General features: G+C 39.4%; 1 protein-coding gene across 1 annotated transcript; it reads right to left on the reverse strand.

Moving 5' to 3' along the window:
• Positions 1–3575: 3575 nt before the first annotated feature.
• LOC139733580 (polyamine-transporting ATPase 13A3-like) lies at positions 3576–53144 on the reverse strand. Its single transcript, XM_071644390.1, has 30 exons — positions 53047–53144; positions 49545–49646; positions 46920–47087; positions 45766–45848; positions 44644–44665; positions 39173–39397; positions 37813–37970; positions 36383–36452; positions 34544–34678; positions 33662–33728; positions 32908–33036; positions 31730–31906; positions 30260–30370; positions 27550–27599; positions 26383–26571; positions 25656–25862; positions 25311–25418; positions 24723–24876; positions 22069–22189; positions 21302–21426; positions 19496–19671; positions 17096–17194; positions 11971–12050; positions 11322–11474; positions 9545–9641; positions 8844–8916; positions 7343–7493; positions 6116–6267; positions 4257–4441; positions 3576–3809 (listed from the first exon to the last, which is right to left on the reverse strand). Exons 2-30 carry the CDS (start codon positions 49602–49604, stop codon positions 3630–3632), a joined length of 3705 nt encoding a protein of 1234 aa, XP_071500491.1. The 5' UTR covers positions 49605–49646; positions 53047–53144; the 3' UTR covers positions 3576–3629.
• Between the last annotated feature and the right edge of the window lie 1264 nt (positions 53145–54408).

Genomic DNA, 54408 nt, shown 5'->3' on the forward strand with positions numbered 1-54408 from the left:
TGAGGAACGTAAACTTATGTATGTGAAAGATGAATCGGGAATCGTTTGGTCCACATTCCATTCTCATTTTCAGTTTTAAACTGCAAAATTGTCAACCTGATGATGAGATTTCAAAATATAAAATGCATGATTACTGAAGCTTATTGTCTCAGCTACAAGATACTTAAGTTTCAGAGGAAATGAAGCAAAATCAGCTGAGATAAAGGTGCTTAAACGTTGTCAAGTCAATGCATGATTTAAAAAAAAAAATCACCTCCCATAGACATAACACGTAAACTTGTCCGATTTTGCATCTTTACCTTTAATCACAATTTAAGGTATGACGACGTCATCAAATTTCAAAACCATGATTTGGACTTAAAAGGCAAATGTTCAAAGTACAACATATCTGAATTTGGGATAATATTGAGCTTAAACAACAGAGATACGAGCAAATGAATGTCAGAAACAGTACCTCAAAAAAATTAATTCCACTTTTTTGATTTCAGATGATGATATGATGACGTCATAATGTATTTAGGGAAATATTGATACTTGAAATGTTATTTACAATTCATATGCTTTTGTAATATGCAATAAAAACATAGGGTCACCTGACGTTTTAAAGAGCTATAGCGAATTAAACAAAGACATGTTTTTCGCTATATTTCCACATAGACGCGCACTCGAAATTTCAACTTTGACGCCAGCGCATTCCTTTGTTATAGGTCGAAATTGATCGGAAATCAATGGATATTGTTACTTAATGTATCAGGAATCCAAATCTGTCAAAAAATGTGCATTTTCATGTTGCTGCGCGGAAATGCGCGGACGGACGCGAACGCGCAGAACACTTAAAATTGTCTGAAACTTCGAGATTTCCCATTGGGAAGTTGTTTTAAGCATTTAAAAACTTTGACGCGCGCTAATGCGCGCGTAATGATGTCCTAGGTAATTAGCATTAAAAAGCAAGATAGAGCGTGACCTGAACTTTATGTCCACTGAAAATGATACAGAAATGACCTTTAGTTATGAAGTTATGATCGATCATGTAACATGGTCCGAAAATCACAAAATGGCGCCTTGATGACGTCATAGATATGTTACTGTCATGAAAACCTTATTGTGGCTAGATATTGTCATGAGACATGTTGACTGAAAATGTCATGTTATTCCGTCATGTCAATGTGGAGATATTCACGACACAAAATGTGCCAGAAAGAAAGAAGAATAAAAAGAAAGAAAGGAAGATTTTGACAAACACAATAGGTGATACGCTAAAAGCGTATCACCTAATAATGATAATAAAGGACATTTATATTGCTCAGCTATTATAATAATATACTCTACTGCACATTACAAAGTAATAATCACGACATATATCATTCAAACATAGAATGCATTGTTCAAAAGATGAGTTTTTCACCTTACCTTACACTCATTAACATGCAGTGAGAGTAAGATTAATGCATTTATTCAATTTCTTACAATCTCACTTCGAGAAAGTTCATGCTAAGGGGGGGGGGGGGGGGGGGGGACAAAAAGTGAACAGATATGATAAGCATAAAACCTACTTAGAGCCTGAACTTTCTGTGTAACTACCCGTGAAGGAATAGATCCTTTCATTGGCATCTTTGTGCAATTCTGAAAGCCTTTGAAACAGGAATGAGTGTATAAGTCTACCCAAATGAAGTTTTATTGCAAAATGGATTAAGCAACATTTTCAAACAACCAAGAGTATAAGTCCATCATCACATAGAGCAAAATAACACCTTTCAAGAGATACTCCACTTGCTTCATAACAAGGAATATTCTTGAAGTTATAATGAAAAATATATCATATTTTGTTATCACTGTCATTGTTTTTGGCAGCTTTATACTCAAATATCTCAAATTAAAAAGAATGGAGTTACCACCTTTTGTAATAAAACTCTTCACATAAAGTCTCTCTAAAGTAGGTGGTGTTTTATAAAGCTGTTTGTAAAGTTACGAACAACTTACGAGCGACTGGTAATCAGTTCTGATGTGCTATACTTATCAGAATTTCCATAATTCAGCACAAGAACTGATCACCAGTCACTCCTAAGTTGTTTGTAACTTTACGAAAAGCTTTATGAAACAGGGCCCAGGTCAGGGGGGCATTTCATGAAGGAACTTGTCGGATAAAATGTACGGCAAGTCAATTATATCCGACAAGTTCAGAGAAATCAGCCAATCAGACTAAAGAATTTCTCAAAACTTGTCGGATATAATTGACTTGTCAGATATTTTATCCGACAAGTTCCTTCATGAAATGCCCTCCTGATTGCACCATTCACGACAAAACATGCAGAAGCTCCTTAAAGGACAAGTTCACCTTCATAGACATGTGGACTGACTGAATGCAACAATATCAGTAAAACACATTGGTGAAAGTTTGGGGAAAATCGGACAATCCGTTCAAAAGTTATGAATTCTTAAAAAATCTACACAGTCATTGCTGGATGAACCGATTGTCCGATTTTCCTCAAACTCTCACTGATGTGTTCTACTAATATTGCTGTAGTCATTCAATCCACATGTCTATGAAGGTGAACTTGTCCTCTAACAACCCAATGGTGATCTATGACCAGCGCTTTCCTGGCAGCATCTTGCTTTTATCTCTTTTGACATGATTGCAGCTCTGCATGTTGGTACATCAAACCTAAACATTGGGCGCAAGTTGTCAATGAAATACAAGTGCAAGAGAAAAATTCTACCTCAAACTCAAAATCAACAAATACCAATTTCTGCATTTGTTTGTTATGGCTGTTAAGTACAGAAATAAGCCACATATTTGGATGAGATTCATGACAGCACACGCAGTATTCAGAAAAGCCACATCACTAGCCCTTCCCACAAAAAGCAACACAAAACTTCTTTTTCTCTTTTATTCTAATAAGTATATATTGTGCATTGCAACTACTTTTTATTCAACTTCTTATAATCATAGCATTACTCAGTTTTGGTACTTTATGCAAAAAACATTCTATCATAGAGGTGATGATTCTTACTCCATCATAAGATTGCTTAAAGTTTGTGTACGTGTTGCACATTCAATACACATGTTGACACATTTACTATCATGAAATCAGTGAATATATTCATATTATCATTATTACAATGTTATTACTATGATATTCATCATCACCAATACCCACATTCCCCTTGTATTGTATCAAACTGAGCTGGCTCCATTACAAAGCGACCAGTTTGCTGGGACTTTTCAATGATGAACATAAGACTCTTAAAGGGTGCCTTTAGTTATGTCATGAAAATCCAACAAGTATAATTGTGACAAGAGACAGTTTCACTGCTCAAACCTACAGTTTGGTCGCATTTAACATACCCTCCCGCCCCCTCCTTGAAAAAGAAGTATACATGAAAATAATGCTACAAATCAATGTTTTTCAAACATAATCTCCAACAAAGACAATGAGATGTGTAATTCACATAAACAGGCCAATAATAATGATTAACACACTGGTGATTTCTTATATTTCTACACACAAATAATCTATCCACAGGTGACATGTATGGCAAGGCCATATAGTAACCTCTGTGTTGAGAAAGACAGTAAGACATAAAGATAAAACAATGCCCAATGTGAGCTGAATGTGCATCAACCTATTTCATGTATTGACACTGCCACTGAAAATTTTGCCGCTCGCTTCGGTGGTGTGCCCGACCGGTGGCCACGTGGGGTCACTTACAATGGCCCTTTCTACCAGCTTGTACCGGTTTTTAGGTTGCCGCTTGCAGCGTAAGGGTCGAATGCACTTCTTAAAGGTGGTTGTGTCAAAGACAAAAGTCTGTGGAAGAGAGGAAAAGATGAGGCAAAAATATTAAAGACTCATTATCCCAGAAATCTACCAGCTAGAACTTGCCAGAAATCGTAAAATATGTTTCTATGCCACTCTACAGGCATCTTGGGATATTCTGTTGTTATCTCCATGCTTTATTCAACTGTACACGCCAATGCTAGCAATTAGAATTAATCAAAAGATTAAGGCTCAAAGTAATCCATTAATTACCAAGTTGAAGAATGAAGATCAGGAAGAAAAATAAAAATAAAAGAAGAATGCATCATCAACAACAGGAGGACTAAAAGTATGGAAATATTCAAGAACATATCACCTAATCCATTTGTTTTTTAGAATTCTAGTCTGGCACACTCATATCAAGGGGTAAGCTCATTGATGTGCATTCTGTAGGGGTGTTCTAAACTGACAGTAAAGTGACTAAAGAGGATGGTGTACCTCAAATACGAAAGCGAAGAGGAAGTTGAAGAGCACGAGAGCAGCCAAGAAGAGGGTGAAGCTGAGGCTGACGGGGGCAATCTGTCGGAGCTGGATGTTGTTCTCCAGGAAACCCCAAGGGACCGGTAGGAACATCATCACTGACGTCATCAGCACCAGGATGATGAGAGCTACCACAAATAACACTGGGTGGGATGAGATAAAACACAGAACACCATGTCATTTTAATGGTAAACACAAGCACCTAAGAGCACAAAAAGCAGGATGATTAAAGACACCACATACATGTATAACACTGGGCAGGATGAGATAAAACACAGAACACCATGTCATTTTAATGGTAAACACAAGCACCTAAGAGCACAAAAAGCAGGATGATTAAAGACACCACATATAACACTGGGAAGGATGAGATAAAACACAGAACACCTTGTCATTTTAATGGTAAACACAAGCACCTAAGAGCACAAAAAGCAGGATGATTAAAGACACCACATATAACACTGGGCAGGATGAGATAAAACACAGAACACCTTGTCATTTTAATGGTAAACACAAGCACCTAAGAGCACAAAAAGCAGGATGATTAAAGACACCACATATAACACTGGGCAGGATGAGATAAAACACAGAACACCATGTCATTTTAATGGTAAACACAAGCACCTAAGAGCATGAAAAGCAGGATGATTAAAGACACCACATATGACACTGGGCAGGATGAGATAAAACACAGAACACTGTGTTCTCTATGGTAAACACAGACGCCTAAAGAGAACCAGTAATACATTCTTTACACCAGGATGATTAAAGACACCACAAACAACACCGGGCAGGATGAGATTAAACACAGAACACCAAGTCATTTATGGTTTTAAACATAGACAGCCAAAGAGTACAGAGAAGATGTACATTCGTCACATCAAACCCAACAACATTTTCCAACTCCTTTTCATCTCCTTTTCTTCTCTTTCTTTTTCTTCTTGGATTTGGATCCCAATCCAGTATCGTGATTTCGCAATTTTGTTTTACTTCTGCATCAGAAATATGCATAGAATACAAACTTGTACACGATTGCACACAAACAAAATTGCTCTCTGTCACTTTTAACTTTTAACCCGAACTAGGCCAGGGGGAGGGGGGGGCCCTGAGGCCCCCCCCCTCGACGTTCCGCGCGATGTATCGCTATCGCGAAAAGCTATCGCCGCGATGCTTCAAGATTTTTTCCTTTCAAGTCTCCCGCATCTTTTGACACCAAATTTGTGATGCCCGGGTGCGTGGTTCCGAAGTTACGCATACATATGTGTATGCATGTCAGACCAAAAATTGCTCAAAAACGTGAATTTGTGTACAATTTCAATGCAAACTGTGCTTACAGGCAAATTTCATGAAAGCATGATTATTTTGGGGTTTTATTAATTAAAATCAGTTAATAACATATTTTCTTGTTCGGAACAATGTTGCGGACAAATTTCATCGAAAAAACAAGGAAATAAATAAGAAATTTAAAAAACCATGAAATACTTAAGAAAGTTTTCCGATGGCTCTATTATCTTCTCCGATCTTTGCTAAGGACACTAAAAAGAACATTTACACAAAAAATGTGCCTGTTTTGAAGTTCATTTAGTGATTTATACCAAATTGTCCGATTTCATGCATCATTATGCATAAATTAGCATAATTTAGCATAAATGATAATTATTTGAAAAATTAACTTCATGGTACTTTAGATTACATCATAGGCAATGTGTGTGCCAATTTTCGTCACGATCGCGTGATTGACAGCAGAGATCTGGAGGGGGGGGGGGGGGGGGGCCTGGGAGGCATGACATCCTTTCCTTACCAGATTCCAGACTCACCATTGGACCAAATTGGAAGACGATAGGGGGCGCCCTTCGAGAAGGCCGCAGCCAGTATGATGTACTGGAAGGAGGAGACAAGGAACACAACAGAGTTCTCGTAGCAGAAGATGTTCTTGTCAGGGTCAGAGTGATGCTCCAAGGGGGTGAACCTGAGAAAGGAGACAAAGATTCATGTTTTTTACTTTGTTCAATTTCCATCTGAGAAGATGGCTGGATAGCCCATATTCAGCTACATTTATGCTAAGCTGGTCTTCCATGGGGTCCAGTTGTGAGGCAGGACCACTTCATCGGGTTAAACACCCTGCTCTTTGCAATGAATGAATGAATGAGATCTTTTACGTGCATAAGATGTGACTCTCTCACACAAGGGACCTCCATTTTATGTCCTATCTGAGGGACAAAGTGTTTTGCCTCTTGCTAGAGGGGACGGTATGATTACACACAACATTGCTCAGTCCAGACTTAGTTTTGAACCTGGGTCGCTTGGGTCAGAGGCAGATGTGCTGCCGACTGAGCCAACTCACCGCCCTGAGGCGACACAGCAGAAAGAAAGTAATTGATGTGGTACTATCAATATTTCAACACGTCTTTTGAACTCTGAGCTCCACTACGTCTTACACACAATAATCTCCACGATTTGGTGACCCTTGTTTCAGACATTGTCATTAAAGGGATGGTATATTTTGGTTGAGATGGGGATTCAGATTTTAATATTTGGCAAGATAATTAGAAACCACTTACATGAAATATTAAAAATTCTACGAGGAATGTAAGAATTATTTGATGAAAATCGGTTTTGAAATGGATGACATATCCAAAAACGATGAAAAACAATGTGGTCCTTAACCCACCTTTTATTTAGGACTTGTTTGTTTCTGGATATCTCAGTTATTTCAAAACCTATTTTCATCAAATAAACTTTCAATTGCTTTTAGAATTGCATGCTCTTTCAGATTTCACAACAGGTTTCTCATTATCTCACAAAAAGTTGGAAACCTAAAGCCCCATTTCAACCAAATCTATACCATCCCTGTCACATTTGACCGTTGAGCTTAATCTCATTTCCTAAATTGACTCAGCCTGTAACAGAACCTCCCTGTATCTTGAAGACTATACTATGCAGCAAAATGCAAAATGAAAGTAAAAATGAAGAACTCACAAAGAAAAGATAAGCCACAACTCTAACTAAAATCAAAATCTAGAAAAAGATAGCATATATCTTACCATGGCTGAGAAAAGAGGAGAAAGTATGCGGTGGTCTGAACAGCACACACCATCGCCATCTCACAAATGATAGAGAGGAGGATGGTTGGATTCGTAATGCTCCCTGGAGGGCGCTGTTTAACAAGCTTCGGCGAGGCCTTGTTCCGTCCCACTGAAAGGTACATCAAACAAAGTAGAGTGTTTTAGTTGTAGCAGCTAACCAAATGCAACAAAAACTGCAGCTTCAAGAATTTACTAGTAGTTCAAATTATACATGTACAAAAGTTGTCCTAATTCAGTGAGTTAGTAAGAATTGGTGAGTGTGTGTTTGCTATAAGTTTTCTCTGCAGTGTTCTTGACTTTAATCTTCAGAATTGCACAGATTTATTCAGCAATTTATAATGAAATATCTACAGTCATCTATCTCTCTCTTTAACATATGGGGGATTTTGTACAGCCAATGAGAACAGGATTGTTCCGCTTCAAATTGGACCCGTTCTATTCTTCATCTGTTTTTCATTTCTATGAGATAAGGGAACATTCAGAGCTATACATGTTGAACTAGTAGGATTTGTTTTTTTAATTCGAAGACCTACACAGGGCAAGTTGTCAAAGGGGGAATACTCCCATCACGAATGAACCAACATGTATGCATACACAACATATACAATTTGTACATTCATACAGACTGTAAAAGCTGTGATTTTTTAGTACAGATATTTTTGTGAATGAGGTGATAGACATTTTCTTGAGATGTTGTTTTTGTGATTTGACAACGAGGCTAACGTACGTAAGTACAGTGTGAGTAATACTAAATGATACGAACTATGCCATGTATGCGTAGTATTTCCCACAAGAGCCAACACAATATACATTCACAGAAACTACTAGCAGTGCAAACTCATTTATACTCACAGCATGCACACCCAGCAACCTTGATTACTGCACTCTCCCATGCTTAAGGTTTGTCGCTAAAGAGGGATGCGCGTAACGTTAGACCTACTAGCATGCACGTTTCTGGCCAGCCGTGGCCATGGTTTTGCCCCAGCCCGGAAAGTGTCAAATGCCCACAAAATGAGCTCATTGATATTTTCCTGCCCCAAATTTAATGCGATCAAGATCAGGAGTTGATATTTTCATGTGTTGTTACATTTTCCGCCAAACAGTGAATCACAAAATTTGCAAAAAATTAAACCCAGGCAAAAATACAGCTTTCACAGTATAAACTCACACATATACATAGACACATACAAACGAAATCAGGGGTACTATATACACCACATATTTGGAGAGTCTAATTTTTCGCGAATCAGAACTTCTAACAACTTTGTGAGTGGTTAAATTTGCGACTGTGGAGCACAGTACTAAATGGGGAAGTGTACGCAGGCACATCACATTCATGTCGGGATCAGAGTTAACTTTCGTGTGTGTTTAAATTTGCGAATAGTATCCGACTCGTAAAATTCACGAAAAAATAAAATCCTCGTGACATATTCGGTGGATACAAAAAACTCAAACTCACTCAGGATGGCCACTGTAGTTGTAATAACAAGGTCCACGTATAAGAACTGCCAGTCACCGAGGTTGGAGTCAATCTGAGTTTAAAACAATATCAAGTGCATTACACGTTATCTTTCAAACTCTCCCTATTGTAAAAGATATATATATTTTACAAAAATTTTGAACCAGCTCAAGACAGTGAGGAATTTCAGAAAGATGGAAAGCATGACAGATTATAGTAAAAAAAAAAAAAATGCATATTACAGACTGAAAGTACTACCTACAATACCCATAGTAACAACACAATGGTAATCTTATGTGTTTACTAGAAGCTGCTTTCATTTTACATGATAATGTACGCATGTACCAACGTAAATTTCATAAAACTTGATATCGATAATTCACATACTTGGAGGGATGCCAAAGTTTCTCAAACATTATCATTATCATGATAGCACTGCCCTTAACAAAAGAAAAAAGACACCTCCCTATATAACCCAGTGCCACTTCTTTTCTTCTATAATTTTGCATACAAGACAAATGCTTGGCCTGAGAAAGCGAGTCCTTGAACATTACCTACTTCACACTTTTGACCCAACAAAAAACGCTCTGAACCTTTTGACATCAGCACGGATGCAATATGAGACAAGATGACTGTATGTGCTCATCTTAAACAGACAAACCAACAAACAAACAAAACAACAGACAGACAGACAAACTCACCCAGTAGAGGATCATGACGGATACAAACTGAATGACGCTGTAAAGAGCCATGTACTTAAACACTCCGAAGGATGTCATGAGGGCCGCTCGACCCTCCCTAGTAAGAAGATAATAAACATAACAAAATATGGTACAATCAAAGTGACATCGCTTTTGTTTATGATGTACTCACATACCCCACGAGGTGTTCAATAAACTAAACTAAACTAAACTAATATACACAAAATGTCAAACTAATTTAAAAGCCGATATGAACAACTTCAACATCTAGATCAAACAAAACTGTTGCATTCTTGAACACCCTATATCCAGATTTATGTTGACATATACAAATACAAGTTCTGACTTTCACAAGAGAATTCTGGACAGCATAAAAATACACTTATTCCTGTGTTTGCATCAAATAACACATCACAAGATTTCTGCTTCTTTGTCTGCTCTGTATATGAAGAAGAATACTGTATACGCCACATATTTTGCGAGTCTAAATTTTCGCGAATCGGGAATTCCCGACGATTTCGCGAGTGGTTAAATTCGCGACCATGGTGCCCTGTACTGAAAGGAGAAGTGTACACACGTATGTCACATTTGCATCGGGATCAGAGTCAATATTTTCGCGTGTCTTTAATTTCGCGAATAGCACCTGACTCGCGAAATTCGGGAAAATAAAAACCTCGCGAAATATTCGGCGTATACAGTATCCTGTCAAAGGTGAGCTAAAAATAGACAAGTACTTAACATCAATCATGTGATGGATTCTAAAACACAAAACACAAAACAAACAAACAAAACAATCTCTTCTACCAAGGAATGACGGGAGTTCCTAGGAGATGTCACATCCTTATAACAGTCAAATTTGTTCGCACAGACATTACAGTATTTTGAGCAACATGTTTCAGTCAACAATTTTGCAATTACAAGCCCCTTTGCCCTACAGAGTCATTGCTGTAAAGTTACTACAAGTCTGTAATCACATGACGCAAAGGCTATGATCTGTTTTTTCTTTTCCAAAGAGAAAATTTGCTGAAGAACCTTGCACGGGTCAAGGAAAGAATTATGAAGCAATGACCTCATCCAAGGTTAACCCTTTGTGTGCTTGGAGTGCTGACTGGCACAGAAAACCCCATAGCATTGTACACACTGTCCAAAGTCCCTGGTACAGAAAGGGGTAAGATGTAATCCTTACTTATGCTGCCATTTGTGAAGCTTTGCGAAACTTTACAATTCTATTACTTTCCAACTTTATATAGTGACTCCCCATTGTTCCAGTTGTAAGATATTACTTAAAGGTGCATGGTCCCAGTGTTTTAGTCAAATGCGTACGCGGGCGCACGGCGCAAGTTTCCTATAGAGACCTACGCTATCGACTCCTCTTTAGCGCTTACGCTTTGGCCCACTTCCCCGAGTCCGAAGAAGTCCGATCCACTGTAGTCAGTGGTCCGATCACAGTTCAGCTCATGATTCGACTGAGGGGGTTGACAGCTTTAGCAAACTTCTTTTGGGATGTCATAATAAGAAGCACATATGCATGCACCCTGGCATTACTACAGACTGCGCGACTCGCAGAGAAGACAACGAAGGCAACGTTACTTAGCAACACCTACGCACTTTACTCTTGATGACAGCTCAACTTCGGTAATCTTCGTATCAATGCTAACAGTGATCGGCAGTATCATCAACAGCGCCCCCTACACTACCGGGAATATGCCCCTTTAAAGTCACACGGAGCATGGAGTAACATTTTAAATGTTAGACAACGATGCCAGTGCAAGCTCACCTGATGACGGTGGGCACGCACGATATGTCGGGTACCATGGAAGTGAAAGGTGATGCCACCGAAGCTTCTGCCTCAGAAAGAGAGATGCCGGCATGGGCCGTCTTCAGAGCTCCGCAGTCATTGGCTCCATCCCCACACATACCCACACAGTACCTGCAAAAGTGACCAATCAAAACAGACGTTTCATACGCTCACATTAACACTAATACACATATGTCAGCATCATAATGAAGCTGGAGGATAATCAGAAAACGAACCCCTTCATATGTGTAGCAAGTTGTTTTCGATTATGAAGACTATTCTTCAAGAAGCAACAGGTTCTCAATGGGCATCACAATGCGCATGTAAATATTTGCAACTGAAGCCCATATGAACAGGGCTCTAATCATAATGGACACAGCATTATAATTCAGGCCCACATTAGACTTTCATGCATATCAGCTGATTGGATTTCAGATAGTCCATGCTTGTATTTAAAGCATTCAAAGATCTGCATATCAATTTTCTTCTAACTATTTGTTGTTTTCTTCAAAACACTCACAACAAAGACAAAGCAATACTGGGACATTTGCTTATCCACAAGTAGGACAACATGAAATAAGAAGGAAACCAAACACAGAGTATGCCTTTCTCTGTTTGGTGTTCTCACCCTAAATTCTGCAGCGCCTCGACGAGTTGTGTTTTCTGATCAGGTGACATCCGTGCATACACCGTCCCTCTCTGGACAATCTTAAAGAAACCATACGTACAAGGAGCAAAGGTAATTTAATCACTGGTTCCAAGACAGGATAACTCACAATACATCGTGATACACAGCATGTCAGGACTGCTTGGCAATGCCATGATACAATGGCTGGCTCTGGTGTCCTAGACTGCATTTGTTATCTAACCATTATCCAATTGCAATTCGAGTGTTGTCACTGCGCAGCTGCTTTACACCGGGAAGTAAAGGTCAACTGTGTGCCACCAAACATGCCTCATTAGTCACACACAAAATAATTGGTACAGAGCACAACTGGAAACAGCTGGGATTTCACCTTGAGACATAGACGCGTTTCAAAACGGCACTGCGTTTATCTACTCGCAGAAAGGCGATCATCGTCTCAAACGCGTTTCAAAACACCGTTTCTAAATACGTTTGAAAACACGGTTGCATTCATCTAACCTCCGAAAATGCCTCAAATGCATTTAGAATCATGATTCTGCCTCAGAAATTTATAGATAAACGCAGCCATAGACACACTACATGTTTCTGTGACAGGAGGTAGTTTATGGTATTCTGTTTACTCCTAAAAATGCTTGGGTACTTTGAAATGGGGAGGGGGGGGGGCCAGGGGGAGAAGAGGGAGGGCTATCTTCAGATCTTTTAAAATGTTGGTTCTGGCACATGTATGGATGGGTTGATACGTGAGGAATATGATAAGGAAAGTTTTCTTTCTTTTTCTATAATGATACATATAGGTGGTTTGTTTGATATCAATTTGTCATTATGTAATCTGCAAGTTTTTGTAAAATAGCTAAAAATCTTACATCGTGACCAAAGACTGCCAGCATAGTGAGTTCTACTTCACAATTAAGATAAGATTTTTTCCATGGCAAGACGAGTACCGACTTTCCCTAATACTCCACTATTGAAAAAAAAAGAAGAAAAAAAGAAAAACAAGAGACCCGCGGGTCTAGCGCTCACCTGAGTATCGCAAGTTCACCTTTCACGCAGTCACTAATCTAAACTAGAACTATCACTCATTGTGATTAATATACCCCCACCCACAACTGAGGAAATTAGCTCAACCATGATTTTTTTTTTTTACTTTTTAATGAAAAAAAAAAACTAATGCAATGCACTGTCCAACAGTAAATAAATGTATTGCTCACTGTTAGTCAAATGTCCAACATCTCAAGTCAAGTGCTCAAAAACTGAGTGAGCAAGATAAATAAACTGAAGATTTCTATGGTTTTTATTAAAAATTGTATAACCATGGCGCAACACAATGTTGGATATTAAGAAAAAAATGAAGTTTTGCACAACTATATATCATAGCCATCACATGTGCCAAATTTCAAGCCAAATGCTAACAGGATGAGGGGCTTAGTTGAATTCACAATATTAGTGTATCGTTTTCATTCAAAATATACTGTTACCGTGGCAACACATTTTCAACACTGACAAAAGAGTTTTTGCACATCTAGGTAATGTACAGGTAACATGTGCCAAATATGAAGCCAAAATGCTCTAAACATAGAGAGTTAGGATCTAATCGAAATGTTTGTATGATTTTCATTCAAAATGCACTGTTACCATGGCAACACATTGTTCAACAATGATGGAATACAAAGTTTGCATATCTCTGTACTACAATGGTTGCATGTGCCAAATTTCAAGCCAAATGCTCAAAGACTGAGGGAGTTACCTGAATCCAAAATATTTTATATTGATTTTCATTCAAACTATGCTGTTACCATGCAACACAATGATCAACAATGACGAAAGGTTAAGTTTGCACATCTACATAACATAGTGGTCAGGTGTGCCAAATTTCTGGCTAAATGCTCAAAGACTGAGGGAGTTGGCGGAATCCACATGCTTTTTGGTGAAAAATGTTGTTACCATGGCAACGCATTGTTCAACAATAATGACAGATTAAGTTTGAACATCTATATGCTATAGTGGTCACCTGTGCCAAATTTTAAGCCAAATGCTTAAAGACTGAGGGAGTTAACTGAATCCAAAATATTTTTGCATGATTTTCATTCAAAATATACTGTTACCATGGCAACACATTGATCAACAATGACCAAAGACAATGTATGCTCATCTACGTACTCTAGTGGTCACATATGCCAAATTTCAAGCTTAATGCTCAAAGACTGAGGTAGTTACCTGAATTCACAATATTTTTGTATGCATTTTAGTGAAAAGCTGCTGTTACCATGGCAACCCATTGCTCACCACTGACAAAAGATTAAGTTTGCACATCTATATACTATAGTGGTTGCATGTGCCAAATTTCAAGCTAAATGCTCAAAGAGTGAGGGATTTAACTGAATCCACAATATTTTTTTTATGATTTTCATTCAAAATATGCCGTTACCATGGCAACGCATTGATCACCACTGACGAAAGATTACCTTTGCACATCTACGTACCGCAGTGGTAATGTGTGCCAAATTCTAGCTAAACGCTTAAAGACTAAAGAAAGTTAGCTGAATCCACAATATTTTTGTATGTTTTTTTGTTTAAAAAAAAGCTGTTACTATGGCAACGCATTGTTCATCACTGACGAAAGATTAAGTTTGCACATCTTTATACTATAGTGGTCATGTGTGCCAAATTTCAAGTCAAATGCTCTAAGACTGAGGGAGTTAACTGAATCCACAATATTTTCGTATGACTTTCATTCAAACTATGCTGTTACCATGGCAACACATAGATAAAAAATGACGAAAGAGTAAGTATGCACATCTACATACAATAGTGGTCACATGTGCCAATTTTTAAGCCAAATGCTTGAAAACTGAAGGAGTTAGGCTAATCCACACATTTTTGTATGATTGGTTAAAAAAATTCTGTTGCCATGGCAACAGATTCATCACCACACACATATGTGTTTTGCACAAATATACATTACATTGATCGTATATCCCAAATTCAAACTGAATTGCTACAAACCTAAGAGATTAGAGCAATCCACAACATTTTGTAAGATTTATATGAAAATCTTCCGTTGCCATGGCAACGCATTATGAAATACTCACGAAAAAGGTCTCTTGCACATCTGCCTGTGATAGCGGTCACACATGCCAAATTTGAAGTTGATTGCTCAAAAATTGAGAAAGTTGTTCGATCCACAAGTTTTTATGAAAATATGCCGTTGCCATGGCAACGCATCGTGCGATACTAATGAAAAAGGTGTCTTGCACATCTACCTTTGATAGCAGTCACACATGCCAAATTTGGGGTCAATTGCTCAAAAAATGAGAGAGGAGTTCGATCCACAACATTTTGCTAGATTTTTTAAAAATTTGCCGTTGCCATGGCAACTCATTATGCAATACTAACGAAAAAGGTGTCTTGCACATCTCCCTTTGATAGCAGTCACACATGCTAAATTTGGGGATAATTGCTCAAAAAATGAGAGAGTAGTTCGATCCACAAGTTTTTACGAAAATATGCCGTTTCCATGGCAACGCATTATGCGATACTAACGAAAAAGGTGTCTTGCACATCTACCTTTGATAGCGGTCACACATGCCAAATTTGGGGTCAATTGCTCAAAAAATGAGAGAGGAGTTCGACCCACAAGATTTTGCAACGGACCGACCGCCCGACCGCCCGACCGCCCGCCCGACCGACCGACCGACCGACCGACCGACCGACCGACCGACCGACCGGCCACCCGACCTCAGGATGATTCCTATATACCCCCCCTACACACTATGTGTGGGTGGGGGTATAATTATTCACAGCTCTACCAAAATTTGACCAGGCACTCTCAAGTAGAAGATGAAAATGTACAATAAGGTCCCATTTTTTTAAAGATTCCTTAATTTGGGGGGATTGGGGCCCCCTGGGGCCCTCTGGGTGGGGTATGGTGCTCATTTTGATAAATTGTGCTCCTGATCCCCTAGGGATGCTACTTGCCAAGTTTGACGAAAATCCATCATGAGGTTTTCAGGAAGAAGATGAAAATGTACAATTTAGGCCCCCATTTGGACCTTCCCAACCACCCCCCCCCCCCTCCCCGAGGGGCACCCCTGGATCTCCTATGAACAAACTTGAAACTACAGTCATTAATGTACTCACTCATAGTATTATCTTAGCTCTATAACTTCTGATACTAGAGAAGATTTTAAAAGATTCCTTCATTTTGGGGGTGTGGGCCCCCCGGGGGCCCCCTGGGTGGGGCATGGTGCCCATTTTAACAAATTGAGATCCTAACCCCTTAGGGATGCTACCTGCCAAGTTTGGTGAAAATGGGTCATGGGGTTCTCAAGAAGATAAAAATGTACAATTTAGGCCCCATTAGGATCCCTCCTCACCCCCCTCCCCTGGGTCCCAAGGGGGGCACCCCTGATTCTGCCATGAACAAACTTGAAACTACAGTCATTAATGTACAAACTCATAGTATTAACTTAGCTCTATCACTTATGGTTCGAGAGAAGAAGATTTTTACAGATTCCTTAATTTTGGGGGGTTTGGGCCCCCTGGGGCCCCCTGGGTGGGGCATGGTGCCCATTTTAACAAATTGGGTTCCTAACCCCCTAGGGATGCTAGCTGCCAAGTTTGGTGAAAATGGGTCATGGGATTCTTAAGAAGAAGATGAAAATGTACAATTTAGGCCCCATTAGAACCCCTCCCCACCCCCCTCCCCTGGGTCCCAAGGGGGGCACCCCTGATTCTGCCATGAACAAACTTGAAACTACAGTCATCAATGTACTAACTCATAGTATTAACTTAGCTCTATCACTTCTGGTTCTAGAGAAGAAGATTTTTACAGATTCCTTAATTTTGGGGGGTTTGGGCCCCCCTGGGGGCCCCCTGGGTGGGGCATGGTGCCCATTTTAACAAATTGAGTTCCTAACCCCCTAGGGATGCTACCTGCCAAGTTTGATGAAAATCGGTCTTGGGGTTTTCAAGAAGAAGATGAAAATGTAAAAAGTTTACGCACGACGCACGACGGACGACGGACGACGGACGACGGACGCCGGACGAAGGGCGATCGCAATAGCTCACTTGAGCCTTTGGCTCAGGTGAGCTAAAAAGCAGGACTTACCTTGTCCATGAGGTGAGGGAAGTGAGTCCTGAGAACAGCAAAGGATTTCCCAGAAACGGCAAAGTGGAAGTTCTCCGCCTCGATGGAGACATTAATTTCCTAGAATAAAAAAAAAAAAAAAAGATGAGGTGCTTGAGACAAGGCCATTAATATCTCACATCTTCGCTGGGGTGACAAAACTTTGTATCTCAAATTTTGGCGAAAATCACTTTTTTGAATAAATTATCAGATAATCAGTTCAGTAATGTACTGTCCAAATTCTACCTGTCTAATCCAAAAAATGAAGCCACCACGGCATGTCAAAGAAAAGGCGATCCCATTTGTTACCATGCTCTGGCTGTCGGGTTTTTTTTAGCTCTCTAGAGCATTTGGCATTTTTGAGATACAAGGTTCTGTCACTCAAACAGAGATATTGTCGCTGGGGTGAAAAGACCTTGTATGTAAAATTTTGGTGAAAATGACTTTTTTTTAAATTAATGGTCAAATAATCAGTCAAGTGGTGTCTTGTCCAAATCCTAGCTGTCTTACCCCCAAAATGAAGCTACCACAGTATGTCAAAGGAAAAGCAATTCCATTTGAGATAGTGCTTCGGCTGCCTTTTTTTTTTTGCTTTCCTGAACATTTGACATTTTGTAGATACGAGGTCTTGTCGCCCCAGCGATGATACAGTGTATACGTGCCAATGTATCACACTTCTGATAAAATATGGCCCCTAGATAGCAAGTCCTATGAATTTTAGAAAACGGTAAAGACTTACTGCATATGCTACACATCTTCAGTGGTTTCATTTTCACAAATTTAGTGAGTCAACTAACAACATTAAAAACACGGCAGAATATTGCCTCCTCCTGTTGGATAAAAACAATGTAGATCATCTGCAACTTGAGATATTGCTAGCTTTACTTCATGAAATGTGATGATGCATATTTTTCATCCTATTGCTGCAGTTCTTGAAAGTGAAAATTATCATTATTAATTATTAAAGGGGATCAGTGGAGAATGCTGGGGGATGATTGTTCCAATCCTAGTGGGAGTCATTTAAGAGTGCATTATATACCTGTTGTGTGAAAATTATTTGCTTCAGAACGATCTCATATTCACGTGATGTGCAGTTTAATCGCCCTGTCACTGTACAGGCATGCTAACTTGGAAACATTAAACTGCACATTACTTGAATATGAGACCATTCTGAAGAAAATAATTTTCACACAACAATAGATACATAATGTACTCTTAAATGAATCCCAAAAGGATTGGAACAATCATCCCCCATGCAGCATTCCCACTGATTCCCACTGATCAGTTACTAGCCATCCCCTTTAAGTCAGGATTCACACAATATCATGCTTATGACATACATTGTATAAATGGTGATCAAACCTTTTTTTTTAAAGGTTGCTGGTTACAACTTGATACTCCCAGACTGCCTGGACATCCCCATTGTGCTGGAGTGACCAGATTAGAAGTACGAATACAGGATGCTGAGGAACTGGCCAGGGATAGAGACATATGGAGGAGGGTCACCAAAAGGAGCACATGGGGACACCACGTCCTGTGCAATTAAAGGGGCATAGTCCCGGTAGTGTAGTGGGCGCTGCTGATGATACTGCCGATCACCGTTAGCATTGATACGAAGATTACCGAAGTTGAGCTGTCATCAAGAGTAAAGCGCATAGGCGTTGCTAAATAACGTTGCCTTCGTTGTCTTCTCTGCGCATCGCGCAATCTGTAGTAATGCAAGGGTGCGTGCATATGTGCTTGTTATTATGACATCACAAAAGAAGTTTGCTAAAGCTGTCATCCCCCTCAGCCGAATCATGAGCCGAACTGTGATCGGACCACTGACTACAGTGGCTCGGACTTCTTCGGACTCGGGGAAGTGGGCCAATGTGTAAGCGCTAAAGAGGAATCGATAGCGTAGGTCTCTATAGGAAACTTGCGCCGTGCGCCCGCGTACGCATTTGACTAAAACACCAGGACTATGCACCTTTAAGGCCCGACGCACACTATACGATCCGACCGGTCGTACGACCAGAAGTGTGACGTCACCAGTCTTGCCAGTTTCCAGTCGTACGACTGGGTCTTAGCACCAGTCGTAGAAATTTGGCATATTTAATTTCTACGACCAGTTGTGGGCTTTCAGCCAATCACGATACAGTATTATGCAAAGAGAAGTGCACGTAACGTGCACTGCATGCGCTTCTATACTCAATGGTAACCTACTGAAGCCAGGATGGTCGTAAGACTAGTTTTAAGGTCAGGTCGTATATTGTGCGTTGCCAGGTCACACGACCTGGTCGTATGGTTTTAAGGTCGTATAGTTGTGAGTCATACAGTGGGCGGCGGGCTTTAGTCAAGTAAATCAAGGTTACAACATAAAACTTTGAGGAGCTAATTCACCTCCGAGCCAGACGTCACACACTCGGTGCTTGCATCGGGGAGCGTGTCATAGGACCACTCGATGCGAGCTGGCAGCTCGCTCTGGGGCGGGAGGGCATTTATGACGATGACCTTTGACATGGGAGCCACCATCTTGCAGTCCCTCGCCACACTGACGGCTGTAAGCATGTTGTCACCTGCAAAGAGTTAAAATCATCATTTCCAGTTATGAGAAATGAGAAATAATTGGTAAAATTTGCATGACAGAGAATACATGCTTGGTGAGGCAGAGAAAGGTCAATCTTTCACAATGAACCAACACACACACACACACACACTGTCAAAGTCTTGGGGCAGTAATCTTAAGTTTGCACTCATATCTGTACAGGTTGGACTACTCTTGGAGTGATTGTACCACGCAGCTTTACAATTTTCTTCACAGTCAACATTAATGGGACTGTACAGTATTGGTTGAGGTGGGAATTCATGTTTTGAACATTCCTAAGTGAGATAATGAGAAACCTCTTATGAAATATGAAAGAGTATGTAATTTCAAGAAGGATTCAACGTTTATTTGATGAAAATTGGTTTTCAAATGGCTGAGATATCCAAAAAAGTGAAAATAATAAAAGGCGACAGACCACGCCTTTTATTAGGATCTCTTAGTTTCACCTTGTTTTTAGATATCTCAGCCATTTCAAAACCGATTTTCATCAAAAAAAAACTTTTGATACCCCTTAGAATTGCATGCTCTTTGACATCTCAAATAGAGTGGTTTCTGAATATCTCGCAAAACGTTAAAAGTTAAATCCTCACCTTGACCAGAAGTGTACACACCCTTTAACACCATTTTTTGAAAGTCAGTGATTTTTACTGTGGAAAACTTTAGCCTACTGGCTTCAGCAGATCACTTGCTGAAACATTGAGGACAGGGCAGTGGAAGTCTAATATCAAAAACAATTCTCTCTTCTTTTTTTTTTTCACACTGTCACATCCAAGATCAATCAGTCCCACAGCAACAAACTCACAAATGCAACACACATGATGCAACAGTGCAAAAAGCTGGTTTGTAATCAGCTCATGAGCATATCTCCCAAATAACCTTTCTTTTTTCTCAGTTGTTTAGGCACTTCACTTGTTTTCAAAGCGACATAGTGCATAAAGCTTTCCTGTCGAAGCAATCTGCGGAATTCATGCTCTAACAAAGAATGAACTTGCATGGACCATGAAACCAGAACAATCTCACAATTAAAACTTTGGGAAGCATCCATTTCAATGTTTCGCAATGAATGCATTGACAAATTTCATCTACATACTCATATTGCCAAATCCTAGGCTTTAATGAACACTTTGTTGCTGCAAGATGGGTGTACTGGCAAGTACCATTTACAAGCATTACAATATGCATGAATAATCATTACATCAAAGATATTTATCTCAGTGACTTTAAATAGCAATGTGGTTATTATCACCAGTAACCTTTTTCTGCTCATGTGCAAAGTACAACTACAAACTAGTTTATAGGAGAAACTTTTTTTGTTAAAAATTTTCTTCTATCTCTCCCAGTTTATGATATACACAGCCTTGAAGCTACGGATCTATAAACTTCCCTCCAATTGTAGTTGAACTGAATTGAATCATGATTAGTTTTACATGGCTCTACAATGGAAGCGATGGATGTCTGAACACAAGCAACCACAAAACTGACAATACTAATTGCAATACATGGGACTACACAAGTCATCTACAGAGTCATTGTAATAGTTTTGTTTCTTCTACGTGTGTGCCTAAGGTCCAAACATACAGCACACCAATCCCGCTACTCACCAGTTACCATGACGGTACGGATGTTGGCATTGTTGAGTTGTTTGATGATTTTGGTGGTGACTGGTTTTAGTGCGTTCTGCATGATCAGCAGGCCAAGGAATTGGAGCTGCTTCTCTAGTTCCGTCCTACCGCAAAAAAAGAAAAGAAAAGAAAGACTTTAAAGGGATGGTGTAATTTGGTTGAGACCTGGCTATTGTTTGTTTTTTGGATTTTTTTTTTTGGAAGGGGGTGACAAAATGAGAAACCTCTTATGAAATATGAAAACGAATGCACGAGGAATTCAACATTAATTTGATGAAAATTGTTTTTGAAATGGCCCAGATATCCAAGACAAAGTGATACTAATAAAAGCCACCTTTTTATTAGGATCGCCTTGTTTTACTTTGTTTTTGGATATCTCAGCCATTTCAGAATCAATTTTCATCAAATAAATTTTGAATTCCTCCAAAAGTGGTACAGCTGTATGCTCTATAACTTTTCAAAGGTAGTTTGTTAGCATCTTGCAAAAAAGTTACAAATTAAATCCTCATCTTCACCAATACTAGACCACCTATTCAAAAAATTTCTTATAGAATTGTCTTGTATCCTGACACTACATTAAATGCATCTACGACTAAGTACAATTTTTTTCGAGAACATTTTAAAATTGAAGTTATTTCATAACTCAACTGATGCATCTTGAATTGATCTGGACCCAAAAAATTTGGCACTGATCTTTGGAACAAGAAGTGGGCTTTCGTAGAGAACCACGGATCTACTAGACGTACCTCTGAATCTTCTGTGCGTGATGCCAGGAGAGCTTGGGGTCAAGGGGTTTCCAGGCCACAGCGAGAACCCTGAACCCCTGCTGGGTGTACTGCTGTAGAGCCTCCTGGAAGTCTGTAGGGACTACAGACAGACAGACAGACAGACAAAGAGACAGATGGGGACATGCATACATACATACATACATACATACATACATACATATATACATACAAACAGACATACATACATACATACATACATACATATATATACATACATATATACATACAAACAGACAGACATACAGACAGACAGGCAGGCAGACAGAAAAATATAGACAGACATAAAGACACACATACATATATACGGAGACACAGAGACATACAGACATATAGACATACAGACAGACACACAGACAGGGAGGTAGGCAGACACACACACACACACACACACACACACACAGAAAGAAAAGTAGACAGTCAGGGAAAGAAAAAAAGACAACAAAGTAAAGCAACAGAAAGACAAACGGACACAGATGAATAGGAGACCAGTCCAAAGCGGACAAAGAATGCATCGAAACGCAAGAAGGGAAAAATATAATAGAGAAAGAGTGAACAGAAAGACAGACGAAGACAAAGGAGGACACAAAGAATCAGACAGAGGCAGTGAGACAAACAGAAGGACAGACACACATCCAAACAGAGAGAGAGAAAGAGAAAATGCGAGAAAGAATGAGATCTTTTTCAGAATTTCAGACAATTGCTCAGTTTGAACTTCTTTCTTTAGCCTTTTTTTTAAATGTCGATGTAAAGTTTGATCTTAGAATTCATCTATAAAAGTCAGATAAAAATGTATAAGCTGTTATTTTTCGAGGGTTGAATTTTCATGAATTTCGTGAATCACAGTTGGATCGCAAATTTAACAACACACGAAAATGTTTCCATGTGCTTTGTTTATAGTGCATTAATGTAAGCGTCAGTGTCAAGTCGCGAAAACAACATCTTCCGAAAATGTCTATGACCTCGTCATTTGCGAAAATATCTGTACGGGAAAATAACAGCGTGTACAGTATCCTGAAACAAAAACAATTCAAAATAATGTTGCTGTGCAGCCTTCAAAAATTTTCAATAGCTTATTCTCATTCAAGACTACATTCACGTCATTGCTTGCGAAGGAATACTAAAACTGACAAATGTAAAGGTACTTGATTGAGTTTTGTAGAAAAGCAAGCAAACATAAATTCACAGGAACAGTGATTAATTGCCCACAGGGTTCATACTCTTTCTCATGAATTGAATTCCACGACTTTCCATGACCTTTCTAGCCAGAATTCCATGACTTTTCCATGACTTTTACACAAGTTTTTCTCTTTTTTTTTTTACTACATTAGACTGAAAATTTGATCTCCAATCAACGCGAAACAAAGGGAATACATACACATCTCAAACAAACAACAGATAATCTTCTATAATTTTTGCAATTCCATGACTTTCCATGACCTTTTGATGGAAATATCACTTTTTCATGACTTTCAAGGCCTGGAAAAAGACTATGCCAAATTCCAGGACTTTCCAGGTTTTCCATGACCCGTATGAACCCTGGCCCAATGCTTATGCTTTGCATATTCATAACAATTCTCTTTATATACATTTGCTGTATACATGTATACATCATATATTCTGCTGATTGGGATTTGCACAATAGACATTTTTGTGAGTGGTTGAATTTGCGAACAAAAGCCCCACTGACAGATTGAGAAAAAGGTATTATCCCTTTTCAAGAGAAAATTCAGTCATTTCCCAACTTGGAGACAATAAATGAAGTGCATTTGTGTTTCTAGGGATGGCAACATTTTCGTGAGCTGTCAATTTCCAGAATATCAACTGACTCTTGCGAATTTGTGAAAATAAAAACACTGAAATATACATCATATGTGACCCTGCACCTCAAAACAAACAAAAAGTCGCCAGACATGATTTTTTTGTTAAGACCATATTCTGAAAGAACAGACTTTAAGCTTTAAAATAATGTATAACTCAAATCAAATGGACTCTCCTAACCTATCTAAATATTGGAAAGAAAGCACAAACTCAGGAAAAATGTAAACTGAGAAAAGAGGCTCTGAAGTACAGTGTCTATTCAAGCGCTTAATCTTTACCAAACCGAGCTGGCTGTGCGATGAATGGGACAAAAAACAGGAAGTAAACCACCAGAGTAACAACTATGAAGGGATTATCAGATTAAACTGAAATCAAGCATGCCTCATTAACACATTCTGTCCATAATTAATGCCATCTTTCAAAGCAGTAGCATTATCCTTTCGAAAGTTATTATAGATGAAAGTGAAGAGTGTGGACAAGGTTTTTCAGAAATGAAAAAGGGATTCTAAAGACACACATAATCACACTATTCTACCAAAAATGTTCGAGATAAACTGCTAAAAAACACACACTTTCCTGCCCGTTTTATGATACCAAATTTTAGCATAATGTAAAGGAAGACCCGCTCTTTCAGAAAATATGAAAAAGTCAAGTTCGGCTAGGTTGACCCATTTCACTTATTTTCAGTCCTCACGCAAAATCAGTGTGTGCGACTTTATGTTCGTTTTGAGGTGCACGGTCACATATACAGTATATTCACATCAACAATTGATATACAGCTTTCACGAGCTTACTTGTAGTTGGATCTGATAACGATGCTACCATCTCTGGCGCCCCCTTCACGTAGACGTCCATGTGTCTCTTGCCCAACGTGCGCGTGATGACGCACATGCGCTGGAGACTGGACGAGAACGGGAACTGGCGAACCACACCGATTTCATACGCCTCCTGAGCGGGGACAAACCACACCAAGAAACTCATGGATTTCAACATCACTGACTTTCACGACGACAATAAAATTCTTGTACACGTTGTAGCAATGGGTAGACTATTGTAGAGAAACAGCCCAAAATCTGCTCTGCGTAATAAAGATACACAATAAACATTTATATTTATACAATACATGCATTTGCTTTGGCATTACTATATTTATCAAAAGAGCATCGTGATAAAGCATAATTCCGTAGAAATCTTTGTGCATTTCGTGCAACAAGAAATTAATGCAAAAATAAAAGCACACAATTTTCTTTTTCTTTGTTCATGTTTTGATTCTACGGAATTGAAAACACATGAAATTCATTGTACCCTGCTGAGCACAAACAATTACTTGCGCGAAAATGTCCGCTTTTGCAGTATTTTGCAACGTGGGCAGAGGTACTCACCTCTCCTTCGATGGTGGCCACTGGAACAGCCTCGTTACTCTTCGGCTTCACTATGGTGGGGATCAGGGTGTCAAAGCGACTTGTGTCAGGACCTGGCTCTTCTAGTTCCTGCCATGCGGCAAAGATAGGACAAAGAAACAATCAATCAAGTAGGCAAGCAATCCACTCACTGTAATAGCCGTTATTTTCACGAGGGTTTAATTTTCACGAATTTTGCGAATCACTGTTGGGCTGCGACTCTAACAACACAGAGAATACAAAGACCCTATGAAAGATGAGCAAATGTTTCAGTTAAACTAAAGAATATTACAACTAAAAGGACTTGCGTAAAGGACAAAATCTCACCCATTCCGTCGCTTCAAACATCTTAAGGTCCAGCGGGTCTCCTACCAGCTCCCCCTCGATGCGGGTTAGGGAGTGGCACGTTGCCATGGCGGCAAGGAATGGACCCCGTGGTAAGGTGGAAGCGGTCTTGACCGGTGGGAGAAACATCTTCTCTTCCACAGGCACTACGCCCCACATGTCCAGCGAGTCCTCTGTTAGGGTGCCGGTCTACAGGAGAAAGATAACATGTTAACTATTACAAGCTCCACCTGCTCTTAAGTCATGATAATCACATTCTCCTTCTTCATCCTCATGAAATCATCCACATCATCATTTTATACGCATCATCACATTCCTTGTATAATTCACTTAAACATCATCATTCTTTGAAGTCATTCTCTCGATTCCACAACCGTGATACGCAAGGATACATGGTATGAAAGTTATCATTTCATGGTTACGGCTTTAATAGTAAAGCCAAACCTGTCAATAGTGACCACATGATATACGGCATCTATAACAAGTTCCCCCCGAGAGAAAAGCCACGCTACAGACCCAGTCTATAGTGGCCACATGTCTATAATGGCCACTTTTTTTTCTCCCTTGGCTGTTATAGACAGGTTCAACTGCATGCATGCACTAGAATTTGGCCACCTGGTGATAGTCGGAGCTGTGAGTAGCGTAAGGGACTTTGATAAAGGCTTATGGAGAGGAAAGCTAAAGGCGATGAACAGAGGACGGGGGCTACCTTGTCGAAACAGACGAGCTTGACCTTCCCACAGATGTTAATCCTCTCGGGGCTGATGCAGAAAACTTTTGCCTTCTTGAGGCGGTGCTGGGCGTAGGCCGTCCCCACGGTCATGGCCGCCGGTAGGGAAGGCGGGACCGTCACAGTGATGATGTCCAGGGCCTTGTAGATGATGTCAGATATCTCCGTCTACGCCATCACAGCATTAAGGTAGGCAAAGTCAAACATTTTGTTAGAAATACAAGCGCAAAGTTCATTTTTCTGGTATTGTAAAAGAGCACTTGACTTACCACCTCCTGAAGACTGGAGAAATAATGACGCCCATGACAAATGTCAGTGACAAGTCAAGGGATATGTGCTTTTGATAAAACAAGAAAAAAAACATGAAATTTTCCTACTGTTATGCTATCATAACATCAAAGAAAGTTGCAGCCTTCTCAGCACCAACAACAGAACATAATTTGGCAAAATACTTGTTGAAAAAAATCAACAAACAACTTTGTAGTTTTGAACAGATCACCCCATTTTCCTCAAACTCCTTAGTTTTGTACTACTGTAGTTCCACATCCACTGACTCCAGATACATACAGATGTAGATAGGAATAACATAGTGGAAATGCTGGCCGCACCCTGTGCACATACAGTAATAAGCCTCCCATCCTTTTTTTTTCCATGAGAAAAAAGGAGATAAAACTTAAACCTCTTGCAAGCACTTGCACGGCAGCACAGCAGTCATTTAATTCAGCATATTTTTCAATCGCATTGTTTCATCCTCAAAATTTAGCTTCCTAGTTTTTCTTGTGCCATTAATTCACTGATGCTTTTGTTTCAGAATTCATGATAATGATGTGTCACTCATAAAAGATATAAACTACTGAGATTTCAAACATAACTTAATGGATAGTTCAACATGATTCAAGGGAGTTGCATATGATACAGAGTCAAGAAGAAATCAAGAATTCAATTCATGTGACCCAAAACCAGACAGATATTTTACTTCCTTTATGTTTATAATAGAATGAAGATGGTAATGTGTCTGATGAAAAATACTGCCATAATGCAGTGCAGTATAGAAACAACTCTATGCTACAGAAAAATCACAAACTAATATAATATTTTCCCTCCATGACAGGGAAAGCATTAATGGATCTGATGGATCATACTCACGTTCGGGAAGCGTGAAAGGACGATGACAGTGTAGACAATCCCTACAACTCCTGTTGGAAAACAAAGGTCATGGTGGCAATCATTTGGCAGTACACACAAAATGGTACAAACAGACATTAAAAATGAGAAATGTTGCTATGGCAACTGGCATGCCTCCGCTGTATCGCATCCTCCTCCCAATAGTTCTACAATACAGTACATTGTATGTCCCCCCCCCCAAAAAAAAAAAAAAAAAAAAATTACAATCGGAATTTTTGCATTGATAACTTCTGATATGATGAAACTATCTGAATGCTATTTTAGGGTCTTAAAATGTAACATCTTTGCTATATTTTGCAGAAGACCTATTCAATTCGAATAAGTGGTCACAGAGAAATGTGGATTGTTGAAAAGCATGTCATGGGTCTGTTTCTTCCAAGTTTAGCACTTGGATGCACTTGGAACTGCATATTTATGTGTAAAACACAATGGACAGAACTTGGAGGGAAGGGATTCCTGACATGCTCTACAAACATCCTCATTTCTCTCTGACCACTGAACCAATTGGGGAGAGTTTTCTGTAGGATGTGGGTAATAAGTTATAGTTTCATAACCTCAAATTGTATTTGGATTGATTCGCTAGTTTTAAAGTTATCATTGCAGAGGATCCCGTTGTAATTTTTTTTTTTTTCGGTGACATACGGTACATCTTGCCAATGTAGAGAGGACAGTGATGCATAATCAGCAAATCATCACTACCTATGTAGTAATACACATACACCAGTTTTCATGACAATACTTTGTGCAATTTTCAAAATATGGGAAAAAGTGGAATTTTACCATGTTCACATGACCTCTGACCCTACGGCCCAATCTTTCTCTACAGAATTATTGTGTGGTAATGCATGCTTATTTAAGTTTAATTAACTGAATACATTAGGTCTTATACAAGGAAAGGAGAAAAGAGAGTAATGTCAGCAATAAAAAGAGTAATTTTAGCATTCTAACCTGACATCTGACCCTTGATCTTTGACCTCATGACCCAAAACTTTCCAAGAGAATCACTGATGGACATACATACAGATGTACTAACTTTCATGAAGACATCTTGAGCCACTTCCAAGATATGTCAAACACTTCTCAAATGTATCAAACTAATGGAACTTTGAAATGAATCAACAAAAAATGCAAGGAATTGAATTAAAAGGTTCAGGCATGGTTGACAGAGAAAAACAAAACAAAACTAAATTTGATCAGTAAAATTCATGTGAAAGGCCACAATGTTCAGTCAATTTGAGTGAAAACTGAATCAAACACAAACTGAAACTCAGCTTTAAAATCAAACACAAATGCAATCTCAAACTCAAACTCAAACTCAAACTTAGTCAGGTCAAAATACACGCCACATGGCTTTTACAGGAAGAGGAAACCAAAACCTACCCACACATGCACAAACAGACACACACACACACACACATACACACACACATGCACACACACACACACAGACACATATATACACATACACTGAATCAGCAGAAGACAGAGGTTATTGTTCTGGGCTCAAAGCAAATGCTCGGCAAAGTTGACATGAAGGACTTTGGCATCCACGTTGGCGATAACGTCGTCTACCCATCCCCCCAGACTCGCAATTTAGGCGTTATCTTCAATGTCAATATGTCTTTCAATGCCCATGTTTCTCACATATCTAGATCCATAAGATACCAACTCCGCAACCTTAGCTTCATTCGTAGTTATCTGACCAGAAGTGCAACAGAACAGCTTGTCCACGCCCTCATCTCTTCTCGCCTTGACTTTTGTAACTCTCTCCTCCTCAGCCTTTCCCAACGACAGCTCTCCAAACTTCAACGCCTCCAAAACTCTGCAGCTCGACTTGTCACCCTCACTATTAAATCCTGTCACATAACTCCCGTTCTTCAGTCCCTTCACTGGTTACAAGTTGAAAAGCGTATCATCTTCAAAGTTCTCTTACTGGTCTACCACACAGTCCATGGATCCTCGCCACTCTACCTCCAGAACTCCATACATTTATATCAACCCCCTCGTAGACTCCGTTCAGCTGGTACCTCACTTCTCCATGTTCGTCGATCCTCTCACTCTTGGGGAGACCACAGCTTTTCCCACGCCGGTCCTTCTCTCTGGAACAATCTTCCCCTTTCTCTTCATCAGGCTTCCTCAACCAATTCCTTTAAGCAACTCCTTAAAACACATCTGTTTAATTCCCAATCGTGAATGAACGTGATTGTTATAATTTGAGTCGTTTTGTACACGGTATAAGTTACTGTATAATTTGTACATGAAGGGTTTTTCTTATGTTCTGAGATTGATTTCGTTATGTATAGTAAGCATCTTGTTTTTGTTTGTATTTCATTTGCTATTTCATATGTGAGAGCGCCATGAGCATCATTATTGATGGACTTTCAGCTATTCATAAGAGGCCACTATTATTATTATTATTATTACACACACACACACACACACACACACACACACACACACACACACACACACACAAGGAGTGAATGATGATGATCCCAAGTGGTTCAGATTAGGTGACTAGCAATGGTCAGTAAACAGTATCAACCAGGCACATTGCGCAACACAAGAAGCGGGAGGAAATCATAATGAGAAAGGATCGGTAGAAGAGGAGGTAACACAGTGTCAGGGCTAATATAACAATCATGGATGCTCGGTAACTGTTAAAACTCACCCAGCATGCTTAGAATTCCGATGAATTTCAGTGAGTCTTGATAGAATTTGAATCCAACTGGTTTGGGATACAGAATGGACCGCACGAGGTCACCTTTGAGAGTTGCAAAGCCTGTGAGATGGTAAAAATAAAAAGTAAAGAAAAGAAAAGAAAAGAAAAGTTTGATGCAATCTTTACAATGTACAGTTTTCAGTGTAATAAGGTGCATAGCACAACGCAAACAGAGTGTAGTAATCCAACCTTCGGACTATGGTTAAATGAAGGAACTGTCATGGATGTTTTGTTAATGATTTGTTAGATGAAGAAGGAAATGTATTATCATTTACTGCCTTTAAGAGGAAATATGATGTTGACGTTAATTTTTTAGATTATTTTGGAATATGTCATGCGGTTAAAAAAGCAGGTTGTGATAGAAATATGAATAATATGGAAAAGTTTTGTCAACCAATTATACCTGATATTTTACAATTGGTTATAAAACATGCTAAAGGATGTTCACATATTTATGCTGTTTTGTTAAAGAATAGAAATAATGTATATCAATGTAAAGGATTTTTAAAATGGCGACAATTGATACAACTTGAAGAAAAGAAATGGCAATCTTTTTCGTTGGCCCCGTTTAAGAGCACGGAAGATGTTAGTTTACGATGGTTTCAGTTTAAAATAGTTAATAGAATTTTATATACAAATAAGATGTTGAATAGAATTGGATTGGTTGAAAGAAGTGAATGTTCATTCTGTAATGTGAATGTTGAGACTTTAATACATTTTTTTAGTGAGTGTCAATATGTTGATAGATTGTGGGTTGAAGTAAGAGAATGGATTAATATTAACACGGGGTTAGAAATAACATTAACGATGGAAAATAAATTATTTGGTTTTGGGGGTATTAACAATTCGGCATTGAATTGTATTACCATGCTTGTGAGATATGAAATTTATGTTTGTAAAATAAGAAAAATAATACCTCGTTTTGATTTATGTAAATATAGTATAAGGGAATATTATGATAGAGAGAAATTTATCGCAAGAAATAATCATAAGTTGCAAGTGTTTCAGAAAAAATGGTGTCTTTTTAGACACCTTTTTTCTTGATGTATATTGTATTGAATTCGAAAAAAAAGCATGATGTTATTTGAAATATGTTGTAATATGTGTATAGATGAAAGAGAATAATAAATATCCCAGTGAGTGAAAAAAAATGGAAAAAAAAAAAAAAAACTGTCATGGATGTTGATTGTATATGGCCATATACCAATATGTGCATTGATTATCAATTTGCATTCCTTACATATCATTTGTGAAGTGATAGTTTTTGTTTATGTCTATCAAACCACCAGTTTATCTTTAATCTTCAGCTGCGAACATGTCAACTGATTATCTGTAATCTTCAGCTGCATACATATCAATTGATCTATCAGTGTCTTACATATCATCATCTTCTTATCTTTCTCTCTTTCTATTCCTCACCTGTCCTAACGACGACGGCTCGGACCCGCTCTGATCCGTAATACCTGGTCTGAATGATCTTGGTGCCACAGAAGAGCGTATGTCTCTTGTGGTCATCCGGGCTGTAGTACTGTGGTTTCTCCCCTTCCATAGGAGGGGGGTGTGGGAGGGGCGTCTTGGTGACTGGCACACTCTCCCCTGGTTAACAGCAATCAAAACAGAAAAATGAAAATACCAATGATTGAAGATTAAAAGACAAATTCATCCAAATATTTGTGTGACAATCCACTCAAAAGGTATAAATTGCTAATTTTTCCAAGAAAAGCAGATATTTTCTCAACTTGTTTCTGACACATGCTAAGGGTAATAGTGTAATACTGTTCCCCCTGCTATCTGACAGAAGTAAGTCATGTGCTCTTTAATTCTGCTTGAAATATGAAAACATGCCCAATACCAAAAAATAACAAAGAATTATTTGGCTGAAAATGAAACTGCACATGCCTATAAAATGACCTGAGCGTGACCAGGGGAACCCTAGTATAGTAAATTGCATAATGGGACTGAACAAAATTAATGGTTTCTTCACATGCCATTCACACATGCCATGCAGGGAAAAATCATTGCGATGGATTCCCCCCCCCCCCCCAAAAAAAAAAACAACAACAACAACAAACAAACAAACAAACAAACAAACAAACAAACAAACAAACAAACATCGGGATGGACAGATTTTCACATCGCAAAGCATTATCGGTGCTTTGAATAAATATGCAGTACCCCCTGCATGCTATAAGGATAAGAACCAGCACTGGAACTTGGGAGGAAGCTCAGTGGTCTAGTGGACATGACGCTGGTCCTGTAATCAAGACACCGCTTCGAATCCAATCCAAGTGCGTATGTTCATGATTTTTTTTATCACGGCTTATACTAAATCACAGAACAATTGCTGCTTATTTACGTCAACTGCTGGCAACTTTTCAATCAGTTGCAATAAATCAAAAAAGAAAGAAAGAAAAAGAACTTGAAGCAAAAATTGATTCATTCAAACAAGTTATCTTTACAGACTCAACATTTTGTGTGTGTGTCCCCAAACAAGAATTCAGTTTTTGCATCGTTTCAAAAACTGATTTTTCAACAAATTTGTCAAACTTGATTTCGGGTGCATGTGAACTGGACCTCTGGCAGTGGGTAACACCTACCTGTCAGCATGCTCTCATTGACGATGCAGTTTCCGCTGATGAGAGCCGCGTCGCAGCTCATGATGCAACCATGAGGAGGGATGATAATCACATCGCCGGGAACAACTTCACTCGAATTGATTGCCTCTTCTGATATTACAAAGAAAGAGAGAGAAAAGAATTTATCAAAACCAAAAAGGATCAAACGAAAGGAGAGGAAAGCACGCGGATAATGGGGGAAGTGTGACGAACAAAAATATGGGCATAACAAGAATCAGCTGTAAATTTGAACGATTTGTATATTGTGTTGAGGTTTAAAATCATATTTACCAACTTTTACCATAAAAAAGAACACCCAATATCAAAAATTGCTTCTACCTATAAGTGTTTTGATATTGCGTGAAAAATCTATGACTATTTTTCTTTCAAATGACCAGTAGCTACATTAGTATAGAGCCATGACTTTTGCATACAAAACAGTGGCAGAAATTTACTAGCATAGTAGCAAATCCTCTAGGAAATACTGCTTCTTAGTCAATCATCGCATAAAACGCAAGCACACATGTGACAAGATTAGAATCGCGAAATGCTTTCAATGTACTGTGGCATTTGGCGATTTATCAATCGTTTTGGGCGGGTTTGTGCATTTGAGCAGAATGTGCGAACTTGGCACACCGTCCACTTAGTCGGGCGTGCGAATGTGTCACAAAAAGAGTTAGTGAAACTATTTTGACGACAATAATGAATAGAAAGAGATAAAAAATTGTTTTCTTACCCCCATAAACTCTGCACACTGTGACCGTCGACTCATGAGAGACCATGTCATGTAAATCCTGAGCTTGCTGCAAATTTGACAAACAAATAGGATCACAATATGTGCAGGCGAAGGGAAACGAACATATCTATGCTTGCAGATATTTTATATAGCTTTAAGGGAATGCCGTATGCAACAAACATACATTAATCTACTCATACATTCAAACATGGCAACACACGGCATTCCACTGTGATTGATAGGCACAGTGCTAATTTCATGTTATGATGCTAGAATACACTTACAACAACATTAATGTGCCAAATGATTAAATCGTCTATAATTGGTGACTTCTGCAAAAGTGCATTTGTAACATATTGTGACTATGAATTGTACTGGTACACAGTATTACAGCTGTAGTAGTAGTAGTAGTAGTAGTAGCAGCAGCAGCAGTAGTATGTAGCAGTAGTAGTAGTACTTCTAGTAGTAGCAGTAGTAGTAGTAGTAGTAGTAGTAGTAGTAGTAGTAGTAGTAGTAGTAGTAGTAGTAGCAGTAGTAGTAGTAGTAGCAGTAGTAGTAGTAGTTATTAATAGTAGTCCAGCTTTTGTGAGCAGAACTGACTGAGCAGTGTCTTCATTTCAGGCACCCAATTGTGGGATGTGAATTTGGATGACATTTGCTCCTGTGACAATTGCTCCCATGAAATATCTGCATGCTAAGCCAAACAAAAATCCTACCCACAACATAACCTTAACCCTAATCCTAATGCTCACATCAAACTAAACCTAAAACCCCTATCACAACCCTAACCCTAAGTCCTTGGAGAAAATTACACTGGAGCAGCTGTCGCAGGAGCAAATGTTGTGTCACCGTGAATGCAGTATGTGGTATATAATATCTCACCTTCTTTGTTTCATGCAGTGACACGCCCAGCGATATGACTATAATAAACAGAATACATCCTCCATACACATAGTAAACCTCGAGAATCCAGAGAATAATACTGAAGATCTGGAACAGGTAGAATGGATGCAGGAGCTGTGAAGGGGAGGGAAAAGGACGAGTCTTAATATTCCCCGTATAATCTCATAATGCCTAGTTTTTTACATTCTTGCCTCCTGTTGTGGGAAGTATCCCCCAAGTTTGAGGCTAATTTTTTTTTTTTGTACTTGCTCTATCGAAATATTAAATGTATCACACAATACACATAAAAAACAACATTACTGCATATTGTGAGCCTCCTATGTCATTATCCTTGTTCAGCATACCATGTTTTTCATTTTTTCAGAGTATTGGTTTATTTGATCAAGGACCACAATGAATTCCACAAACCTGTACATGGTATTATAGATTTATGCACTACCTGATGTGAAAGTATATAAATTGTTTGGAATAACCCCTTTTCAGGTTTTTAATTAAGTGTGTGACTGTCTTGTCTCTTTGCATTTTCTTGATACGTGAATGAGTCCAATCTATCAACGACAGTAAGGTATCAGCAGGGGTGAATCCAGGAATTCCGTAAAGGGGAGGCGCCTTTACAAAATTAAAGGGGGCGCCAGCGCCTTTACAAAATTAAAGGGGGCGCCAGCGCCTTTACAAAATTAAAGGGGGCGCCAGCGCCCCACCCCCCCATTTTGTCTTGTTATTTCTTTTGTTTTAACAAAAAATAAAGAGGGGGCACACGCCCCGTGTGCTCCCCTCTGGATCGGCCACTGTATCAGGGCACAGTAGGTATGGATGAGCTACAAGTGTATATTACCACACAAGCATCACTGTTATTGCCACTGGGTGCATGCAGGAGTCAGCAATATTATTACTGTACATGAGCTGCATCGAATGATGTTACATTACAGAGCGTCAATCTGGCAAAAGACTGCACAAATGCTGTCCTTCTATGGACTTAGTGGGAATCTTTAGGTGAAAATAGTTGTGATAAATGTTTATTACAAATATATCTGCCATACAGCCAAATAGAAAATGGCTCTACCCTTGAAGACCCGGTTAACGTAAGCAATCACAGGTGATTCGATTCATTCATTGCCAATCAGGGTACATTCGTAAACCACAAATAGCACCAGTCAGGGAATATGTGCATCAAAGCATATTGTAAAAGTTGTTATTTTCGCGAGGGTTTAATTTTTGCGAATCACAGTTGGATCGCAAATTTAACAACATGTGAAAATGTCTTAATGTGCTAGGGTAATAGTGCATTTACATTTGTACGATAGTGTCACCAACAATTCGCGAAAACTACATCTCACGAAAATATCTATGACCTCCTCATGCGCAAAAATATCTGTACTCAAGAATAACAGCGTATACAGTATGATCATTGGTAATAGTCCACTCCATTCAAAATTTTTTGGCTGTTGGTGTACCCTGGTACCACAGTACTTTAATAGACCAGTGATACAGGTGTACACAGTTTGTTACGGGGATTCTCGAATACAGTGCACTCCTGTTATAACAAACACGAACAAAATTCCGGGTACAACGAAGTAAAAATCCAGGCTGCAACATTATCCACTCCACGCATTTTTATTGTTTATTTGTTTGGTTATAGCAAAATCTCAATATAACGAAAGAAAACTACCAGTCCAAAGGACTTTGTTATAACGGGAGTCCACTGTACAAAGTATATCCAAGCCTGGCCCGCCTTCCCACTGCGTGGTATCCCCATGCTACACTGTAGTTAATCTGCAATTTTACTGGTAACTTTGATAGTCAATCGGCATCACTTACCTCTTTAATGAGAAGTTTGAGGTATGATGGCACGGCAATTTCAATCTCATTCTTGCCATAGATGGTTTGTCTGTGGGAGAGATTGAGGAAGGATTATCAGCTTTGCAATCTTCAATGCACAATATATAGGAGGACATGTCAAAGGGCAATTCTGGACCAATTAAAGGTTAGTCTGACAAGAAAAAGTAAAGTATAAGTGAAGTTTTATAAGCACAACAGTGGACATTTTATCAAAATTGGATCACAATTAAGGAAGATATGAAATTGTAATGTTTCAACAATTTTCATAAAACAGTTCTTGAACTGACAATATGGCTGTGCAAATGAATAAGACAATGTCATCACCTCACAACTTGATATATATGGTAGTTTGTACAAAAGTTTTGAAAATGCCAGTTCATTTGTTCAAATGCAAATATATGCCCCAGTCTTAAATCCTAATGTATTTGGCTAATCATTACTTGTAGTTATTCAGTCAGGAATAAAATTATGTTTTACACTTTTATAGCAAAACATTAAAAATTACCAGTTTTTTGGTTGTTTTTTGTTGTTGTTGTTGTAGAAAGTCAATGGAAATTTGCGAGGTATTGACATCATCAGTTCACTCATTTGTATTTTAATATCAACTGTTCAAGAACTGACTTGCACAAAATACCATTACTTATTTTTATCTGATTTTGATCAAACTTTAAACCTGGTGCGTATACATGTTAATTCTTTTTTTTTTTTTTTTTTTGGCACACAGACTTTGAAGTGGTCATGCTCATGTTCTTAAATTCAATGATATCTTATCCCAATTTACTTCATGTTTAACTAACATGCAGCGCTGCCATTATCCACCAATCAAATCCTGGGAGAATTCAAAAAGCAATCAGGAAGATGCTTGCGTAGAGCATGGCTCTGAATAGGCAAAATGATTTCTACATAAGGAATATCTTTACATAATATTCTCTTTAATCTAGAGATGAAGAGGTACTGAAGGTTTCTCTTGTGGTCTTACAAAGGATGCAATACAACTGTCGAGTGTGTTGCAAATATTCAAGCCATGAAGATTACAAAAAATACATATTTTTTTTCTGTAAAATATTAATCAAAATTTTGTTCAGGAATATGCATACTTGACATTCTAATACTGTAAAAGTGGAAATATTTGCAGTGTTGAAATTTTCGCACAACCAGAAACTTGCATGAAAATAAAAGTGCATGAATATTTTTGCTTGCCATATGTTCCAGTAGTTGATGTCTTGGTTCTGTAGTATTAAAAACATGCAAAACTCTTCTTACATGGCCGAGTGCAAAAACAAATAGTCACGTGAAAATATCCACTGTTACAGTAACCTCTTTTCTTGGAGTTAACTATTCAATCTGTTGCAGCCAGATGCCAGCATTGAGAGATGTAGGGGCAGATGCCACAATTTGCATTCACTTACTTTTGGCACTGCTGGTCTCGACTGTAACCATGGAAACCGTAAATGGCCGAACAGGTGGTGTTTTGGTCCAACCCATATAGCCTGGTGTATTGACAAGATTGGGAATCCCATATGTAGGTCAACTTCCTATGTTCAAAGAAGTGCAGATAATTATCACTCTGGAAGACAAATAATACAGAGAAGAAAAGATGGCAAGAGATGAAAAACACAAAAACTTTTTGTTAAACACAAACACAAGCACTCACAAACAAAGAATCAGAAACATATGTCATCACATACAATTGATACTCTTTTCATTCCTTTTGTTGTGACCATTAGCAATTTTGAATTTAGGGCATTTATACAACAATCTTGGAGCATTTAATCCATTGGGTCCTGGGGTAATTTTGCCCATTGATCGATCAACCAATCAATCAATCAATCAATCAATCAATCAATCAAACAATCAATCAATCAATCAATCAATCAATAAATCAATCCATCAATCGATCAATCCATCCATCCATCAATCAATTAATAATTTTATTGGCTAATCGCTGAAGCCATAGAGCCACCATCTTACCACGCACATCACCATACACAAGTGTGGAGCTCATGATATCACATCTTCTTGGTGGCAATCTCTGTTGGAAAATGTGTGGTAACATGGAGCCGTAGCCTCTTCAATTATTTGTACAGCAAGAATGGGCCAATGAGATATTTTGCTGTAGAGAAAAGTGGATTCACTTATTTTAGAGATGATCTGAAACCTAAAGCCCGCCACACACTACTGTAAAAGTGGAAATTTTCGCGGTGTTCAAATTTTCGCGCATTTCGCGCGACCAGAAACTAGCGCGAAAACAAAAGCATGCGAATATTTTTGCTTGCCATATCTGCCTGTGCGTGATGTCTTGATTCCGCGGAATTAAAAACACGCGATACTCTGCCAACCCGGCCAAGCGCGAAAAATTAGTCACGCGAAAATATCCACTTTTACAGTACACGACTCACGACTATACGACTTAAGACCAAAAGATCCAGTCGTACGACCTGCCAACACACACTATACGACCTAACCTTACGAGTAGGTCTGTCTTTAGTGGTACCAATGAGTATCAAAGCGCATGCAGTGCGCACTGCGTGCGCTTGCCGCTTGCATTTTACTGCATCTTGATTGACTGAAAGCCCATGACCGGTCGTGGAAATTCAACATGTCAAATCTCTACGACTGGCACTAAAGACCCAGACGTATGACTGGAAAATGGCAAGGCTGGTGATGTCACACTTCCAGTCTTACAGCCGTACGACCGGTCGGATGGTATAGTGTGCAGTGGGTTCAAGGGCTGCTAGTTTTCTTAAAGTGATCTAGTCTGTGACTCACCTCCTTCTGCTTAACCCTTAGAAGAGCTCTGGTGTCATCCATATCATCTTCTGAATCCCAACTGGAGTGTGACCACATGTGGGCATGGCGTCCGTTCTTGTTCCCTTCACCGTTCCCGATGACAGTGGCGGCGGTGGTGGCCTCGGGCACCGTGACGGGCTCCGCGCCGCGCTCTGTGCTGGTGCTATAGAAAACGCTGAGTTCGTTTGTGCCTGGCACAACAGTCTCTGGTGGGTTGGGAGTGGGCTGAGACATGGCACTGTGTGTGTGTGTGTGAGCATGTGAGTGTGTGTGTGTGTTTTGTGTGATGGGGATGCAGTTGCCGGGTGTGGGGGGTGTGGGCATGCAGTTGCCAGGTGTGAGGGGTGTGTGGGGGTGGAAGATGCGGGCAGGGGAAACCCAGTTGGTATACAGTGCAAAGTGATGCGGAGAGATGGATGAGTAAGGCAGTGTGTCATAAAATGAATAAAATATCAATAGGTTATGTTTAGACAGATTGGAAACATAGAAAATGACAAAACATCACACATGCAGTAAGAGTTGCACGTAAAGTGTAAAGGATGAAGTGATGAAATGAAATCATTTAGGGTAATGTAACAACAAAAAATACATCACAAAGAAAGAAATCCAACAGGATTTTTAGAGTAGAAGGCATGAAATTAAGGTTCAATAATGTGTGCATATTTATTGAGCCACAATTTCATTGCAAGCATGCAAATGCATCAAAGATAAACAGCAGAGAAATAACAACAACACAAGGAGGAAAACAGTCATAAACACGTGTGTGCACACAACATAAATTTTTTATCATGGTGTTACATTTGTACGTTGGTCCAAAGGTATATAGGCAAGATGTTTATTTTTGTTTGTGTAGCCCACAGGAATTTTCCACAAGGGAGTGCATGGTGCAGTAATACCCAGCAGGTATCGCAGATTGTAGCAGCAAAGCAGCGAAGCGATGATTCCAAACATTGTAGTCAGACAGCCATGCAGAATAAGAAAGAAAATAAATGTGGGGAAAACAGGAGGAATTTGCAAATGAGCAAATGGATTGTACATCAAGCAAGATTTAAAATAAAATAAAAGCAATCGTGATGGAAAAATGTAGAATATTGCACCAAATTCACAAAACACATAACATTAAAATCAGGAGCATATATCAAGTTTTGCGGGTATAAAATAAATTTTGACCAAAGGGTTGGGGGGGGGGGGGGGGAGGGAGATAAAATATAAGGGGAAGCAAGGGAATCGTGGGTAAAGGAAATGAGAAATGGAAAGCAAAACTAAACATTAATCCTTGCGAAGATATCATGTAATATAAAGCCACATAAATTAATATTGCATGTGATTGACATCAATGCAGTCCATAATAGTGCAAGCTGTACTTCTAGACACAAAAGACCAGCGTGAGGTGCAAGAGCCATGGCATACAAATAATGAATGTTTATGAGTGCAATGGACGGAATATTTCATGAGCGGAAAGAGGAAATGATCCATTTAACGAGGCTGCACCTTGTTGAATGGATCAAATATTTCATCTTTCATCAAATGAAATATTCTGTCCATTACACGAATGAAAATCATTTATTATTTGTTTTATATAACACCTACATGTAAAATAGATCCTTGTCATTAACATTTGATGTTTTATGAATTTTGAAACAAAGGTGAACGTGCGGGATCTGAGATCGAGAGAGTGATCATTGAACGCTTTATGCTAGCGCGCTGTCTCGCATACACACTGCAAACGCAAGCATTTTACATTCATAGTGTACCGGGCTCTTGGTGTGCGTGCAATGGAGCAAATCGTATGGATCCAAAATTGCATGGTAAATGGAGCCACAATTGCACGGATGATGACGTCATAGTGGAATGGGACGAATGATCAATGTCAAACAACCAATCAAATGACAAGGATCTATTTAGGTGTTATATAATGAACTATATGTGACCCGCTACAACAAAAGGATCCTAAAGTCGCTGACGGCCGAGCCGAGAAAATCGAGTTTGAAGTCACATCATCAAAATTGGTCAAAACAATCGGATTTCTATTTTTTGCAATATTTTGTAGTCTAATGTTTTTCTCATCATCTGCCGAAATTTCGAAGTTAAATGATCAAAGGAAAGGCAAGGAATCAGCGTTTTCCTGGGTCATGATTTTCTGACTTTCAATGTAAGAGAAACGTGTCCGAAGATTTGGATTTAGCGCTACAGGTAGACTCCGCCCCTAGCAATGAGGGAGTGATCTTATTGGTCAGTGCATGGCATCCTGATTACCGATTGGTCGTTCATGGACCGCTGGCGCTAAGCTTGAATGAACATGGCGGAGGTCGCTAGGAGCGTGCCTTCTATTGTCAAGTGGTGAAAACACTCTCGCCTCCCCTTGACCATGAGAGCATTGGAAGGACAACTTTGAAGGCATTTTTCTCGAATCTCTGATTTCCTCAACCACTTGATATGCGCTGATAAAATCATCAATATCTCCGCAACCAAGTACATGTACTTTTATGAGTTGTGCTATGTATGAAATTAAAGTAGAAGTGTATGGGAATAATGTCATGCCATTTTCAGAAAATTGTCCTCCCCCAACTTTCGGATCCTTTTGTTGTAGCAGGTCACATATGCTATCAGAGCGAAAATGCATCTTGTGCTCGGGTCGACAGCCACAGAGTGCAACCAAACAAATCTAATCAGTGACAGTGTCATCAAATTTAAACAGCAACAAAGAAAGCATTTCCTTCCTACTGATTCACATGTTTCCCACATCAGAGGTCAAAATAAAAAATAGAGCTTACATGTAGCTGCCACAATTTCACAGCATCACAATTTTCCAAATTCTATGCTGCCTAAAAATCTTCTTTGAATTTTTTTTTTTTTTTTTGGGGGGGGGGTTGTTAGTTGTTGTTGTTGTTGTTTTGGCATATTTTTGGCTACAGATTCCCATGTTTTCCAAGATCAGTGGTCAAAATAAAAAAAATACAGATTAGCTGCAACAAAATCTCACAGCATCATAATTTTCTATGTTGCATAAAAATCTTCACTGAATTTTGTGTTTTTTGTTTTGTTGTTTTGCTTTGGCATAAACAGAGACGGAAAACTATATCGTCCACAAATATTTGGGAGGATCAATGTTAAAATGATAACTTAGAAACGGGAGGGCCAGGAGTATATCAAGTCATTGAATTATTGACTAAAAAAGAGCAATTCCTTCAATCTCTCTGTGTAAAAACCAATGGGAAGGGTGTGAGGCGCAGTGATATCATGACCATTTAGAATTCAAACATTTAAAAAGTATCAATGATAAGCATAAATATGCCAGACAGTCAACTTCTGTAACTTTCCATTTTATGCCCAATTTTACGGTAACTCATTCTTCTATCAACTTGACTTTATGTCATCATTTTTGTATCTATTTACTTATTCATTCATTTATTTATTTGTTTGGTGCTCACAATGTTGCATGTTTTTGAAGGATGTTGGGCAAATATTTTCGCATATATCTATTGCTGTGGATCACCATGAGTGCTATGGTTATTATTGAATTTTATGAATGAATCATTGGCATTGAGATCACGACCGGCAAAACTACTTTCATATCAAAGTCTGGTATCAATGTTACAAGGGACGAGTGTAAGAGTCTGTGCGATAACCACCATGTACTAACCCCTTGTGCCCAGGAACCGAGTTACGGTACCACTTGCCCCGCTACTTATCCAACAGCAATAAGTTTAATACAGTAATCCCTCAAAATTTGGTCTAAAGGTATCTAAGGTAGCCAGCCCACTCTGGCGTAGCAATGGGTGGGTCTTCATCAGCTGGAGTTTGAAGAATAGTCCACTATTTCTGACCCACAGAATTAGCCAGATCAGAAAACAGCCCCTAATTTTGCATTGAAGGCGGAAATAGCGCGCTATTCAGATTGGAAAATAAACCATCAAATCCTGGACTTCTTTGCAGAATAGTCAGCTAATTAGCAAAATAGCGTGCTAATCTTGACGCGTCTTCATCAGCTCAAGCTTTAAAGGCGCATAGTCCCGTTAGTGTAGAGGGCGCTGTTGATGATACTGCTGATCACCGTTAGCATTGATACGAAGATTGCCAAAGTTGAGCTGTCATCAAGAGTAAAGCGCGTAAGTGTTGCTAGGTAATGTTGCCTTCATTGTCTTCTCTGCACATCACGCAGTCTGAGGTAATGCCAGGGTGCGTGCACATGTGCTTCTTATTATGACATCACCCCCCTCAGCCGAATCATGAACCGAACTGTGATCGGACCACTAACTACAGTGGATCGGACTTCTTCGGACTCGGGGAAATGGGTCACAGCGTAAGCGCTACAGAGGAGTCGATAGTGTAGGTCTATAAAGGAAACTTGCGCCGTGTGCCCGTATACGCATTTGACTAAACCACCGGGACCATGTGACTTTAAACATCGGTACTGCACGCGTTGCGCACCACACAGGAATGTAGGCAGTCGGGACGGAGTGTGTTTGTGCAGGTACTGTTCGTCTAAAGTACGCATGCACCAGCATCGGGCTTATAAACCTGACAGTGCTTGAAGCTCGAGCTAGTGAAGACGCGGTTGCACATTTCGGCTAACTTTGGGCTTATTTCTCTGATCCCCCATAAGCTCGCTATTCTTCAAGCTCGAGCTGATGAAGACCCACCTAATGCCCCAGTCCAACAGGAAGACTGCGATGGCAGAACAGGGATTAGAGGGATTATGTAATCTGTATTCACTGACATTTAATCTATAGCAGACATCTGTTCTAGTCGGGGGTTAAAGCACTCCAGTAGGCCCAGGAAGGATTACAGAACCGACTTCATTGATAAAAACAACTGTTTGCAGCGATGCGTTTTCTTTGTTTGTTGTTGTTGCTCTTTGTTTGAGCTGGTTTTTAATGCCAGTTGCTATGGATGCGTGCACTCTGTAATATATTTGAAAGTAGATATGTATATCTTTTATCTTTGGGTTTGCTTAACCCTTACTGCGCCATAATAAGTACACTTGACTCTATAGTATTACCCTACACATTCAATTCCACCGCACTCTTTTAGTTATTTGATGTAGAGTTATGATGAAAATGACTTGAAATTGCACTATAAGCTGCTCCACATTTTGTCTCCAATTTTGTGTAAATTTGAGAAGAAATCGACCACGCCAGATGCGGCTGGTTCTGAGGGGAAACTATGCTAGAGGCACCATGGGGGGGGGGGGGGAGTAGAAGCAAAAACAAAAGCACCCCACCCTCCCCCCTCCCCCCCCCCCAAAAAAAAAAAAAAAAAAAAAAGATTTTCAATACACAGAGGAACAGCTGGGGAATATGGGAATTGCACAGCTGTCGAAAGGTACACAAAGCATGAGCGACATTAGATGAACGCTGTCAAACATGGAAACAAAATTAATTGCACAATTGCACTGCACTTTTAGGGGTAAGGTAGACAAATCAAATGGCCAGCTGTTGCATTTCTACTGCGTCACAGTTTTGCTTCATACTATCCTATTTTGCTAATTCCTTCTGCCATAGGTTTGTTCCTCTTCATTAATTTCTATCAGCTGGATAGGTATCGAATACAGGAATTGTGAATGCTATCCAAAAACAACAGTGTCATTGAGAACTCTACCCCAAGTAAAACAATATCTGCAATTTGTATCATTGTATCATCTTTTTTTTTTAATGTTGTTGTTATTGTTGTAAAGATTGACATAACATGTGTCAGGAATGTATCAATTTATTTTACATATTTAATGTGAACAGGTATGATTATAATTTGGATTATTTCCAGTTATATACTGCGGCTTGTTTTTCAGTGCTTTCAATATTCTGTAATATGCGGATATCAAATCAAATATCAACTTCACAGGTATTCTACATATGAAATTACCAAGACATCTTCATACATTACAATCATAATGAATCAAATCAACTTCCACAGCCTACAAATGTAACAGGCTATATAAGGTTAAGCTGCTTAGCCATCTTTAGTGGGAGAAAAATATTCTGTTCGTTGAATTAAGCTAAAACTTGAACCATATCATATGATTTAGAATACTGCATGGAGGCATGACACATCATCATGATCAAGAGGGATATGTTGGCATTGACCGTGCTTTATAATGTTTTGAAATGAGTGCATATGATTGGACGGCTGGTAATTTGAGTCGATCATTGTGATTATGTATCATGCTATGACTTTGGAAGCAATATGGCAGTCAGCCTATATCCATCCATGCATACTACACACATGTGCTACAAATGGAACAAACAATACCAGAATACAAGCCCACTCTATGAACAGTGTGATTTGGTGACAGAATATGAAGAATGCAACATTATTGTGCCTGACTAAAAGCGCTTAAGGTTCACAAGCATGATTGAATATATAGTTTGCATGAATGTACAAGTGTATGTACACTTTCTGGAGCATTTTATTGGACAATGAATGCACCAGATGAACTTTGACACAAAATCATTATTTTTAAATATAGCCATACATAGTGTACATACATCATGTGTTTTTCAGAAATACAGACTACAGACCAAAGTATTTTAGAAATGACAAAAATGTTTTGAAATTGTGACTTTTTGACATACCTTGTTGGATGAAGGCACTGCAGCATGTCGTCACACATGGGGCGAGATTTGACCTCTGCTACCTCACACTGGCCGTATTGATTCTATGTGTCAAAAGAGGGAAAGAGAGATGGGGGGGGGGTGAGAAAGAAATACAGCTGTACTGTAAAATGAGGAATGTTCACGTGCATTTTAATTTCGCGAGAGCCAAGATTCGCAAAATTAAAATGCACACAAATTCCTGTCTACACTATATACATTGAATGTTAGAGACAACTTGCAAAATTTTCGTGCCGCAAAAAAGGCTGTCGGCTCCAATTTGCGAGAATTTCATACGGCCAAAATATTGTTTTACAGTGTATACACATAGTTTGTAACATTCACACAGACACAGATAGGGAGGGCAGGAAAAGGGAAGAATATGATGAGGGTGGTTTGGGGTAAAGTGTGTGAATCACATACTAATTCCCATAATCTATGCAAAACTGGTTTGCATAATTGCCATGTCATTCATCTGTATGAAGGAATATTCATGAGCAGTGAGCACCTCATTTGAATTCTGATTTGTTTACAGTGAGTACTAGAAGGTTGATAAGTTTACGGACATGAATTCTATTAAACCTGCAAAATAAGACATCACTGGTTTGGGCCACCAGATTGAAATCAGTTAACTCAGCATCTTGTACCAAGTGTTGATCACTGTCTACTTTTGATATTTTGTATACATATGTTCCTCGGAACTGTTCGTCTTTGATTGGCTATGCTTGAAGCAGCTTTCGCTTGGGATAAGATATTATGGCAAGCTTCAACGCCATACTGGCATCATATTTAGCATGTGGGCACGAGAAGGTTGTCTCTACCAACCAAGCAACTGAATGCCCTTTTATGAATTCACTTCACACTTTCCTGACAATCACCATCTTTGAATCAAGATCGACAAGATTGTCATGCCGGGCAATATGAAGAGATATTCATACACTAGTCTTAAGCATTATTTCTGACTTGTAAATCTGTGAATTTATCCTTCAAAAATACTACAAAACATCAAGTATTAACTAAACATAAAAAATAAATGTGACAATGCATGAGTGATGCATAATTGTGTTTAGACATTTTTTGTGGCACATCATGAAGTGAGCATCTTTGGTCTAGTAGTAAATTTTCTTGGAGCTTACAGTGAGAAGCACTTTGGTGGCGCTAGAAAGATCACATGGCGATGATGTACACCACAGACCCCACTCTGGTTTCCAGTAGAAGATGAGCTGAAGGACTCCGACAGACAAGATGGACAGAAGAACAGACAAGGCCACTTTGGGGATGCTGCGTTTGAATCCTTGGCATTGCTATCACAGAGAAATTTGAAGCAATTCAATTAGAAAGGGCGGAATATGAAAAATAACATAAAAAGAAGACATTATATTTACATATATATGAAAATTGAGTTATTGTTCATTCTAACTGAGATTTAAACAGGCAAATGTTTGACTGAATGAATTATTGAAGTTCAGAGATAGTATACCATGTCAGTAGCTTGTGTACTGATTGATACAAGTGAGTTTTATCTCTTTAGGGGGGTTTACACGTACACCAATTAATGGCGGGATACAAATCTCAAGATTTGCATCACGATCGGTATCTCGAGTTTTTTGCACGTGTGGAAAGAAAAAACCTGATAGTTAGTGGGATAAACATTGCGATGCTAATCCCAAGGAATCTTGCGCTAGTTCATCAATTAGCAGGATAATTGGCCCCGCGCTGGTACGTGTGAACGGTCGGGATTAGAATCTCGAGTTTTTATATCCCATCATACTTCACCTCTTTCACCTCTTTGGCGCACCACAACAACCGCGCACGAACCACACCACTGACGCGCAAAAAAACAATGGACAAAGGGAAGTGCGCGCAGGTAGTGATAGAGAAGGGCGCTGTGTGGACCAGTTTGCAGGCTTTGCTGTTATCTCTATCAGCAATTAGCGGGATAATATTGTACGTGTGGACGCTTGCAAAAAACTCGAGATTCCGAGCGCGATCGCTATCCCGCTAATTTGGTACATGTACGTGTGGACGCTCCCAAAAAATCTCGAGATATGGAGCGCGATCGTCATCCCGCTATTTTGTACGTGTGAACCCGGCTTTTGTGACACAAGGAGACAGACGAGACAAGCTTGATTTATGTCAAACAGACAAATTGTATCCTATGGCCTGAAACATCATATACAGTGTATTTGTACAGTATGTCCTCCCCCCACCCCCCCCCAAAAAAAACACTTTACAATCAGATTTTCGCATTGATAACACCCAATATGATTACATTGTCTAAATGCTACTTCAGGGTCTCAAAATATAACATTTTAGCTCTATTTTGCAGAAAACCCCATTCGATTTGGTTAAGGGGTCACAGAGAATGTGGATTGTTGTAAAGCGTGTCACGAGTCTGATTCTTCCAAGTTTAGCACTTCGATCATCTTGTGTGTGAATACAATAGACAGAACTTGGAGGGAAGAGATTCCCGACATCCTCTACAAAATTCCTCTTTTCTCTTTGACCACTGAAGCAAATCGAATGGGGTTTTCTGTAAGATGTGGGCAATGAGTTTTTTTTTAAATTTGTATGTTTTATTAAATCATACCACAAACATAATCAAATTATTTACAAATGATCTGTAATGATTAGAAAAACTATGAATTAAACAAACACAAAAAAGAAACAAGGTGACAAGACGTTGAAAATACACTGTAACCCCCAATATCGAGTAAGTAATACACGTGTACCAAGCCACCGACACAATAAATAGACTACACGCATAAACTTAAACAAATATATCATTATCACTAAAAGGGGTTCTTCAAACTGACACTGGACTGGCAGCCCTGAATTTGTATTTAGATTGATTCACTATTTTTAAAGATATCATTGCGGAGGGTCCCGTTGTAATTTCTTTTTAGACATATGGTACAATGCTTTATTATAAAATCATAAAGAAAGAAACATCGCATTCATAGGGGGGGGGGGGGGGAGGGGCAATACTTCTGTCTGTTCCCCTACCCCATTTATGATGAAACTGAATACCCCACCACTTGCCAAATGTGAATGTGTGCATCCGCACATGAGCTAACAAGGGTAGGCTAGTGTTGAAATGTATTTATTGGAAAATGGAGAAGGGTACATCAATTAAGAAAGTCTTTCCTGTTCAACTAGTTAGAGGTGGTCTCAATGAAACAGGGAAAATATGGGAAAAAATAATAATAGAGAGACTCTTTATATAAAGCACACATTCTACCTTAAAAAGATACTCATGGTACTGTGGAACAAAATATTACATAACAGAGTATCATTCATAGAATATTATAAGAACAACAAGCAAACAAACAATATACGTACTTGTACATACATGAACAAACATGTTTAAACAATTGTCAAAACTGTTAGCCAGTGTTGAGGTTGTTTTTGAAAGCGTCAATAGAACATGCTTGCCGTAGAGATATTGGAAGGTTGTTCCAAAGTTTTGGGCTCATGTTATGAGAAAGCACAATTCCCCCCTCCCCCCCCCCCCCATGTGTGATTTGAGGTACTTGTAATTTTTGTGAGTTCAGTGAGCAAAAGAAAAAAAAAATAAGCAATGTAAAATTAGCACAACTTCTCAACAAGTTTACTAAATCATGACAACAATTTGTTTTTATGACTGTCAGAAATAATCAGAAGCAAAACAAAAAAAAAAAGAACCAAACAGACATTTACTCTTGTTGTTCGATGATGATGAGATTGTCTTTTATTTCATCACATCTTAGCAGCAAACTTACCAATTCATCTTCTGTTCCTTGATTCAGGATGTTAACTTGCTGAGCACTGGGCTTTGGCATCTTGCACTTTGCAGCCTTGTGACTGAGGTGAGGATTCGCTATCTGTAACGTGGCACAAGCCAGACAAAGTTTCTAGGTTGGATGATTCAAAAAGCTACTTCTACTGTACGAAACAGATCTGAACAAATACAAGGGTTGTGAATCAAAAGATCTACATGTGTAACGTTACATGAATCAATCAGCATGAACAGGATAGGATCTAACGTTAGACTGAAATCTAGCAAGAGTTTAGAATCTAGTCAAGCTCAAATCAAACATGTCAGATATAAATATCATCACCACTTGTATTACTTGTATTGTAGGGTTAGGCTAGTAATGTAACGTTACATCTAACGTTAGATTTCTAGACTAATTATTTACCTACCAGTAAATATTTTGGCAAGAGTTCCTTTTGCATTGGGACAGCCACCAAAACTATACTATAAAACTAGGAATGTTCACGTGCATTTTAATTTTGCTAATTTCGCGAGCACCAAGATTCGCGAAATTAAAATGCACGCGAAATTTCTTATATCTACAAAATACGCTATGCATTGTACGCAACTGGCAATACGCGAAAATTTCTTGCCACGAAAAAGGCCGTTGGCTCAAATTTGCATAAATTTCGTGCCGCGAATATATGTTTTACATACAGTAGGCCTAAATGAGTGCGCGCATCCGCATGATCCGTGCGTATCGCAAGGTTAGACTAGAGTTGTGTAGATCTGCACTGACCCACTGTCGTAATGTTTGTTAGTGTACCGGTAATTTATCTAATTGGGGTGGCTGTCCCAAAATGAACTCTTTCCAATATTTTACCACATTCTAAATACAGTAAATGTACGCCCCCTATGCTATGTAAATTTATAGGACTGTATAGTGACCTTGCTTGCACTTTTGTATACAGTGTACTGTAAAAGTGCTTTCTTTCGCGTACAGAAACTTTCGCGGTTTCCATCGGTGCGGACTTTTTCGCGTGTGCTTAAATTTGCGGTCGGTAATGATAGCGTTGTACAAGCGACGAGTTCAAAACATTTTCGCGTGATGTTAAATTCGCGGTTCAACCTCAAAGCACGAAAAGCGCGAAAATAAAACCACCGCAAAAGAAACCACTTTTACAGTAGTTATTACATAGATCACTATGGGTCACTGACCGCAGGTTATTGAACCAGGAGCTGACCTACTTCCTTTGTTTACATTGCTGGTGTTATACCGGTACGCGTAGTAGACGCGCGCTGTGATCTTAATTGCCATTAGCAAGTGTCAACATTCATCGTTTTATGTGTTTGCCACACCTTCACTAAGATCGTGGACCAATCAGTAATCAGCATATTTTTACGTTAACCAATTAACATTGTTTTTCTGACGTGGTCACCGATTGTCGAGGTCGCGATCGTGTTGTCATTTTTGGATATCCCTCACTCTACTTGTTTACTCTTGTTTTATGCACTTGTCAATGTAATGACGCACCCCACTACCCCCGGACATGGGTGCGTCATGGTCATTTTTTGACTGACCACACGGGGTTTTTGACGGACACACGGACGCTGCAAGTGACGAACACCACAGTCACACTTTTTTGACGGACAACATGCTGAAAGTGACGCACACCTCGGTCACTTTTTTGACGGACATCCTCGGTACATTTGACGCACCCCCGTAAATACTGAAACGATTTTTGCATACGTTTTATTCGAGCAATTTCATTTTCTTTTGGTTCGTAAACATAATTTGTAAAAGTTCGGCAAGTTTCCCTTACCATTGCCCTGTAAGCACCGTACCGTCATTCACCGTACATCACGCTGCTGCTACGATATTCCGTACAGTAGTATGTATTCTGTGCATGCAATCCATGTACATGACAATCACATGTGTGCAGATGTGCTGTGTGTGCACGGCCATTGCTAATGCGGTGGATGCATACTGCTGCAGCACAGGTACACACCACGCCACGGCATTCCCGCGAGCAACTACATACAGCCTATATAGTCGCTGTACGTAGAGATTCGCACAGCTAACAGCGTCGTGCATCTGGTCGGGCTATCCCGCGAGCAGAAAATGGCATTCAGCAGGCAGTTTCTTCTGCTGCCGCTTCTTTTACTGTCAAAAATTTGCCTTTGTCACCACAGAACATTATTTAGACGCACATTGTATTGGAATGTAAACGAACTTTCTTCGATAGCAATGTGTGTTGGTGTTGCATCGCAATATGCAATAGGCACTAAGTGTTAGACAGTAAAGGTTGAACAAGTTGTTACATCACTGAACAGTCCCTGGTTTGAGATTGAGTATGCATGATTTCATGGATTTGTTGGAGGGAAAATGTGAGGAGAAAGGGTGGCTTTTAAATTATTTGCTTGCCAGATTCTGGCAAGCATTTTTCCCTCTTATTCCAAAACGCTTCCCGACTTTGATTTTCACTTGCCGCGGGAAAGCGCTCACTGTAATTTCACTTGCGGTATGTGTATCCGGTACTGGTAGCGTGCAAAAATGCGTGCAGTTTTCCATAGCCAAGTGACGTACCATGACGCACCCCTCGGTTCAAAATAATGCGTGTTATTTTCCATAGCCAAGTGACGTACCATGACGCACCCCTCGGTCAAAATTTTGACAGACAATGATGGGATTTTGACGCACCCCTCGGTCAAAAATTGACGGACAAAGCTGGTAAAATGACGAACACCTGGGTCACAAATTTGACGGACCAAACGAGGAAATGACGCACCCATGTCCGGGGGTAGTGGGGTGAGTCACTACATTGACAAGTGCATTAGTGCTCAGCTCAGTCTCGTGGAGTCGTATCACGTATTTCTGAAGTCGCAATATGGGAGTTTAGTCATCGTATCTAGATTATATTTCGGGAACCCGTTTACTTCCCTCTTTCGTGGATGTCTAACATTAATTGGATATCTTGCAAGTTGTTCCAGTGTTTCGGAATATTCATTGGATTACCTTTTCTCTACGCAAAAGGAAACGCGTTATTCTTCGTTTATACCGGAGTGTGCAATAACTCTGGACATAACCATTGCGGTTATATTCGGCTAACGCGTGTTGACACTGCAGCATCACGACGCTCGCTTATCTAGCTAACATTGTTAGTGGTGACGCCTTGTTTCCGCCCAGGATCTTCGGCAGCCGTCCGCGTCCTTCGATCTTTCGTCTGTGTCGTCATAGCAGTCCTGCCTACTCACAGTCGTCTAGAACCGCCAGGTGAGTAGAGTAACTCTACTCAATATAATCAACCGATAATCAACCGTTTAATACTACAGGACAAAGCCCGCCCCTAACGTTACTTATCATACAAGTATTTACATTGTACTGTACATGAATCATACATGTAACACGTTAGAACTCTGTAAATTATGTTGGATATGCTATCTATCAGTCACGAATGACGGAATAATTTTCAGATGCTGAACACAGATTTATAACAAAAAAGAAATGATGCGATGTGATGTGTTACCTGATCGGAGGCTCGTTATAGAAGTCTACGATGTCGAATTTCATGGTATCACTGTCACCTCCTCATTGTGGATGACACGACAGTGGACGAAAATGACAGTCAGTTTTCCTCGTCTGTTCCGTGGTTCGCCTCACTTCTATTTACTAAGTACCTCTCTTCTCAAACTGAATCGCTAACCCGTTAACCTGTTAGATCTACCGTGTTTAGTAATGTGCCTTCCGTTTGAGTCCGATACTAAAAGTAGATCTTTCGGGAAATATTCCGGTTCAAAAGACGGCTGACTGAGTTCGCGTTGCACTCATTCAGTCAGTACGCTGGCGAATGGCAGCTCGTTTACGTAAACGTACCTACTGCCTGGCCTACTACAATGTGTAGTAATCGAGTCGGTAACCGTGAACCAACTCGGGCCCGAATCGACACGAATGCGCTGTCTCGTACGACTCTACACGCACGCTGGCCACATCGGCCACATCCACAGCACATCCCATCCTACACACACACACACACACACACACACACGTACACACAAGAGTGCAAGACAATTCGACCTTTGTATACAGATAGACATACAATGCACGATTTATTTTGTGTTTCATAAACTTCCAGATTTACTGTGTTCTTGTGCTTTTATAACAATCTACGGTTTTGAACAATAAAGAAACTTGAAACTTGAAAAACTTGTACCAAACGCTATTCCAGGGAGGTGAGACAAAACCTCCCTGCAGATACAAACCTCTATCACTAGTATCAGTATCACCTCCCTGTTGTCATGTAGCTGTATATTTATGTGGGACCATTTATGTGTGTGCGTATGTTGTTTTTTTTTTTTTTTTACTGTTTGGGGTGGTACGTCCCAAAATACCACAGGACAATTCATGTGGTACTGTCCTGTGGTACTGTTGTGTGGTATACATCCCAAAATACCACAGGACAATTTGTGTGTATACTGTCTTGTGGTACTGTCCTGTGGTACTTTCCTGTGGCAATGTCCTGTGGTACTGCCCTGTGGTACATCCCAGAGTACCACACGATCCTGTGACACAGTACCACACAGTTCCTGTGTTAACATATATTTGTGTGGTACATTGTGTGGTACCAACCAGTACCACAGGGAGTACCACATGAGCCTGTAAAACAGTACCACACAGTTCCTGTGGTAACATTTATTTATGTGGTACATTGTGTGGTACTGACAAGTACTACAGGGAGTACCCTACAAGCCTGTGGTACAGTACCACACAGTTCCTATGTGGTAACATTAGAAGTGTGTGGTACATTGTGTGGTACCGACAAGTACCACAGGGAGTACCACAGGACTTTTTTGTTAGGGTATTATTATAATAATAATAATAATAATAATAA

Source organism: Diadema antillarum, unplaced genomic scaffold, assembly GCF_040938485.1.
Source record: "Diadema antillarum isolate AM-2024a unplaced genomic scaffold, OU_Dant_1.0 seq00000483_RagTag, whole genome shotgun sequence".
Lineage (NCBI taxonomy): Eukaryota > Metazoa > Echinodermata > Echinoidea > Diadematoida > Diadematidae > Diadema > Diadema antillarum.

Coding starts and splice junctions, on each gene's coding strand:
- LOC139733580 (XM_071644390.1), bottom strand. CDS start 49,604: ATGCCAAAGCCCAGTGCTCAGCAAGTTAACATCCTGAATCAAGGAACA. Junction 31,907..32,907: donor CAATGAGAGCATGCTGACAG/GTAGGTGTTACC, acceptor GCTGTTAACCAG/GGGAGAGTGTGCCAGTCACC. Junction 22,190..24,722: donor GTTATCAGATCCAACTACAA/GTAAGCTCGTGA, acceptor GTCTGTCTGTAG/TCCCTACAGACTTCCAGGAG.